This window comes from Ceratotherium simum, chromosome 8 (genome assembly GCF_057802395.1).
Source record: "Ceratotherium simum simum isolate JZ-2026a chromosome 8, ASM5780239v1, whole genome shotgun sequence".
Lineage (NCBI taxonomy): Eukaryota > Metazoa > Chordata > Mammalia > Perissodactyla > Rhinocerotidae > Ceratotherium > Ceratotherium simum.
In genome coordinates this window covers 75,601,163-75,673,251 of record NC_141907.1, presented here as the reverse complement: position 1 = coordinate 75,673,251, position 72,089 = coordinate 75,601,163, and the positions used below count along the sequence as shown (strand labels likewise).

The window sequence follows — 72,089 nt, the reverse complement described above, 5'->3', positions numbered from 1 at the left end:
AGAAAAATTCCGTCTTGCTTCTAATAAAGGGAGACGAAAATCACCATTTCAAACACATCAAGAGTACTCCGTTTTCCTTAGCAAATGCTTACCCTCAAGTGAATCTATTTTAACAGAGTCTAACCAAACTGGGGGAAGGGACATACTCAGCTCCGGCTCCTCCCCCTACCGCCAGCCTTCCAGTCTCACCTAAGCGGGGAACAAAGCTCAGAAGCACTTGTGCAGATCACAGCACAGGCACAGGACACAGGCGCACTAAAAGACTGGTCTCATCATGGGGGTGTGTAATGCCTCCCCTCCCCTCCCCTGAAAGCTCAACACCACCACAACAGGGCTCTTTTATGTCAACAGAGAACTACAGCTGAAAGAACTGCAAGCCTCAGACCCTTAACAAGGCTTTAGGAAAACCTAAAGACAAGAAGGCAGACCAAAACAAGGACACTACAGGAAATTTTAGCGTCTGAAACCACAGCTAAGCAAACAGTAAATACAGTCTAATGCCAACCAGATAAACATAAAACCTCACACTAAAGGCCTGTTTACCTCAGTTCCTTTTATCAAATACATCACGTCTGGCTTTGAACAAACAATTACAAGGCATTTTAACAAAAACCACAATCTGAAGAGACAAAGTAAGCATCAGAACCAGACTTGGATATGACAGACAATTTGAAATGTTCAGCTCAGCAATTTAAAATAATTATGATTAATATGCTAGGGCTCCAATGGAAAAAGGAGACAACATGCAAGAACAGGGGGGTAATGTGAGCAGAGATGGAAACTCTAAGAATTGAAAGGAAAAACTAGAATCAAAAACACTGTAACAGACATGAAGAGTGCTTTTGGTGGGCTCAACAGTAGACTGGGCACGGTCAAGGAAAGAATCAGTGAGCTTGAAGATGTAGAGATTTCATAATCTGAAAAGCAAATTGAAAAAATAATGAGGAAAAAACCCCTCAAAAATAGTATCTAAGAACCATGGGTCAATTACAACAGATATAAGGTGTTGTTAGAATAGTGAAAGGAGAATGAAGGGAAGAAGGAACAGAAAAAAATAATTGAAGTATATTGACTGAGACTTTTGGTGATGGATGTCAAACCAAAGATTCAGGAGCTTCAGAGAAGCAGCAGGATAAATACCAAAAAAATTGAAACCTAGGCATATCATATCCAAACTGCAGAAAATCAAAGACTGAGAAAAAAATCTTGAAAGACAAGAGGGAAACCTTATGTTTAGAGGAACAAGGGGGAAACCTTATGTTTAGAGGAACAAGCATAAGAATTATATTAAACTTCTCTTCAGAAACTATGCAAGCAAGAAGAGAGTGGAGTGAAATATTTAAAGTGTTTACAATCATGTTGTAAATTTAAATATTTAAAGTGTTTACAATCATATTTAAAGTATAAACAATCATGTTGCTCCCGTGTATGTGTCCATTGCAGAAGAGAGGTCTGCTCCCATGTATATGTCCACATTCCAAAGGATTCTCAGCTTATGGTTTCTCCTTTTCATTATTCATTGAATTTTGCCCCTATTTAAAGTGATCTATTTGGTGAAACCATCAAAATTCCCATTCTTCATAGGCATTACCAGATTTTAATTTTACCAATGAAAGGAATAGCTAATATTTACAGAGCATTTGCTCTATGCAAGATACGGCTATAAATTTACATTACATGATAAGAATACTATAATTTTATCTCATCCTCATTTACAGGTGAAGTCATTGAGGTACAAAGATATGACTTAAAAGATAAGTGGCAGAGCTGCAACTCAAATGTAAGCAGCCTGATAAGAGTCCAGTCTCTTAAAGGCCATGCTATACTACTTCTGCAGGATTAGGTTTCATCCAATTAAATGTGGCACTGTAATAAACTACTTTCATGACTTTTCCAATAATAGAGATATTGAACGTTAAAAAAAAATCAGACCAGTTTGAACATTTTGAATGTAATTGCTGCTAAATTAAGCAGGAGGGAAAGATGATTAGGCACTATGAACATTATCATTAATGTTAAAAATATTCTCTAACTTTTGAGACCATAAGTAACCTAATCAGTTTCAATATAATGAGGAAGTTATTGGAAGAGTTTCATATGGTCCCTTATGTAAAATAATTGCACAAAGACACAGGTTAGCTACTATTAGCCCTGTCACAGCTACATGCACACACAAAATATGAATACACTTATAACACCAATTTATAAAATCAATCAAATTTACTAACAATTTGTTCAATATTTTTGTTACTTGAAAAATGTCCACAATTTATTGTTAAAAACAAGTTGATTAAATATAAAATATATTTATCACATGTAGTTTATTCAGAAATTACAAGGCTTATTTGTAAATTTTTGTATATGGTTATTCATATACTTATTAATATTACTGTACTGATTGTTAAATATTTTGACTATTACCCTTTTTACCAAGAAAAGGATATTAACTTAGATGGGGGTTTATATCTGATATTGAGTACTTTATTCCCTCATCTACAAATATGGAGACAGAAACATTTAAGAAAAAAACAAAAAAGAATCACCAATCTCATAAAATAGGACAATATTAGACTCCAAGGGATTCAGGAAATAAAATAGTTATTACAGGAAACATACACGAATATATTAGACTCATAAAAAATAGATTACAATTTAGCTATAAAAAAGAAATACTTAGAGTTCTCCTCAATTAGAAATAAGGCAGCTACAATAATAATGCAATAGATAAGTGAAATTTTAGTATTATTAAAGAATAAATTACTGAGCTAGAAGATCAAAGATCTCCACAATGCTGTGTGAAACAAACAAAAAAGCTAAAAGTTGATGAGTAAAAAGTTAGGTGCATTGAGGATAGATTGTGGAGTTACAACATTTCTATTACAGAATTTCTAAAAACCAATAACAGAGATCACAGAGGGATGGAAATAATCAAAGCCATAATAAAAAATTCTATTCACATTTTTAGATTGAAAGAGTTGTCCAAGAGGAATAAATATATAAAAACTATACCTAGAAACATCTGATGAAATGTTAGAGCTCCTGGAGCAAATGGAAAAAAAAGTTTCAGAGGAAAACAAAAGACTACCAGCAAAGAAAAAAGTATTAGATTCTCTTCAAATATTGGGTCAAGAATGCCCTAAAAGTTCTGAGAAAACGTTCTTTTTGCCCCTGGGATTCTATGTCTAGCAAAATGATCATTGAAGTGCAAAGGCAGAATAAAGTCTATTTGAGACTTCAAGGACTGAGAATGTTCAGCATTCAAGTACATATTCCATATTTTAGAAGAATCATTTATAGATTTAGATATAGATTTCACACACACATACACACACACACACAAAGACACATAAAACCAATATGAGAAAAGACATTAGTAAAGCATATAGTCGGTCCTGAAATATTGAAGAAGTGGTTGTGAAGCTTAATATAATTAAGGATTTATTCCTAGAAAGAATGTAAAATAGCAAATAAAATGGATGGAAATCAGAAATTAAACTTCTAGATAACAGGAACAAAATATTCTGACCTGCTGTAAGTCCTGTCTCATTTAGGATGAAGACACTGTAGATACTGCATTCTTCTTCTTGTAATGAAAAAAGAACAGTTTAAATGTACCTATTTCATGTTTAAGATTGCCAAATAAAAGAAATAGGTATAGCATCCAAAATGCTAAAAAAATAAAAATGAGAAAAACTCAGTAAAGACATAAGAGAGAAAAGAGACGAGAAAGGATAAATAAATGGGAAACACAAAACAACATGATGGTGCTATTAAGAAAATATAGTATTTATTAAATTGAAATGGGATAAATTTCCCTTAGAACATGGTTATTTGGGACTAAAAACGTAAAATGTAAAATATATTGAATGAGGAGTGATGTCAGCAAGAGGGCCAGATAAGACATCCCTCATATGTGTCACTTCCTCAACAATAATTTGGCATCCATCCGTGGACAAAAGTGCCTTTGTGGGAGCTTTGGGATGGAGGTAGGAGTTTGTAAAACTCCAGTGCGGTCCGTCCAAGATGGAGGAGAGCCATTCTGAAAAGGCAGGTTCACATCCTGGCAGCTGACTCGACGACTGTAGTCCTAGCTACATACCAGGAAACAGCTCTGTACCCCTAAAAACTTGGCTACAGCCCCGTTTGGCTTTGGGTCTGTCACCAGCACCACAGGCTAAGAGACCTGGGAGGAGTCACATCTACCTGTGTGTCGGGTAATAAGCATACAAAACTTGGTCCTGGCTGTGGACCCTGAAGTGGCCCGTGAACTATCCCCAGCCCACTCGGCCACCATCCAGGAGCCCCGGGGGGTAAGCCCGCTAAACTTGGTCAGACTGTAGATTCTGAAAGGGCCCTGTAACTGGGCTCCAACTCATCCCAGCCACAGTCAGTGAAGAGTCCTGCTGGCACAGGGACCTGGCAGGAGACAATTATGTCTGCACCCCTAGAGATCCTTAGAGGGCCCTATACTTGATTCTAGCTCCCTCACAGCCTCAGCCTATCAGCAATTCTGAAGGTCCAGAGTCCCAGGGATATAAAAGTTAAAAAACAGTATTAAAAGTAACTATAACTGCAATAATTTGCTAATGCACAGTATAAAAAATTGCAAAGTATACTATCAACAGCAAAAATGTGGGGAGAGGAGAAGTAAAAGTGTAGAGGGATAAAGGGGTCAATTCATCAAGAGGATATGACAGTTGTAAATATATATGCATCTAATATTAGAGCACCTAGATATTTAAAGCAAATATTAACAGAACTGAAGGGAGAAATAGACAGTATATAATAATAGAAGGGGACTTCAATATCCCACTTTCAACATTGGATAGATCACCCAGACAGAAAACCAGTAAGAAAACATCGGCCTTGAACTGTACTTTAGACCAAATGGACTTAACTGACATATACAGACCATTCTATCCAACAACATCAGGATACACATTCTTGTCAGGTGCACACAGAATATTTTCTAGGATAGATCCTATGTTGGGCCACAAAGCAAGTCTTAACAAATTTAAGATTGAAATCATACCAAATATATTTTCCAACCATAATGGTATGAAACTAGAAACCAATAACAAGAGGAAAATGGAAAAATTCACAAATACACGGAAATTAAACAACACTTTCTTGAACAACAGTGGGTCAAAGAGGAAAGCAAAAGGTCAATTGGAAACAATCTTGAGATAAATGAGAACAAAAGCACAATATACTAAAACTTATGGGATCCATGCATTATAATTTCAATTATATGACACTCTGGTAAAAACAAAATTATAGAGATTATTTAAATATCAGTGTTTAGGAGTAGTAGTGAAAGCACGGGAAATTTCACGTAAGGAAAGTATTGTGTATGATACTGCAATGGTGAATACACGACATTACGCATTTGTCAAAACCCACAGAACTTGAGAGCATAAAAATGAACCTAAATGTAGGTAAATTTAAAAAAATTGTTTAGAAGGTTGAGGGATTCCGAAATGGAATGCAGAATATTACAAAACAGTCGAGCTGTATGATAAATGTATGAAACAACCTTACTCAAAGGAGAATGAAGGAAAAATGGTGCTGACCTAAGTAATTTTGGAGATGAGTGGAGTCTGTAGAGAATAAAGACAAAGAAACCATATATAAGCACTGTAATCTTGTTGACAAAGTTGTTCCCATGGGGGTATGAGTTAACAGTTCTGATACCACTGTATGTACATGCTGGAATCTAACAATTAAGTAAATAGGATGACAGATAGTGGGAGCCAGATTTCTCACTGCTGGAGTAGGAGGTAACAGATAAGCAAGGGGAAGAGGCTAGAGTGATTCATGTGGTAATGTATGAGAGTTAGAGACATCAGTATGAATTCTACAGTAGCTTGATAAAGCTACAGATGGTTATATATAGAAATATTTTTAGAGGTGTGTTGTGTATCAACGTGGCTTAGTTTACACATATATATTTCCTTCCTCAGCCAGCTGAAAGGGCCTAGAAACAATGACATCCCCATAGCAATGAGCACATCTAGCACTCAGATCTTGGTTTCTAAAACCCTTCTCTAATAAAAGGAACCAGGGCTCCTTGGGGAAAGAGGTAATTTTAGTACTGGGATAGGAATTGTAGAGATATGCCTGGAGTAATTTATAGTCCCAGAAATTAAGGAAGTTTTCCCTTCCTTCCCCCCAAAAAACTACAATGATGGTGGTATGACAAAGAGATACATGAGCCAACTCAAAGAGTCCCCACTTGTCAAAACTGGAATATTTGAGCAACAAAATCAATAAAGTAGTATTGCATTATAATCCAAAGTATAAAATAAATATCCATGAATTCATACTGATAAAAATAAATAAATGGTGAAGATTCCATGCAGAAGATTTGCAAATAATTTATTTTGATAATTCTGCTCTCTATTTGGCGGTGGGTAACTCCCTACTCCTTAAGTGTGGACTGCACACAGTACCTTCCTCCAAAGAGTACAGTATGGAAGGGGAAAAATCAGCACTTTTACACTGGGGAAACGGAAACACTCCATCAGCCAGGTGATCGAGGTTAACGTGAACACTAAGTCACATTGATAGTATACCCCTGATATGCTATGATGGCACTAGTACTTTATCTCTGTGGTTGTCTTCTTAAGAATACATACCTCATTCTAATCATGAGAAAGATATCAGACAAATCTCAATTCAGGGATCTTATACAAAATATCTGATCAATATTCCTTAAAATTGTCAAGGTCATCAAAACCAAGGGAAGTCTGAAAAACTGGCATAGTCAAGAGGAGCTTACGGAGACATGACTACTAAATGTACAGTGGTATCCTGAAACAAAAAAAAAGGACATTAGATAAACGAAGGACATCTGAATAAAGTATAGACCTTAGCTAATAAAAATTTATCAATATTTTTCATTAATTATAACAAATATACCATAGCTGTTAATAACGAGAGAAGTTGGGTATGGTGTATACGGAACACTGCTGTCTTCAGAATTTTTCTGTAAATCTAAAATTGTTCTAAAATGAAAAATTTATTTAAAAAAATGAAAGCACCTCTTTTAACCTACCTTCAGGGACAATCAAAACGAATAGAAGAAAACATATAGCCTTAAATAAATTTATGTGGAACTGGAAATATTGGATCTATATATAACTTAAACATTTACTTGGAGAAGCTAGTATAATAATGACAAAGTAAACTAGGACAGTAGAAAGAAGAAATTAATAAAGATGAAAACTCAAATTAATTTACAATGAAACCAAGGAAAATAGATTTGATCAATAAATCTAAAAGTTGTTTCTTTGAAATGACTAATGAAATAGGAAGAAAAAAACTGGCGGTTCATAAGGAAAAAGTGAACATAAACATAATTAAAAGTATTATAAGTAGGAATAAGAATGCAACAGTATATGGTGAGGAGTCTAAAAGTTTTAAGAAAGTTTGATATTATGTAGAAAATTTGTATCAACCTATAGTAAAACTATAAAAACATAAAGATAGGGTGAGATCATCCTCTCAAAAGTTATCAACTATAATTTTCCTGTATTAATTCCACACAACTTTTAATAGCTCAAAATTAATATTCTACTTAAAATGTTATTGATCAATGAATAAATATTTTGTGATTCATTCTGACTAAAACAAAACAGTAGCATAAAAAGTATAAGCTAACTTTATACATGAATGTAAATGCTGTTTTAGTTTCCTGTGGCTGCTGTAACCAATCACCACAAACTTGTCTGCAGGACCTTGTTCCTTTCTGGAAGGGAAAGTCTGTTTTCCTGCCTTTTTTGGCTCCCAGACGCTGCAAGCATTCCTTGGTTCATGGCCCCATTCTGTCTTCAAAGCCAACAATGCCAGTCAAATCTCACATTGCATCACTCTTACTCTGAGTTTTCTGCCTTCTCTTTCCACATTTAAAGGACCTTTATGATTCCATTGCCCACTCCTCCACAAACAAGGATATTTCTTATATTAAGATCAGCTGATAAGCAACCTTAACTCCATCTGCCACATTTATTCTCCCTTGCCATGTAACCCAACACGTCCACAGGTTCTGGGAACAGCATGTGGACATCTTGGTGGGGAGAGAGTTATTCTGCCTACCACATATAGCAATAACAATTGAGCACATATTATATTTAGAGACTGTGCTAAATCCTTTACACAGTGCATTGGATAGGAGAGGGAGTTCTGGAGCTCCAGGGTATGGAAGTTCAGCCACTTACTCTAGCCATTAGCTCTGAAAACTCAGGTAAAGCAGGGATTTGTGACTTGGTTTGTTTGCAAAACAAGGATAACAACAGTGTTTAATGCATAAAAATGTTAAGAGGATTAAATGACTAATGCATGGAAATAACTTAAAGCCTGGCGCTTAACAAGTGCTTGTGTTCAATATCTATTAGATTTTCTTCTTATTTAGCCTCTAACAAACCAATGGAGAAAAAATGTTACTTTCATTTTCCAGATAAAGAAAATGAGGCTTAAAATAACTACATAATTTCATAAATGTTGCATAGTACATAAGTGGTGGAAATGCATTTTAGAACCTAAGCAATTTGACACTTTGCCCTAGACTCTTAAACTTGAAGTTACATTGTTTTAAGTGATTGGTTGTTTGCATATACTATATTTAAAATGCATATCCACTTACCTAGATTTGAGAAAATAATATGATATTGAAATTGAGCATCAATGCTTAGATATGACCCAATATCTATTCTGTGCTTTTTTTTTTTTAATAATGTAACTTTAGAATTTTAGCTGCAATTATCTAAAAAAAGACACACTTTCCAGACACATTTGATTGTCTTAAGCAGCCATATGATTGAGTTGAGGCCAGCAGAAGATGAAATGAAATGCAACTTTGAAATTGTACTCTTAAAGAAAACTATTCCTCAAAAATGCCAGATCCTTGATTTTTAGCAATCGCTGTTTCCTCCAGGGATATCCGTACAGCTCAGATGTCATTGTGTTATCTGTCATTTCCTGATCACCATATTAAAATTCCAAATCCCACCTTGCCAATATTCTAGCCGTATGCTGAAGCCAACTTGTACAGGCTCATGATAGTTGATTGTTAATTTTTTTAGAAATTTTCCAAGTTCATTGACATCACATTGGTAGCTTGAAATTGGTGGGAGTATTTATTCCATGGAAATTGGAAAACAGTGAAAATTAGGAATGTTTTTCAGAGCTGGTTTTCAAACATTTACCAGCACACTACTACCAATTCTCTTTATTTCCTCTATTTTTTCATAGTACTTATGATCTTCTACAGTACATTCTAATATACTTATTTTTGAGTTCATCATTTAGTGTCTGTCTCCCCTATGATAATGTAAACACAAGGGTAGACATTTTTATTTTTTCACTGATGTATCTCTCTAATGTACTGTATCTGTATTTAGAAAAGTGCTGATACCTAGAAGTCACTCAATAATACAGGTAGAATAAATGAGCCATTAACAGTATAAACCCTTTCATTGCAGCTGGAAACAAGTACAGTCCACAGAAAGACTACGTTTTCCACATTCCTTAGAAGTTAATCATGGCCAATGACCATCCTCTTGCCAGGAGGATGTGGCCGGAAGTGATGTGTTCAACTTTTGCACTATGCCTTGATAGAGAAGGGATGAACCTTCAAACAATTTAGAGTACAGAAAATGTCATGTACCATCTTGGACCATTCATACAAGACAGCACTGCATAGATGTCAGTGTGAGAACATAAAATGGTCCTGGATCCCTATTGTAGCAGTGCTACAATAATAGCCCAGGACTGATCGTGTTTGGATCCTTATTTAAGAGGTAAATAAAACATTATCTTGTTTAAGGCAGTGCGTCACACTATTTTTTCCATTATGGCACAGTTAGAAAATGCCATTTTATAGCACGCTGGGCAAATAGATGAAGTAACAGGCCCATCAGTTCCTACTACCAGTGGCATACAAGTGTCCAAGAGCTTAGCTATTGCAGTGCTCTCCTTTCTGCCAGTGTTATTTGGTCTTTGTTACACTAGCCAGACCTGTATCTTAATTGATATAGAAAATCATTCACTTTGTTGATTAATTTGTTTATTTGTTCAGAATAAATGAATTGCACCCACTCCCTTTGTTATTGTATAATCACATTGGAATATGAGTTAGAAGATTTAGATTCCAGTACCAGCTCTCTTCCATGTTAGGCTATTTGTACTTGCTGACTCCTCTTTCTGTAATACAGAATCATTTCCCTCTCTCTTTCCCAATTAATTTCTCCCCATTCTTCAGGTTTAAGTTTAAATATCACTTCCTTGAGAAAGGCTTCCCTGAACTCTCAGGCAAGATCAGTTCCCCAAAATTATGTGTTCTTTGGTGCTATTTTTTCTCATATTGTTTAAAACAACTTTGTTTATTTGTGTCATTGATTAATGTGTTTCTATCATAGAAAGTAAAAGGGAACATTTCTGTTTTTTCTCACTGCCTGGCACCTGGTAAGCATTTAATTAACATTTGTCAAAGAACGAATTAGCAAAATAACTTAATATCTCTGAAACTGATTTTATTACAAAATGACACAATAAGATTAATATCTGCCATGTCGAGCCTGAAGTGTTCATGTGAGCATTAACTGAGTTAATAGATGTCATGGCACTTTAATAATAGTATAAAACTATATAAATATAATACAGATATATATATATATGTATAATTAAATACCATAACTATGAATTTTGTTGCACATGATACGTTAGTAGGTAACATAGGCCTTGTATGTTTTTATCTCATTAAATGATTTAATTTTGCTTACTCGTATGCTCATTAGAAGTGTTTAACAATAAAACAAGATAGATATTTTTTCCTCTGTTTCATTTCCGTTTCTAAAAATAAGCGTGGTTTTATTTTTCATTGATACATAATTTTGTTATTTATAGTCAAAGCAAGATTTTGGGTTTGATACAATCTTGAATTAAAATAAGATGGAGCTATTGACCTTTTATAAGTCTCCAATGACAACTTTTAATTTCTGGTAAATAAGATAAACAATTTTGAGAATTAGTGAAAAGCTTTGGAATGTAATAATTCCCCCAAACCAGTGTTTTGGAACTAAGTATGTGTGGATCTCATTCCAGATGGTGACCTTTAATTTAAAACTTTCTGGGTTTATGCAATTTGAGCTCTTGAGAATTGCTGTCTACCAGCTGGTAGCAAGGAACCATTACAGAGTTAAAGACAATCTAACTTCATTTATTACAGTTCTTAGGACTCATTTACACACTCTTTTATTCCTCCTGTCAGTCACCAAGTATTTCTTTAATACTTACTTTGTTCCAAGCACTGGATACACAACAGTGAATTATACACACTCCTGTGTTGTCAGGTTGCCTAAAATATATTGTGGATTTTACACATAGACAAATTACACATTTACACACAATTTACATATTGTGTTTACACAATAAACACATAAACTGAAATGAATACATAATATAAATGCCATAACTCCAGAATGTAGTTAGTTCTATGAGCAAAATAAAATGAGACAGAGAGTGATATTGGAGTAACATTTCTGCAAAAACAATGTGAGGGAGGCAGCCGTGTGAAGTTCTGGGTAAAGTAAATTTTAGAATTTATTAAATAGTCATTAAATAATTGCTAAGTATGTAAAGGAATGTGTGCATATAGATTGCATAAGGCAATGATTGTGCAAAGATATGGATAGGCAAGAATGAGCAAGTTATGCTCATTAGGACATTGTGATTTTTGGAGTCAGAAAGAAGTTCCAATAATTAGGATCTCAGTTTTTTCTGTAAAATAGGAGTAATAGTTAAATTCATAGTATTGTTGTGAGGCTTTAAGGGTTTTACGTATATAAAGCAGTTAGAATAACTTGCATATGCTAGGATCTGCTTTTGAATATAATCTCTTGTTCCTTTTCTTTGGGCTTACTGGAGTAGAATATCTCACGTGGTGCATATGGTGAGTATTTTCCCAAGGGAAACAACCTAAAGAATATAAATTGAGTTTCTGACTCCTTGTTTCTTAATACCTTAAACATTGTAAATTAATTATAAGTAAGAAATTGTTTCTAAAACTTTGTAAAAAGAGCATTGGTTGGGGAGGTGGTTGTCTTTTGTTTACTCAATTTTCCTATGTTTTCCCTCTGGGTTCCAACTTTTTGAGTAGCACACACTTAAACAATGATACATTGCCTTGTTCAATCCATGAGAACAGGGCTGTATAGTTTAAATTGGTCCCAATGGAACTAATAATAGAGTCATTGGGGACTGTGTTACCAAAAACCAGAAAAGTTATTCTTTGGCCATAGCTATAATTCTAAGCAACTTGTTTGTGGCTAGTATACTTAGTAAGAGTATTAAAGAATATGTATATATGTATGTATATGTATACTTATATACATATATACATAAATATACATAATTAAATATACATTTAAAGGAATGGTTAAATAATGATTAATAATGGTATCTAGGGATAGTTTTACAGCTCAATTGAATGTCTTCTTACTTACATTTACTAATTTCAATATATACATAGAAAGGAATGCTGGGAGTGTGTGTGTGTGTCTATACATAAAAAATGTGGAGGTAGATAAAGATATAGGGTAGAGATAAATATATGTAAGGCCATACATTTGCGTACAAATATAACATAAACACACCACACACTATTAATTTAGATGTGTGAATATGCATTTGCTGTTTTAGCAGAACATAAGTCAATATTCTGTTAGTCTTCAGTGTGGGTAAAATATAGCCAAATGAGAATTTCAGCCTTTGAGAAAGGCTATCTGGTGGGCATAACATAAAATTAAAGTGTTAAGTGTGAAGATATTTTAGCAAAAGCCAGAAAAGCAAAACAAAATATAACTATTCTAATAGTGTAGGCATCTACATTCATGGTGAGATTTGTGGTCAATATTTTAAAATTTCACAATGTGTAATAGTGCGTTTCTAATAGTAATAGATTTCCCTTTCCTCTCCAGAGAAAGTAATGATTTTTCAAAATCAGATTGGAAAGAAACTTAAAAAACAAAAACTTTCAGATTTAGTCCTACAACAATGGCTTACTTTGCCAGATGTTTTCTGGTAAGGGTGAGAGCCATCACATAAGCAGTTCAGAAGACTCATGCCTCCCTGTGGGAAGGCCACTGTATTCCACAGAGAAAAATGTCTTGTCTATTTCTATGATCAGAGCTAGTGCTCATGACTGATATCTGATTAAAGGGAGAAATATATATCATATAAACTATAATGAGAATTAAGTATTGTAAAGAAATTGATGTATTATTTATAAAGGAAAGTAATCCACAATGAATGTGAAATAAATACCTTGTTCCACTGTAACATTATATATGTTTATCACAGCTCAAGAGAAAAGGCAGGTTTTGTTAGAAACCGACAGGCCTAAAAACATGTACTATTAGTACCCCAGAGTCAGGCAAAGGCAAGAACTTTATTATGCAGAAATTGTGTCCATCAGACATTTGATATCTCTAATATCTACAGTGAATTAAGGAAAAATTTAATTTTTCAAAAATAGTACTGTTTAAGATTTCAAATGGAAAATTTGTAAATCAACACAACTGTTTTAGACCTAACTTTTCCACATGTGAATTCATGAAAGGGCATCAGTTTTAATGCTCAGAAACAAAGACAGAAACATAATTTTCCTTTTTTTTTTTTTTTTTTTTTGTGGAGAATGACTGGTGCTATTTTTTTTTTCTTTTCTTTTTTTTTTTTTTTTGATGGCTCAAGGAGTTTGTTTATTGCAGTAACATTGGTTTATAACATTGCAAAAATTTCAGGTGTACATCATTGTACTTCTATTTCTGCATGGACTACATCATGTTCACCACCAAAATACTAATTACAACCCATCACCACACACATGTACCGAATTATCCCTTTCACCCTCCTCCCTCCCCCCTTCCCCTCTGGTAACCACCAATCCAATCTCTGTCCCTATGTGTTTGTTTATTGTTGTTATTATCTACTTCTTAATGAAGGAAATCATACGGTATTTGGCCTTCTCCCTCTGACTTATTTCACTTTGCATTATACCCTCAATGTCCATCCATGTTGTCACAAATGGCTGGATTTCATCGTTTCTTATGGCTGAGTAGTATTTCATTGTGTATATATACCACAGCTTCTTTATCCATTCGTCCCTTGATGGGCACTTAGGTTGCTTCCAAGTCTTGGCTATTGTGAATAACGCTGCAATGAACACAGGGGTGCATGTACCTTTGCAAATTGGTGTTTTCAAGTTCTTTGGATAAATACCCAGCACTGGAATACCTGGATCATATGGTAGTTCTATCCTTGATTTTTTGAGGAATCTCCATACTGTTTTCCATAGTGGCTGCACCAGTTTGCACTCCCACCAGCAGTGTATGAGAGTTCCCTTCTCTCCACATCCTCTCCAACACATGTTGTTTCCTGTCTTGTTAATTATAGCCATTCTGACGGGCGTGAGGTGATATCTCATTGTAGTTTTGATTTGCATTTCCCTGATAGTTAGTGATTTTGAACATCTTTTCATGTGTCTCTTGGCCATCTGTCTATCTTCTTTGGAGAAATGTCTGTTCAGGTCTTTTGCCCATTTTTTAATTGGGTTGGTAGTTTTTTTGTTGTTGAGATGCATGAGTTCTTTATATATTTTGGAGATTAAGCCCTTATCAGAAGTATGGTTTGCAAATATCTTCTCCCAATTGTTAGGTTGTCTTTTCGTTTTGTTGATGGTTTCCTTTGTTGTGCAGAAGCTTTTTAGTTTGATGTAGTCCCATTTGTTTATTTTTTCTATTGTTTCTCTTGCCCGGTCAGATGTGGTGTTTGAAAAGATGTTGCTAAGATCTATGTCAAAGAGCGTACTGCCTATGTTTTCTTCTAGAAGTTTCACAGTTTCAGGTCTTACATTCAAGTCTTTAATCCATTTGGAGTTAATTTTTGTGTATGGTGTAAGGTAAGGATCTACTTTCATTTTATTGCATATGGCTATCCAGTTTTCCCAACACCATTTGTTGAAGAGACTTTCTTTTCCCCATTGTATGTTCTTGGCTCCTTTGTCAAAGATTAGCTGTCCATAGATGTGTGGGTTTATTTCTGGGCTTTCGATTCTATTCCATTGGTCTGTGTGTCTGTTTTTGTGCCAGTACCATGCTGTTTTGGTTACTATAGCTTTGTAGTATATTTTGAAATCAGGGAGTGTGATACCTCCAGCTTTGTTCTTTTTTCTCAGGATTCCTTTGGCTATTCGGGGTCTTTTGTTGTTCCATATGAATTTTAGGATTCTTTGTTCTATTTCTGTGAAAAATGTTGTTGGAACTTTGATAGGGATTGCATTGAATCTATAGATGGCTTTAGGAAGTATGGACATCTTAACTATGTTAATTCTTCCAATCCAAGAGCACGGAATATCTTTCCATTTCTTTGTGTCTTCTTCAATTTCTTTCAGCAATGTTTTATAGTTTTCAGTGTACAGATCTTTCACCTCTTTGGTTAAGTTTATTCCTAGGTATTTTATTCTTTTTGTTGCAATTGTAAATGGGATGGTATTCTTAATTTCTCTTTCTGCTACTTCGTTGTTAGTGTACAGAAATGCAACTGATTTTTGTATGTTGATTGTGTATCCTGCAACTTTACCATATTCGTTTATTACTTCTAAAAGTTTTCTGGTGGATTCTTTAGGGTTTTCTATATATAAAATCATGTCATCTGCAAATAGTGAGAGTTTCACTTCTTCCTTTCCAATTTGGATCCCTTTTATTTCTTTCTCTTGCCTGATTGCTCTGGCTAGGACTTCCAGTACTATGTTAAATAGGAGTAGTCAGAGTGGGCATCCTTGTCTGGTTCCTGTTCTTAGAGGGATAGCTTTCAGTTTTTGACCATTGCGGATGATATTAGCTGTGGGTTTCTCATATATGGTCTTTATTATGTTGAGGTACTTTCCTTCTATACCCATTTTATTCAGAGTTTTTATCATAAATGGATGCTGGATCTTGTCAAATGCTTTCTCTGCATCTATTGAGATGATCATGTGATTTTTGTTCTTCATTTTATTAATGTGGTGTATTACGTTGATTGATTTGCGAATGTTAAACCATCCCTGCATACCTGGAATAAATCCCACTTGATCATGGTGTATAATCTTTTTAACATATTGTTGTATGCGATTTGCTAGTATTTTGTTGAGGATTTTCGCATCGATGTTCATCAGTGATATTGGCCTGTAATTTTCTTTTTGTGTTGTCCTTGTCTGGTTTTGGTATCAGGGTAATGTCAGCTTCGTAGAATGAGTTAGGAGCTTCCCCCTCCTCAATTTTGGAAGAGTTTGAGAAGGATAGGTATTAAGTCTTCTTTGAATGTTTGGTAGAATTCACCAGGGAAGCCGTCTGGTCCTGGACTTTTATTTTTGGGGAGGTTTGTGATTACTGTTTCGATCTCCTTACTGGTGATTGGTCTATTCAAATTCTCTACTTCTTCTTGATCCAGTTTTGGAAGGTTGTATGATTCTAAGAATTGATCCATTTCTTCCAGATTGTCGAATTGGTTGGCATATAGTTTTTCATAGTATTCTCTTATAATCTTTTGTATTTCTGAGGTGTCTGTTGTAACCTCTCCTCTTTCATTTCTGATTTTACTTATTGGTGCCTTCTCTCTTTTTTTCTTGGTGAGTCTAGCTAAAGGTTTGTCTATTTTGTTGATCTTTTCAAAGAACCAGCTCTTGGTTTTATTAATTTTTTCTATTGTTTTTTTGGTCTCTATTTCATTTATTTCTGCTCTGATTTTTATTATTTCCCTTCTTCTACTGATTTGGGGCTTTGTTTGTTCTTCTTTTTCCAGTTCCTTTAGGTGCATTTTTAGATTGTTTATTTGAGATTTTTCTTGTTTGTTGAGATAGGCCTGTATCGCTATATACTTCCCTCTTAGACCGCTTTTGCTGTATCCCATAAATTCTGGCATGTCGTATTTTCATTTTCATTTGTTTCCAGGTATTTTATGATGTCTTCTTTGATTTCTTCATTAACCCAGTCGTTGTTCAGTAGCATTTTGTTTAATCTCCATGTATTTGTGGCTTTTCTGATTTTCTTCCTATAGTTGATTTCTAGTTTCATACCGTTGTGGTCAGAAAAGATGCTTGGTATTATTTCAATCTTCTTAAATTTATGGAGACTTGTTTTGTGGCCTAATATGTGATCAATCCTGGAGAACGTTCCATGTGCATTTGAAAAGAACGTGTATTCTTCGGTTTTTGGATGGAGTGCTCTGTATATATCTACTAGGTCCATCTGTTCTAGTGTGTCGTTTAAGGCCAATGTTTCCTTATTGATCTTCTGTTTGGATGATCTATCCGTTGGTGTAAGTGGAGTGTTAAAGTCCCCTACTATTATTGTGTTACTGTCTATTTCTGTTTTTATGTCTGTTAATAATTGCTTTATATATTTAGGTGCACCTACATTGGGTGCGTAGATATTTACAAGTGTTATACCCTCTTGTTGGAGTGTTCCCTTGATCATTATGTAATGCCCTTCTTTGTCTCTTTTTACCGTTTTGTTTTAAAGTCTATTTTGTCTGATATGAGTACTGCTACCCCAGCTTTCTTTTCATTGCCATTTGCGTGGAGTATCTTTTTCCATCCCTTCACTTTCAGTTTGTGAGTGTCTTTAGGTCTGAAGTGTGTCTCTTGTATGCAGCATATATATGGGTCTTGTTTTTTTATCCAGTCAGCCACCCTATGCCTTTTAATTGGGGCATTTAGTCCATTGACGTTTAAAGTAGCTATTGATAAGTATGTACTTACTGCCATTTTTTAACTTTTTTTTTTTCCTCAGTGTTTTAGTAGTCCTTCTCTGTTCCTTTCTTCTTCTATACAGAATTGATGGTCACTTTAGTTTGACCTCTGTCTGAAAGCTGTACTCTTTAACTACCCTCCTCCCTCCTTTTATGTTTTTGATATCATATCTAACCTCTTTTTTGTGCATTTGTATCCATTACGTTCTAATCGTGGAAATAGATAATTTTTCTATTTGTGGTCTTCTCTTTTCCCCTTAAATCAGTCCCTTTAACATTTCTTGTAACACTGGTTTCTTGGTGACAAACTCCTTTAATTTTTGCTTATCTGGGAAAATTTTGATCTCTCCTTCCATTTTGAATGATAACCTTGCTGGGTAGAGTATTCTTGGCTGTAAGTTTTTTCCATTTAGCACTTTAAATATAATCGTGCCATTCTCTTCTAGCCTGTAGGGTTTCTGCTGAGAAGTCAGCTGGTAGCCTTATGGGGTTTCCTTTCTATGTAACTTGACATTCTCTTGCGGCTTTTAGGATTCTCTCTTTATCTTTAATTCTGGACATTCTGATTATGATGTGTCTTGGTGTGGGCCTCTTTGGGTTTATCTTGTTTGGGGCTCTCTGTGCCTCCTGTACCTGGATGTCTGTTTCCTTCCTTAGGTTAGGGAAGTTTTCATCTATTATTTCTTGAAATAGATTCTCTGCCCCTTTGTCTCACTCTTCTCCTTCCGGGACACCTATAACACGGATGTTAGTGCGCTTGATGTTGTCCCAGAGGTCCCTTAGACTGTCCTCACTCTTTTTAATTCTTTTCTCTTTTACCTGTTCACCTTGGGTAATTTCTTCTAGTCTTTCTTCCAGCTCACAGATCCGTTCTTCTGTATCCTCTACTCTGCTTTTGAGTCCCTCTAATGAGTTTTTCATTTCCAGTATTGTATTCTTCATTTCTGATTGGTTCTTTTTATATCTTCCATTTCTTTGTTGACATTCTCACTGAGTTCATCTATTCTTCTCCCCAGATCAGTGAGCATCCTTAACACTCTTAGTTTGAACTCTCTGTCAGGTAGGTTGCTCATTTCTGTTTCACTTAGTTCCTTTTCTGGGGTTTTGTCCTGTTCCCTTACTTGGAATGTATTCCTTTGCCTCCTCATTTTGCCTCTTTCCCTCTGCTTGTGTCTACGTATTAGGTAGGTCAGCTACGTCTCCTGCTCTTGGATAGGTGACCTTATGTAAGTGATGCCTTAGGAGGCTTCCAGTGTGCTTCCCTCAGTTCTCAATGTTCCAGGGGTGGCCCCTATGTGGGCTATGTGTGTCCTTCTATTGTGGCCTGTTAGCTCTCCCTATAGGCGCCCAGGGAGGCTGAGTTATGCTCCTGGCCAGCTGTTGTAATGCTCAGCTGCTTGTAGTTGTTGTGGGCCCTTCAGTCTCTTTATCAGGTGTGGGGAGCCCCAGCACAGTTGGCTGTAAGTTCTAATACCACATTTGTGTTGCAGTATTTCTTTTAAGTGAGTAGGCCCCCAGTGTGGCAGGTTGTTAGGCTCAGGGCCTTAGAATTGCTGTAAACCTCTAGCCTATTAGGTCTCTTGTCAGCTCTCTGAGGATTGCAGCTGGGTGGGGCTGCCCTCAGGCACAGGAGCACCCAATTGTTTCAGGCTTTGGAAGGTGGGGCAAACCTCCTATGTGGGTCTTTGAGAAGCACAAGTCTTCTGCAGCTGACAAGCCCTGTTGCCCACAGGTCCACACACACAGTCAACACAGTCCTGCCCCGTGTGAGCGCCCCAACCTCCCCAAGCGGACCCAGTCTCTCCACGGCGGGAGCCCCACACACTCCGCCACCACCCCAAAGTCTCCACCTGCTCCTTGTGCACACCCTGCCCCGCTCAACTCTGCTCAGTTGCCAGGCTGCAGAGAATCCAGTCACCAATCTATGCAGGCCCACACGTTGCCTGAGGGCTTGTTGTTGGGTGGGGCCAGTCTCTAGGGTGGGCTGCCTGCCCTGGCTGAGCTGGATTAAATCGGTGCTCTAGCGGGTGGAGCAGACCCTGGGCTAGCAGGTCTCAGGGAAAACTCCCATGGCGTCTGTGTCAGCACGCTCACACCAGGCCACAACAATGGCCGCCGCCAATGACCCAGTCCCTGGAGAGGTCTCACCCCTCACCGAGATGCACTCAGGGCCTATTAGGTGAGTCTCTTGTCACTGAAGCACTGTGCACCTTTCTTTCTGGTGATTTTAGGATGCTTTCTGGAACGGGTGAGTTTGTGTGCGGGCCCTTTAAGAGCCAGTTTTAGTTTCTTTGTGAACCGGGTTTTCTGGGGGTGCTCCCCAATGCTTTAGTAGCAGACAAAGTCAGATATTATGCCGCTGGTCTCGATTGTGCTGGGTCCACAAAATGCCCACAGCGGGGGCGCCCCCCGGCTCAGGGCCCCGCGCCTCCAGGTAGGGTGCGTACCTGTGAGCTGCTCCCGGCGGCCGTGAAGCTGGCGGCTTGTCAAGGCGGCGTTTTTCCTCTCCAGAAGGGAGTCTCTGCCTCTTCCACCTCAGTTAGGATTGTCCGTTGTTGCAGGAGTTCCTCTTATCCAGTTTTCAGTTCTGTCTCAGGGGTAATTTTTCCAGGAGTAGTTGTAAATTGGCTGTGTCCACGGGAGGAGGTGAATTCAGAGTCTGCTTACTCCGCCATCTTGACTCCGCCCTCAATTTTGCTTTTTTTTTAAAGAACAAAATTCAAATTCTTATTAGAAATGGAAAAAAGATATTTTTTATAAGATCCAAGAGAGGCATTGTATCTACCTTTATAGTATATACTTGTGTTGAATTTAATTCAGCTGTTCAAATATAAATGGGAAAGAATTAATAAAAATCATCAAGAACATGAAATAACAAAAAAATGGATTATGAGAAAAATGGAAGGAAATAATGTGTTAATAATCACAAAGTTTCCATATTCACATTATGATGTTAATGTCAGTAGCGGTTGCCCTCATTATCCTTTTTATATTCGCTCTTTGCTATTCTCCTTCTAATCATAGTCTCAACCTCATATTATAACTTTTAGCCCAAGTAACTAACTTATCTTTTAGAAAAAAACTGAGCTAGTTATTTGAGATCTGCCATACACAAGCATTTTACCAGACCCACAAAAACCATGGGTCCACATAATAAAACCCTTTATAGCCATACACTTCCTTTTACATTTTGTGAAATAGGCAAAAATGAATAATTAGAATTTATTAATTGTTTTTAACACAACCCGAATGTATAATTACAATATTAAATACAAGTAAGAAGCAAATATGTATATCTACAAAACTGTCTTGATGACTATGTTTCACTATGCTAAAGATTTGTGAACTAAAAAGACATGATATATGACTCCCCCACCCCCCACCCAACTCACACACCACACATTCAACAAACAATAGTGATGCATTTAAAAAAAAAACCTTGTGGATATTCTTATGACTATTATTGTGTTTCATTCCATGACCCAAAAGCCACATCCACAATTTTTTCTGAACAGACTGTCTCTCTGCTTTAGGTGCGTCCAGCTGTCATCAAACAATTCCATCACAATTCACAGAAGCCTTTTTGTCTATCTGAGAATGTCTAGGTTGAGCATCTTAAATCTTTTAGATGTCTTAAGGGTTATGTGTATGAATTTCTGTCTCAGTTATCTGTTTCTGTATTACAAACCACCCAAAACTTAATGACTTAATATAATGGTGATTTATCATTTCTCACAATTCTGTGCTTTGATTAGCCTTGTCCTTCTGCCCCATTGGGGTTGTCTGGGCTCACTCATTGGGCTATATTGAGCTGGGGCTTGAATATACAAGATGGCTTCACTTGCATCTATTTCCCAAACATTGCTGCCACTTATGGGAAAGCCATGTTTAGACTAGAATCAAAACTAAAGTTGGCCAAATACTGTAAACAAATAAAAACACAAAATCAGAAGGAAAAACAGAATCAGAGAGGCAGCAAAAGTAAAATTCTTTTGTTGCTTGTGATTTACTCTGGGAAGCAAGAAAATACATGTCTGGCCTTTGTCTGTGAGGTATACTTTTTTGGGCTACACAGTTGAATTGGCTCCAGAAGATGAGTCCACTTGGATATCTTACTGTTAAAGGATAAGTTTTTAAAAGATAAAAGCTCTTACACAAATAAATAGAGTGAACATATGTCAAGGATTCACTTAATTCATAAATGAGGAAACCAATAAAATGGCAAGACTGGTTTTGGTTTTACAGTTCTTTTATTATATAAATGAAAGCACTGTAGCTTAGAGAAGTTATTTGCTGAAAATCACATGGGAAATAGGTGTTAGTCGTGGGAATAAGATCTAGGACAAGGTCTCATTTCACTACACAGTCTCCCAAGTGAGATAATTCCATTTTTGAAAAACTTATGAAATAGTCTGTTTGGTATTTAGCTGAAATCATCAGGTCTATAACTTCTAATCTCTGATCCTGAATAGCTTGGTAGTATTATTACTTCTTTCCTGTGTATCGTGTTTTATTAACATTAATACATCTTATTTTTCACTAGGCCTCCTGTAATAATGTAAGATACATTATATTTTTTCTTTGCATTAATTCTTGGATCATCTACAAGCATTAGATCTTATTGTATGCAAGCTACTGTATTAAAGATATGTGAAATTTTTGTTAATAATAGAAAAGTTTATACACGTATTTTTATTATTTTTAAAATATATGTGTATCAGTCAGATTTGTTGACTGCAAATAAAAAAAGTAATTGACTCTGGCTAATTCAAGAAGAAAAGAGTTTTATTGAAAGAATATCTGTTAGATTAAAACATCCTTGGGAAGCTGGAATGGGGGCAGGAATAGCAGCCAAGATCAGGCCTCAGGAATACCCTAGTTAGAGTGATGATCTGCTGTTGTGACCAGTGACTATTCTGGTGCTGTACACTGCTGCTAAGGAATATATTACAATTTAAAATGAATATCCATTTGTTCTTATATGATTGCATAACTTGTTCAAGGTTCACAGTACTGAGCTGGAGCAACTACTGCCAAGCTAGACCAGGTGCCTGCTCCAAAAAGGCTGGGGGGTATATAACCTATTTCAACTTTCATACCGGGAGACAGAAGTCACAATAGATTTTTCTTCCCTCTATACAAAGTGAGAATGAATGCATTTCAAATGAAAAATAAATGTCCATCTCTCTGGAGGGCTAACATTTATTCATATATATTTTCTTTCACCATTACATCTTAAGATAACAACCACAACAATAAAAACAAGGCTCCCACAAAAAATAATACAAACATTCTTTCCTGGGAGAACTAAAGAAATTGATTTCTGTGCCCAATTCCAAGTCCAGGGTGTCAACATCTCCTCTAGTTCTGTTAACATTACTTCCAAATGTTATGTAATTTATTGACTATGGAGATCTTTATTGTGAAGAGATCCACCGTTAAACATTGTCTTTATACAATGTTGACAGGAAAAGAAATTAGTTAAAACATGGATATGTTCGTGACACAGCAAGATGGAAGATGGGTGAAAGACATAGTTCTTGTTCCGGCTACTGGTCACAAAGCAATAGCTCTGATCTGTAACTCCTTCCTTCACTACCCATTGCCGATACTCTTGACCAGTTAGTGGTATGTTGTTGGTCAGGGTTCTCTTCCTGGTAAGACAAGCCAAACCTTAATTCTTAGGGATGAGAGCCATTATGTAGTCCAGTGTTGCCTATATAAGTTTACAGTAGATTTCCACTAAAACTTACCACTCTATGTAGGAACATAAAATGCTGACACCAAGGTGCATCTAACATGTTTACTAGATAAGGTGTCACATGATTTGCCATCCAAATCACTATTTTTATGAGTGAGAGGACACTACTGATAATTATCAATAATTATCCTGAGCAATCTAAAATTCATTTTTATCCAATAAATAAGTTATTCCACTAGTCTTTACTAGCTATCTGGATGATACATGATATATTAGAAGACTCAAAACTCCTAAGGCATTAGGCCATGAATCTACTTATTTTTTTCTAGAAAATGAGAAATGTTTTCTTGGAGAATATGTGGTATCAAACATTCAATACGCCCAAGGTAGTGGTACTAGCATAGGTGTAAAAACCAGGGGTAAGACTTATTCAGAAAATACCGTCTCATACTTCTTTCTAAAACCTCCTTGTCACCAAATGTCCAGTCTTGTTCTTTCCAAGTCCCTTATTTTTTGGGTCATTTTGCCAAAATCTTAGACACGAAGCATACACCATGATGTATCCTTATGTTAAGGCATCCATCCTTCTATGATAAGTGGACAAGATGTCCACGTGGACGATTGATTCTCCACTGTCCTCAAGAGACATTCCTGAATGAGAAAAGCATGCTGCAGCAGTCCATTGGTAGCTGATGACAGGATGTCATGAAAGCCATTGGAAGCCAGGCTTAAACCATTTCCTCCTCTTTGAGCTGGTTATAGGAAACTCCACGAGGTCATATTTATGGCCTGAAGTGGGGACCACAATGTGGCAGGATATAGTTGTATACAGAGTATGAAAAAGTTGGATTTTAGTTTATTTGTGCCTTGAGTATCTGCTTGGACCCATTCCTGTTCCTACGTGATGATGGAAGCCTGTTGGGCAAGACTTACTTACGGCGAGGTCATTGGATACATCTTATTCCAGTGAAGCAGCTTAGGTCACATGGTTATCTGGTGCCCCATTCTCCACTGGGGCCCTGCAGCAAGCCAGACGTTATTTCTCAAACATCAAGCTCCTGATCTGTCCTTTTTTAATTTCATGAGCTAATCTAGAGAAAACTATATTTTGCTATAGGAATGACCATTTCTGCCTCTCCCAGTCCTTTTATGGAGACAGTAATCTTAATTTTCCCTATGATTGTAGTGTTGCTTTTAGCATATTATCTTGTACAGGTAAGTAGTTCTAAAGGCCTTCATGTGGCCTTTTCTCTCATGATTCATGAATTAATTAATGAAACATATATTGAGTGCCCAGTAGATGACAGATATTGTTTCTGGTACTGGGTGAGCCCCTCTTTTCACAGAACTTCCATTCTAGGGAGGATAACCTATATTAAACACATGCACACACATGCTAAGAAACTTGTCAAATTACTTTTGGTAAAACGTTTAAAAATAAAATGGTGTGATACAATTGGGAGGGTGAGGGGCAAAAGGTGGGCATCAGGAAGGGTCTCTTTGGAGGTGCAGCCTCTGTTCTCCAAACCTGCAGCTTTGTTATTTCTGCTGAAGATTCAGCAGAATCTCCATGTGGGAGAATTAACTAATTATATTGCGTCTGTCTGCATTCCAGCTGCCAAGAGGGCCTTGAAGTTTCCATAGTGCTGGGGAGGCCTCGAAGGTCAGCAGATTTGGAGGAGTCCCAGAAAATGAAAAGGAGTTAGACTCTTGCTCTGAAGAAAATATCAATTCTAGAAATTTAATTTACCTCTTTGTGAATCAGCTTTCCTCATTTGTGAACTTTGGACAGCAATTTGAAATGAAGGTTAAATGAGGTAACACATTTAAGCTCTTGGCACAGTTCAAGGCAAATGGTAATAACAAATAAATGTTGGCTGTAAATAATAATGTAATAACAATGAATGATGATCCTGAGAAGTTACATGCTCTATTACTAGTCACCAAAGATAAATTTTAATTATTTTATTCATGTTTATTCTGTTTTTTTTTTAGTTCAGATGAAATTATTCTTTCCAGATGGAACCCTATATCTTCAATAGCATATATTATGTGCAGAATAAAAAATAAAATATATGAATGAATAAAATAAATGACAATCCATAAAATGGCAGAACAATATGAGTGGCCTTCTACTTTCTCCTTGCGCCTTTGTCAGCATTTTACCATTGACCCCAAATGAGCAGACTAGTTCTTTCTTATGCTTTGTCTTCTAACCTTTTGCCATCTTTCTGTTTCATCTCTTATTTTACCTTTAGTTTTCCTGACATCATTATTAGGTATTGTTTACTATCTTAAAATTCACCTTTTATATGGCATCCCTCCTCGTACATTTTGCCCATGTCATTTTTATATCTGAGCTCTGCAAAGAGCTCACTGTGTAGTCATGTTTATTTCTTTAGCTCACTCACTCTTTTGGCTCTCCTAAGGTATTTTGTGACAATACCATCAAAATTTTATTTGTGTGCAGTTTCCCATTTCTTGTGGGTCATCTTCCATTCTTTTGTCTCTGCCATGGGATTATATTTATTTTTTTATTTAAACTTAGTTTCTAAAATTCAAAGGGGATTTGCCTGACAAAGCCTAGTAATTCCTTCCTTTGCAAGAACATCATTCTGGGTTGTGGGAGTATTCTTTCATCTCACCATTGTAACATCTCACCATCTACCCATGCCTCACATCTTTTCCAGAGTAATTATTTTTTTCATGGGAGGAGAGATGAAAACACTCCTATGAATCTAAAGCTTTTAATTTTCTACATTGAACTTTAAATTCGCTATTCCATTCCAAGGTCTTTCTGGTAGAGTTGGAAAGTACATTTATCGTCAATCAATAAATTTTGCATGAAAAGTATTTCAGATCTTTGTATAACTAGAGCACATGCTTACTTAATCACCTCAAATGCTAAGCACCACAGAATTCAGCACTTGTGCTTCCTGCTCAAGAGATCACAGGAGAATTAATGACATAAAAATAATAAAGAAGTAGATATAGTCAAAGGATACACAGCTCAGTATTGTCTATTTTAAAGCACATATTGTGCAGTAAAGCTGCTGGTTTCCCTGCTGCATAAAATGACAAACAAAATCTGTTTACAATTTGCTTGTCTTGGCTCATGCTGTAGAGTGTAAAAGAGTATATATTATTGAAAGGAGGAATTTGGAAATTTGGTACAGTTTGTAGCATCTGTTCTGCCAAAGAGAGGCTTCCCCATTGATGTTCAATGTGGTGAAATATTTTGACCCCCTCAGAAACTCATTGATGTTCCTGAGTTTGAGGCATCAGCAATAACCATGAATGTCTCCGTTCATTTGTAAAGTGCTCTAGCCAGAAAATTAAGCTGCAAGATGAAGATCTTGCTTCAGTGATCCATACTCTCGACATATTCAGCCTTTCAACCTGGTATATTTCAAACTTCTTTATTTGAATCTCTCCAGGGAAGCCAGTCACAGAATAAAAATGGCCCGTAAAATAGCAGACTGCTTTTTGAATTGAGCAAACAGCATTCTGCAATGATTTTCTTTACCCTTTGCTCATTGCCAGAATACTTCCAAATATAGGAAAGCCCTTTCTTCTCATTTTCAAAGCATCACACAAGATGAACCCCAGCTTCTTCAAAGAGCATCACACTTCACACCGTTACGTCTGAGTCTAGAATAGCATTGAACCAAAATGACAGAAAATTCCTAGAATCCCAGATAATGGAACTTTCTATAAAAGGGCATGGGGAAAAAAAGAGGGCAAATAATTCCTCGCACCCTAAAACAAGTACCACAGAATAATAGTCACTTAGGCTACTGATGTGCTAAACGTAAATTACTTATTTTGGAAATAATTTTAAGTGTAGAAATTTTTATATTTATAAAATTTTAACCACAGTAAATGTTAGTGTCATATATGACGTATTAGGATATAAAACATCACTCAATTTGAAGATAGTGCTGTAAATTACATGTAAAATACTATAAAATGGTTTATTATGTTATATACTTTTATATTATAGGTTAAATGTGTCACATCTGTTGTCTATAGAATTGACAAAAAAAGTGGATGCTCTTCTTTTATCTCAGGTTATAAGCAATCAATAGTGAAGCATTTCTGAATACATTCTATACATCCAAACTCTGTCAGGCCCAGTGAGGCTGGGTTAATACAAAGAGTTGAATTGTCAAGCTGATTTATGCAAATTATACATTTTACCAAACATGGAATTTTACTAATGATTTCAAGGATGTAAGATAGAACCAAGTAGCATTTTTTTTTTTTTTCTGGAAGAGTCCCAATCCGTCAAACACAGCTTACAAAAAATATCCCTTTCTCCAGTATTACAGATTGTTTTTGGATTCAGACAGTCAAGTTCTGAACAGTGTATGCAGGAACTTTGTTTACAAAGGATGCCATTGTGTTTTGGGGACTCCCACATCTCTACTTCATTAGTTACACATATAGAAGAATATATTTTACTTCCTATTTTCCATTCAGCCATGTGACATAAGTCCATAAATATAGGTTTATATATAAGTGATCTAGACTGACCAGATATATCTTGCTAAAAAGCATTTTTAGATAGGGGCCTCCATATCCTTCTGCTCACAAATGACATTAGCTTGTTTACAGGGGGGTCTGGTCAAGATCATCCAGGTGTCTCCCATGTAGAAAAGCAGTGGGTAGTGGGTCACAAGCTAAAGTTAACCCTTTTACTTCTAGAGGTAAGAAACATAGATGAGGTGATACAAATGAAGGTCTTGAAAGTCACAATACTCATGTTTTTAAATTATGTACACCTAAGTTTATAGACATGAGATATATGTATAGAAAAATGCCAGTTAAACGGCTAACGCAGGTTTGTGTATAATTTTTTATACTGTAAGAATAAAGTGCTAAATATTGTATATATACAATTAGAGACAGGATAGTAAATATTAAAATGCTACATGTAAGAAAGAAAATTTTTAAAAAGTGGAAGAGGCAAATTTAAATCTCAGGAACAAATCCATTGTTGATTGAATGACTAGTATGACCAGGCAACATCAGTTAATAGATTATTCACAGGAATGCTTGAAGTAGGAGGTTGAATATGATGTAGGCTTTGAAGGACACATATGACTCAGTGAGGCAGAGAGTAAATACATGAAAGCAATAAGCATATCTAGCCTGTTTATGTATGTGTATTGATAATACATGATGGGAAGAGTATAGTCAGGGTCTAAACTTATTGGAATGGGGTAGTTGGCATTAGAAGTAGAATAAAATTATATAAGTAACTTGGCATTAGATCATGAAGGATCCTGATAAGGAAACTGAAGAATTTAGCTTTGATTTAATCAAAGTTAGAAAGCAATATGTATGTTGTTCAGCAGGAAGTTACCATGACAGATGGGTGTTTTATCAATGTTAAAAAGGCAATTTTTTTGTAATAGGGATTGTATAAGATGGCCCTGAGACAGAAAAACTTGCTGATCATAACAGGTGTTAGGTAGAAGAGTTTGTTTCAGAGAATAAATCCAGAGATATTAGGAAGGAAAAATAGACAGATTTTAGGTTTTGGCTTAACATAGAGCAGAAAGAAAGCTAGAGACAATGATGACTTCAACTTTTTAGACTATAATGTTGTCAAAATAGTAGAGGTTATACAAAACCTCTGGATCGATCAGTGAGGCCAGGATGTATAAATTAAAGAACTGTCCATTGGGGCAATATATAGACAAAAGGGGTACCAGATAAACCAGGAGAGACATTCTTTAAAGAATGCTGTTCATGAGGATATTGAGCCCAAGTCATTCTATGAGAAACAGGAAAACATGCAGAGTTCTGGAATGAAAGGAAGATTTAATGGTGGAATGAACAGTGAGATCAGTAAGCAAAACAGCTGAGAAAATGGTGCAAGAAATGAGATGTAAAAAGTATGATGATTCAGGAAATTAAATTCAAATAGGAAGGACAAATTGGGGGTGACCCTTTAATGACGGAGCCTGGAATGAGCCAGTGAAGTGGAGATGACTCCTGAGAGTGTCATCACGAACTGAATACTCAGGATTCCAGATCTGCCAGTTAACGACAAAGAAGTGACAGCTGAAGTCATTTTAGAAGATACATTTCTCAAAGCAACAAGAATGGAATTATAAGAGTGGAGCATAAGGCCTATATCTGAGAAATTTCCATAGTTACAACTTCCATAAAGGAAGAGCCAGGAAAATATAAAATACAAGAAACCATTGAGTCCTATTGTCAATACAAGGTGATATATTTTTGTTAAAATTTATCATAAAACTACATCTCATAAGAAATATGAGGTGTAAGTCTTGGGAAGGGGCACAGGAGGTACAAGACAAGCCATCACTGCTGCATCATTTTTACATTAAAGTCACTGAATGAGGATATATGTCATAAGAGTAATCAAAACAAGAACTATGGCTTTTGAATTTAGACAATTATTCAATGATCTATCTTGTTTTTGTAGACCCATATTTTTATCTGGATCGTTTTCTTTCTGTTCAAAGAACTTGCACCGTGGGTCTGGTGATGATTTTTTTCAGCTTTTGTATGTCTTAAAAAAAATTTCTATTTTGACTTTATATTGAAAGAGTATTACTGGATATAGAATTCTAGGTTGATAGTTTCTATTAATACTTTAAAGACGCTGCACTGCTCTCTTCTCTCTTGTATTGGTTCCAATGACAGATCTGCGGCCATCCTTAGCTTTATCCCTCTGTTCATAATGAGTTTTTGTTCTTCATACACCTTATAAGATTTTTTTCTTTGGTATTGCTTTTGAGGAATTTGATTACAATATGCTTTATTATAGTTTCCCTCGTGTTTTTTGTCCAAGGAGTATGTTGAGCTTCTTGCATCTGTGGTTTATAGGTTTCTTCACATCTATGAAATGTTTGGTCATCATTTTTTCAAATATTTTTTTTCTGACTCTTTTGTCTCCCCTCTCCTTTGGGGACTCTAAATTCAATATATTAGAATGCTTGAAGTTTTTCCACAGATCACTGATTTTCTGTCCATTATTATTATTATTTTTTTTTTTTGATGAGGAATATGGGTCCTGAACTAACGTCTGTGCCCATCTTCTTCCATTTTATGTGGGATGCCTGCCACAGTGTGGCTTGGTAAGTGGTGTGTAGGTCTGTGCCTGGGATCTGAACCTGTGCACCCTGGGCTGCTGAAGCAGAGTGCGGGAACGTAACCACTGCGCCACTGGACAGGCCCCTGTTCATTATTGTTTATTTTCCTTTTTTTCTCATTTTCAGATGCTGTCTACTATTATATCTTCAAGTCAACTAATTTTTTTTTCAATATCTACTTTGCTGTTAATCTCATCCAGTATATTTTTCATCTCAAAAAATATAGATTTCATTTCCAATTTTTTGAACATGTGGAATACAATTATAATAACTATTTTAAAATCTATTTTTTTTCCTAATTCTAACACTTGTATGACTTTTGGGTTGGTTTCAATTTATTGATTTTTCTCCTCATTATATATCATATTTTCCTGCATTTATGCATGGTTAATATTTTTTATCAAATGCCAGACATTCTGTATTTTACCTCATTGGATGTGGATGTATTTGTATTCCTATAAATATACTTGAGCTTAGTTTGGGATGCAGTTAAGTTACTTAGAAACAGTTTGATCATTTCTGGTTTTGCTTCCAAGATATCTTAAGTGGGATAGGAACAGTGCTCAATCTAGGTCTTATTATTCCCCATTATAGAGATAGGAAACTTCTGTATCGTCCACACAATTATGAGGTTTTCCAGTCCTGTGTGAGCACCAGACGCTGCTCCTTTTCCTTGTTTGTTTTTTCCCCTGGTTTTGATTAGTTTCCTCAAGTGCACATGATGATCATCATTTAGCAAAACATGACAGAGGGACTCTGCAAATCTCCAGAGTTGGTAGTTCTCTCCTCTCAGGTTCTCTGTTTTCTGAACTCTAGTTAGTTTGTTTGTTCTGTACTCTCATCTCTCTCTCCTCCACTCTTGGAGTCTGTTGGTCTCCACCTGGTTCTCCCTCTCTGAACCATGGCCTAGAAACTCTCTCATGGCAGTAAGCTGAGGTAATCATAGGGTTTATCTCATTTGTTTACAACTTGAAATGCCATTCAAGGCACATACTAGTGCCTTGAAACTGCCGCTTCATTTTGTGTTTTCTTTTCTTTTCTTTCTGTTTTTTTTCCCTACTATTTCGTATAAGAGGGTAGGTCTGGTCCCTATTATTTCACTACTGTGAGAAGTGAGACTCCACTTGGGAAGTGAAAATGTTTTAATGTTCACATATATTTTGGTCTTATTTAAAAATTCAGATCTTAGAATGGAAACATTTGCAAGTCACATAACCAACAAAGGACTTATAACTAAAATATATTTTTAAAAACTCTCTACATGTGACAGTCAGAAAACAGTCAGCCCAGTAAAAAGGTAGACAAAAGACTTGAACAGATAATTCACTAGATAAGCACATGAAAAGTTGTTCAACATCATTAGTAATTAGAAAAAGGCGAATTAAAACCATGAGATACACTACCCACCTACAAGAATATCTAACATTAAAAGTCTGAACATATCAAATATTACAAAGGATATGGAAGAATTGGAATTCTCATACATCGTTGGCAGAAATATAAAATGATACAACCACTTTAGAAAACAATTTGACAGTTTCTTAAAAAGTTAAACATATGCCTACGTATGACTCAGCCGTCCCTCTCCAGGTATTTATCCATGAGAAAAGAAAGTGTGCATCCATACCAATACTTGCACATGAATGTTCATAGCATCTCTATTTGTAATAACCAGAAGCTGGAAACAGCCCAGATCCATCAGTGGGAGAATGGATAAACAATTGTGGTAAATTCATAAATAGAATACTATTCTTATTATAAAAAGGAATGAACTATCTCAAATTAATTATACTGAGTGTAGTAAAGCAGACATAAAGAGTCCTTGCTATGAGATTGCTTTTGTTAAAATTCTAGACAATGCAAGCTAACCTACACTGACAGACACAGATCTGTGATGGCTGGAGACTGAGAAGGTCTGGGTGGGGCTGGGAAGGAAGGGTTACAAAGTGGCATAAGAAGACTTTTTGGGTGGTAGATATGTTCATTATCTTAATTGCAGTGATGACTTAATGGGTGTATACATATATCAAAAGGTGTCGAATTGTACATTTTAAATATACACAATTTATTTTATGCCAATTATATCTCAATAAGGCTGTTTTAAAAATTTTTTAAAAAATCAGAGTTTACTATAGACTAGGCATTATGTGGACAATGGGCATACAATGGTGAGCAAAAGAGAAATACCCTTCGTGAATATTAATTTGCAATCTGCTGGAGGTAAGAGAGATATAACTACAAGTTTCATTTAGTGCTATGAAGAAAGTGCCTGTGTTCAATTCCATAATGTAATGTTTTAAGTTTTGAAAACAGGAACCACATCTTACCTTTTACTTCGCATCTCATACATTGCATGTTATACAGTAGCCACTCAACAAATACTTTTTGAATTAATTCATTAGTGTTTCGTGGATTAAAAAAAGATATCATTCTAGTTCCCAAGAAAGTTACTCAACGATATTGAAGACATATACAGATAAAAATTACAAGAGAATATGGTAAATTATATGACTAATGCATGCCTAGGATGTGGTGGGAAAACATGGTGCCTAATTTGTATTCATAGGTCAGGAAATAATTCTTGGAGGAGCATTGAGCTGAGCCTTAAAAGACAAGTAACGTTAGTGAAGAAAGATAGTGAGGAAGAGAGGTTTTAGAAAGAGTGATTAATATGTTCAGAACCATAGAGGTGAAAAATATAGGTGACATAAAATCTAATATGGTTGGAGTTCAAATTGCATTTGGTGAAACAGCCAGATATGAAGGCCTAGTGGCAGCAATAGCCAGATAAAGGACTGCATGCTAAGTTATTGGTCTATATTTCATGCTAAAAGCTATGAGGAGCCAGTAACAACTTAAAGTAGGGAAATAATATAATGAAATTTGTATTTCATAAAATCATTCTGACATTGAAGAGAATTAAGACCCCAGTATGAAAACTGAGCAGGAGACTTGCATAATAATAGTGATGAGGTTCAGACCTGTAGCTGAGGCATTGAAAATAAAAAGAAGGGAATGGATTTGAGATGTATTAAGAATTGAAATAGATAGAACTTGGTGACCAACTGAATTTGGGTAGTAGAGCAGAGGAAGAAATGACGTAGGAGACTGAATAGAGAAGGATGTCGTTCACAGAGACAGATACTAAAGGAAAGGAGCAGGTTGGTGTGGCATAATTAATTCTGACTGGTTGGTGGATTTTGAGATACCTGCCTAGAACTCCTAAGCCCTTCTCACTGGTTGGTAAAGCTTTTCTTTCCTGCACAAATGCAGTAGTTTTCCAAGTGTTTCTCAAAGAGTACCCTGGCATATCACTCAGTTCTAGCAAATGGGAGCTGCTGGGTTTCACAGGAAGACTTTCTTCCCCCTGTATAAAGAATCAAGTGAGGAGAAACTGCTCCCAACTTCTGCCTTTGCAACAAGCTCTGTCAACATGCATCTTGGATCTTCAGGTTATGAGGGGCAAGCCTGAGAATCAAACTAGACACTGTGAGACGATGGAGCATAAAGAAGGAAGAGTCCAGGTTTTTGATAACACGTTTGAACTACTTCATCAACACTGAAACTGCTCTGGCTCTGGGCTTCTTTATCTGCAAGGTAATACTTATCTATATTATTATTATTATTATTATTATTATTATTATTATTTTTGGCATAAATATAACCCTGTGTGAAATTTAATGGGATATTTGTTTTTTGGTTTTTTTTTTTAATTTTTGTGTTTATTGCAGTAACATTGGTATATAACATTGTATAAATTTCAGGTGCACATCATTATACTTCTATTTCTGAATGGATTACATCATGTTCACCACCCAAATACTAATTACAACCCATCACCACACACATGTGCCTAATCATCCCTTTCACCCTTCTCCCTCCCCTTCCCCTCTGGTAACCACCAATCCAATCTCTGTCTCTATGTGTTTGTTTGTTGTTGTTACTATCTACTACTTAATGACTGAGATCATGCAGTATTTGATCTTCTCCCTCTGATTTATTTCACTTTGCATAATACCCTCAATGTCCATCCATGTTGTCACAAATGGCTGGATTTCATCATTTCTTATGGCTGAGTAGTATTCCCTTGTGTATATATACCACATCTTCTTTACCCATTCGTCCCTTGATGGGCACTTAGGTTGCTTCCAAGTCTTGGCTATTGTGAATAACGCTGCAATGAACACAGGGGTGCATGTATCTTTATGCATTGGTGTTTTCAAGTTCTTTGGATAAATACCCAGCACTAGAATACCTGGATCATATGGTAGTTCTATCCTTAATTTCTTGAGGAATCTCCATACTGTTTTCCATAGTGGCTGTACAAGTTTGTACTCCCACCAGCAGTGTATGAGAGTTCCCTTCTCTCCACATCCTTTCCAACACTTGTTGTTCCTGTCTTGTTAATTATAGCCATTCTGATGGGCGTGAGGTGATACCTCATTGTAGTCTTGGTTTGCATTTCCCTGATAGTTAATGATGTTGAACATCTTTTCATGTGTCTGTTGGCCATCTCTATGTCTTCTTCGGAGAAATGTCTGTTCAGGTCTTTTGCCCATTTTTTAATTGGGTTGCTAGTTTTTTGTTGTTGAGATGCATGAGTTCTTTATATATTTAGGAAATTAACCCCTTATCAGATGTGTGGTTTGCAAATATCTTCTCCCAACTCTTAGGTTGTCTTTTCGTTTTGTTGATGGTTTCCTTTGCTGTGCAGAAGCTTTTTAGTTTGATGTAGTCCCATTTGTTTGTTTTTTCTATTGTTTCTCTTGCCTGGTCAGACATGGTGCTTGAAAATATATTGCTAAGACTGATGTTGAATAGCATACAGCCTATGTTTTCTTCTGGAAGTTTCATAGTTTCAGGTTTTACATTCAAGTCTTTAATCCATTTTGATTTAATTTTTGTGTGTGGTGTAAGGTAATGGTCTACTTTCATTTTTTTGCATGTGGCTATCCCGTTTTCCCAACACTATTTGTTGAAGAGACTTTCTTTTCTCCATTGTATGTTCTTAGCTCCTTTGTTGAAGATGAGCTGTCCATAGATGTGTGGGTTTATTTCTGGGCTTTCGATTCTATTCCATTGATCTGTGTGTCTGTTTTTGTGCCAGTACCATGCTGTTTTGGTTATTATAGCTTTGTAGTATATTTTGAAATCAGGGAGTGTGATACCTCCAGCTTTGTTCTTTTTTCTCAGGATTCCTTTGGCTATTCGGGGTCTTTTGTTTTCCCATATAAATGTTAGGATTCTTTGTTCTATTTCTGTGAAAAATGTTGTTGGAACTTTGATAGGGATTGCATTGAATCTATAGATGGCTTTAGGAAGTATGGACATCTTAACTATGTTAATTCTTCCAATCCAAGAGCATGGAATATCTTTCCATTTCTTTGTGTCTTCTTCGATTTCTTTCAGCCCTGTCTTATAGTTTTCGGTGTACAGGTCTTTCACCTCTTTGGTTAAGTTTATTCCTAGGTATTTCATTCTTTTTGTTGCTATTGTAAATGGAATTGTATTCTTAATTTCTCTTTCTGCTACTTCGTCGTTAGTGTATAGAAATGTAACTGATTTTTGTATGTTGATTTTGTATCCTGCAACTTTACTGTATTCATTTATTACTTCTAAAAGTTTTTTGGTGGATTCTTTAGGATTTTCTATATATAAAATCATGTCATCTACAAATAGTGACAGTTTCACTTCTTCCTTTCCAATTTGGATCCCTTTTATTTCTTTTTCTTGTCTGATTGCTCTGGCTAGGACTTCCAGTACTATGTTAAATAGGAGTGGTGAGAGTGGGCATCCTTGTCTGGTTCCTGTTCTTAGAGGGATAGCTTTCAGTTTTTCACCATTGAGGATGATATTAGCTGTGGGTTTGTCATATATGGCCTTTATTATAGCGAGGTACTTTCCTTCTATATCCATTTTATTCAGAATTTTTATCATAAATGGATGCTGTATCTTGTCAAATGCTTTCTCTGCATTTATTGAGATGATCATGTGATTTTTATTCTTCATTTTATTAATGTGATGTATTACATTGATTGATTTGCGAATGTTGAACCATTCTTGCATACCTGGAATAAATCCCACCTGATCACGGTGGATAATCTTTTTAACGTCTTGTTGCATGCGATTTGCTAGTATTTTGTTGATGATTTTTGCAGTGATGTTCCTCAGTGATATTGGCCTGTAATTTTCTTTTTTTGTGTTGTCCTTGTCTGGTTTTGGTTTCAGGGTAATGTCGGCCTTGTAGAATGAGTTAGGGAGCTTTCCTCCCTCCTCAATTTTTTGGAAGAGTTTGAGAAGGATAGGTAAGTCTATCTTTGAATAAGTCTTCTTTGAATGCTTGATAGAATTCACCAGGGAAGCCATCTAGTCCTGGATTTTTATTTTTGGGGAGGTTTTTGATTACTGTTTCAATCTCCTTACTGGTGATTGGTCTATTCAAATTCTCTATTTTTCTTGATCCAGTTTTGGAAGGTTGTATGATTCTAAGAATTTATGAATTTCTTCCAGATGTCCATTTTGTTGGCATATAGCTTTTCATAGTATTCTCTTATAATCTTTTGTATATCTGAGGTGTTGTAATTTCTCCTCTTTCATTTCTGATTTTACTTATTTGAGCCTTCTCTCTTTTTTTCTTGGTGAGTCTAGCTAAAGGTTTGGCAATTTTGTTTAGCTTTTCAAAGAATCAGCTCTTGGTTTTATTAATTTTTTTCTATTTTTTTTAGTCTCTTTCATTTATTTCTGCTCTGATTTTTATTATTTCCCTTCTTCTACTGATTTGGGGCTTTGTTTGTTCTTCTTTTTCCAATTCCTTTAGGTGCATTGTTAGATTGTTCATCTGAGATTTTTCTTGTTTGTTGAGATAGGCCTGTATTGTTGTAAACTTCCCTCTTAGAACCACTTTTGCTGTATCCCATAAATTCTGGCATGTCGTATTTTCATTTTCATTTGTCTCCAGGTATTTTTTGATTTCTCCTTTGATTTCTTCGTTGACCCAGTCGTTGTTCAGTAGCATTTTGTTTAATCTCCATGTATTTGTGGCTTTTCTGATTTTCTTCCTATAGTTGATTTCTAGTTTCATACCGTTGTGGTCAGAAAAGATGCTTGGTATGATTTCAATCTTCTTAAATTTATGGAGACTTGTTTTGTGGCCTAATATGTGATGAATCCTGGAGAATGTTGCATGTGCATTTGAAAAGAACGTGTATTCCTCGGTTTTTGGATGGAATGTTCTGTATATATCTACTAGGTCCATCTGTTCTAGTGTGTCATTTAAGGCCAATGTTTCCTTATTGATCTTCTGTTTGGATGATCTATTTGTTGGTGTAAGTGGAGTGTTAAAGTCCCCTACTATTATAATGTAACTGTCTATTTCTCTTTTTATGGCCGTTAATAATTGCTTTATATATTTAGGTGCTCCTACGTTGGGTGCATAGATATTTAGGGTGTTATATCCTCTTGTTGGATTGTTCCCTTGATCATTATGTAATGCCCTTCTTTGTCTCTTTTTACAGTTTTTGTTTTAAAGTCTATTTTGTCTGATATGAGTATTGCTACCACAGCTTTCTTTTCATTGCCATTTGAGTGGAGTATCTTTTTCCATCCCTTCACTTTCAGTTTGCGAGTGTCTTTAGGTCTGAAGTGTGTCTGTTGTATGCAGCATATATATGGGTCTTGTTTTTTTATCCAATCAGCCACCCTATGCCTTTTAATTGGAGCATTTAGTCCATTGACGTTTAAAGTACCTTGATAAGTATGTACTTACTGCCATTTTTTAACTTTTTTTTGGCCTCAGTGTTTTAGTAGTCCTTCTCTGTTCCTTTCTTCTTGTCTTGCTCTCTTCCCTTGTGGTATGATGGCTTTCTTTAGTATTATGTTTGGGTTCCTTTCTCTTAGTTTGTTGTGTATTTATTATAGGTTTCTGGTTTGTGATTACCGTGGAGTCCATAGACAGAATTGATGGTCTCTTTAGTTTGACCTCTGACTGAAAGCTCTACTCTTTAACTCCCCTCCTCCCTCCTTTTATGTTTTTGATATCATATCTAACCTCTTTTTTGTGCATTTGTATCCATTACATTCTTATCATGGCAATAGATAATTTTTCCTATTTGTGGTCTTGTCTTTTCCCCTTAAATAAGTCCCTTTAGCATTTCTTGTAGTACTGGCTTCTTGGTGACAGACTCCTTTAATTTTTGCTTGTGTGGGAAACTTTTGATTCTCCTTCCATTTTGAATGATAACCTTGCTGGGTAGAGTATTCTTGGCTGTAAGTTGTTTCCTTCTAGCACTTTAAATATATTGTGCCACTCTCTTCTAGCCTGTAAGGTTTCTGCTGAGAAGTCAACTGATAGCCTTGGGGGGTTTCCTTTGTATGTAACTTGTCTTTATCTTGCGGCTTTTAGGATTCTCTCTTTATCTTTAATTCCGGACATTTTAATTATGATGTGTCTTGGTGTGGGCCTCTTTGGGTTTATCTTGTTTGGTGCCTTCTGTGCTTCCTGTATCTGGATGTTTGTTTCCTTCCTTAGATTAGGGAAGTTTTCATCTATTATTTCTTCAAATAGATTCTATGTCCCTTTGTCTCGCTCTTCTCCTTCTGGGACACCTATAACACAGATGTTAGTGCTCTTGATGTTGTCCCAGATGTACCTTAGACTGTCTTCACTCTTTTTAATTCTGTTTTCTTCTACCTGTTCAGCTTGGGTGAGTTCTTCTAGTCTTTCATCCAGCTCACAGATCCGTTCTTCTGTATCCTCTACTCTGCTTTTGAGTCCCTCTAGTGAATTTTTCATTTCCAGTATTTTATTCTTCATTTATGATTGGTTCTTTTTTATATCTTCCATTTCTTTGTTGACATTCTCACTGAGTTTACCCATTCTTCTCCCAAGATCAGTGAGCATCGTTACCACCCTTTGTTTTAACTCTCTGTTGGGTAGGTTGCTCATTTCTGTTTCACTTAGTTCCTTTTCTGGGGTTTTGTCCTGTTCCCTTACTTGGAATGTATTCCTTTGCCTCCTCATTTTGCCTCTTTCCCTGTGCTTGTGTCTATGTCTTAGGTAGGTCAGCTACGTCTCCTGCTCTTGGAAATGTGACTTATATAACTGATGCCTTATGAGGCCCACAGTGTGCTTCCCTCAGTTCTGAATGTTCCAGGAGTGACCCCTATGTGGGCTATGTGTGTCCTTCTGTTGTGGCATGTTTGCTCTCCCTTGGGTGCCCAGAGAGGCTGAGCTATATTCTTGGCCAGCTGTTGTAATGCTCAGCTGCTTGTAGTTGTTGTGGGCCCCTCAGTCTCTTTATTGGGTGTGGGGAGCCCCAACACTGTTGGCTGCAAGTTCTAATAGCACATTTGTGTTGCAGTATTTCTTTTAAGTGATTATGTCCTCAGTGTGGCAGGTTGTTAGGCTCAGGGGCTTACAATTGCTATAAGCCTCCAGCCTTTAGGTCTGTTGTCAGCTCTCTGAGGATTGCAGCTGGGTGGGGCTGGCCTCAGGCCCTGGAGCACCCAATTGTTTCAGGCTTTGGAAGGTGGGGCAAACCCACCTTCCAAAGTGGGTCTTTAAGAAGCACAAGTCTTTGGAAGGCACATCCACCTTCCTAAGTGGGTCTTTAAGAAGCACAAATCTTCTGAAGCTAACAAGCCCCACCACGCACAGGTCCACACACACACTCAACACAGTCCTGCCCCATGTGCATGCCCTGACCTCCTGAAGTGGACCCAGTCTCTCCACAGTGTGAGCCCCACACACTCCACCACTGCCCCACACACTCGACCTGCTTCTTGTGCGTGCCCTGCCCCACTGAAATGGGCCCAGTGGCCAGACTGCAGAGAATCCAGTCACCAATCTATGCAGGCCCACAAGTTGCCTGAGGGCTTGTTGTTGGGTGGGACCAGTCCCCAGGGTGGGCTGTCTGCCCTGGCTGAGCTGGATTAAATTGGTGCTCTAGTGGGTGTGGCAGACCCTGGGCTAGCAGGCCTCAGGGAGAACTCCATTGGCGTCTGCCAGAGTCTGTGTCAGCACGTCCACACCAGGCCACAACAATGGCTGCTGCCAATATCCCAGTCCCTGGAGAGGTCTCACCTCTCACTGAGATGTACTCAGAACCTATTAGGTGAGTCTTTTTTTTATCATTCTGGTGATTTTAGGTTGTTTTCTGAAACAGGTGAATTTGTGCATGGCCCCTTTAAGAGCCAGTTTTAATTTCTTTGTGAGCCAGCTTTTCTGGGGGTACTCACCAGTGTTTTAGTAGCAGACAAAATCAGATATTATGCCACTTGTCTCGATTGTGCTGGGCCCAGAAAATGCCTACAGCGGCGGTGCTCCCCAGCTCAGGGCCCTGCTCCTCCAGGGAGGGTTGCGGACCTTTTGGCTGCTCCCAGGCGGACGTGAAGCACTGTGGCTCATGAAGGCGGCGTTTTTTCTCTCCAGAAGGGAATTTCTGAGTCTTCTAACTCAATTAGGATTGTTGTTTGTTGCAGGAGTTCCTCTTATCCAGTTTTCAGTTCTCTCAGGGGTAATTTTTCCATGAGTAGTTGTAAATTGGCTGTGTCCATGGGAGGAGGTGAGTTCAGAGTCTGCCTACGCCACCATCTTGACTTCTCTCTGATCTATCTATATTATTTAAGTCACCTTAAAATGGTACTTTGTTTCTTTGGAGCTGAAAACACTCTAACTGATACAGAGGCAAAGGCAGGGAGCTTGGAAAAACAAAACAGACAAGAAATACAGATTTGAAAAATATCAGCACCTAAATGATAAAGTCATTATTACACATGATTCATTTTTAATAACATCGAACGTATGTCCCATATTATCCATTCAACATCCATTCCCCTGCTCTAGTTTGCCTTGCAGTAATATGGAGGCTAGGGAGATTAAAAACTCCATTTTCCAAACTAATTAGGATTCAGGTTTCTAGATATGATTTAGATTTGGCTGATCATATGCACATGAAGACACTGGAAGACAGAAATGAGATGGAGGCCAAACAGAAGCTTCTTTTGCTATTTCACCTGGCAAATACAGATATTGAAGCATTTGCTGTTTTACATGACACATTAACAGCTGTGCCATAGTTCAGTAACTGGCTCTATGAGAGCAGAGCAACTGGGTACAAACACCAATTTTGCTGGTGCAGGTTGTAGTAGGTACAATGTGGTTCTGGAGACAAGAGCAAAAACTGTAATTTTTTTCATCATAGTGGTGTCGTGAATGTCTATAGGTCTGTGAGTGTGTGATTTCCTAATCATGGTGGATTTTCATTTTGGTAATCCCCAGTTGTGACAATGTAAATGGGGTTCTAGAGCTTACAGGTTTATGATCTTAAAAGAAACTTCCGTGGCATACTGGTTCCCTGGAGTGATTTGGGTAGTTGTTCCTGAAATTTAACCTAGTATCTCCTTCTTCACCTGATTTCTTAAGCCTTTTAATATCCTACAAAAATATCCAATTAATGTCTTTTAATATTGTTAAACAAACCTAGTGTAATTTTTTTCCACTTAACCCTGACACATATCAAAAACAAATTAATTAATTAATTTATTTATCATTATTACACACATTTATGCATTGATTTTATGTTTTCTGTGATTGTGTTGTTTTTTCTAGTATCTAACAAAGTGCTAGGCACATGGCAATTTATAATTTTATATAGATATGCAAATAAAAATAAATTTATATGCAATCTAATATCATATTCATGTCAATACATTTTATTTCAAAATATTCTCTTCTACTAGAGTATTAAAATAGCAACAAAAGAGTATGTTAAACATTCATTGTGAAAGTTTTATGAGGAGATATGAAAGGTGAACTCCTGGCATTTAAAGTATCAAACGTATACAGACACTCCTTTGAAGATGGCAGACGCCACACAGTATATGCATTGTTTAATGACAGCTTTGCATGATGTCAATATAGCCCTCTGGCAGTGAATGAATTGGTGAATCTAGACACAAGTGCTCGGGCTGATCTCACTCTATGTTTATCTACTGTTTCTAAATAAATTTTCCTATCAACTTGCAAAGAGCTTCTAGCCTCAAGCTTTCCTATTGACTGTTTCTGGTTTAGTTTAAAAGTTATTCTTCAACTTAGTATGGACAATTATTGGAAAGAAAGGAAGAACTCATAAGACAAAATCTGAGATGTTATCCACAGGTAGCCATAGCTTGACCATTATTAAACTTCCGCTTAACATCCCTCAGTCTGTTAGCCATCAAGAAGCAGCACTGTCCATATGCTTAACCATAGCAAGCAGCTTTCAACCTAGTTTTACTTGAGGATTATGCATAGTGGTTAAGTACTTTATCTTCATGCTCTGACTACATTGGTTCAAATCTCAAATCTATCACTTACTAACCAAGTGACCCTGAGTAATTTAACTTCTCTGAGGCTGAATTTCTGCACCTATTAATTATCTATCAATTATTCTGCATCTATTCATATTTATTAATAGTTATAATGGGATAAACCCCATAAGGTTACATAAAGATTAAATACAATTTTTTTTTCTTCTAAAGCACTTAGCCTAGTGCTTGTCACGTAGGGACAGATTCAATAAAGGCTAGTTTTTTAAATTATTGAGGAACCTTTTTGGGCTCCCTTATTAGAAAAATCTCTTTCACAGGCCTACCATTTGTTCTAATCAGCAGTTTTAGCATTAGTCTCCAAAGGTTATCTAGAGAAGATAGGCATTTAAATTCCATCTAGCCATTAGGTTATAACAAATGCATTAACTAAACTGCTTGAAGAGTTTATGTCAAAGAATTCAATATCTTACTTGCAGAAAACTGTGACGATATGGTACGGACATATATATTTTGAATGGACTAAAGGAAAGTGAGAACATATTATAATAACTCTAGGGGTATAAGAGAGAGAGGAGTTCCGAAAAGGGAGAATTGGTAGGTCACTGTAAAAGAATTCCTTCTAATTCAAAACTTTTTAACAGTTTAACAACTGTTTAACAAACAGTTTAACAATTAACAATGGCAATGATGTTAATAGAAGTTTTGAATGTCTAAAGTTAACTGAAAAGTATATCAAGAAAATAAGATTTCAAGTGCTCAGAAAACTATATTTGATGTGTAATGACTGGCAGCGATGTCTTATTTGGTATTTCAAATATAAATGTTAAGAATCATTGATTTGATAATTAATCAAATTTACAAGCTGTTCTTCTGATCCAATCATATGTATATTTACACAAAAAGGTTATAATGATTTCAATTAGCCTTCTAGTTGACTTTTTTGCATTCCTTCGGCAATACTTAATTTTCAATAAATTGACAAGGAGCACTTGTTAAAGTATTGTAGGTATTACAGAGGCACTGAATATATTCATTTCTTATGACTTGAGCTATTAATATATTATTCCAGCAAGGTTTTTAGACAGTTAATTAAAAATGTTTAACAAGGCAGCACATTGTGAAGTACTTAAGATAATCACTAAAATAAGACACATTAACAAAATACACGAAAGAAAAAAGAAATTATACCTTGATCATGGCAACAAAACAAATATCTTTGTTACACCAAATAAGTGTGCATTTAAAAAAATCATTTCAGTTTCTAATACTGCTGGGCACTATCAGTCAGTGTGGATTTCATCATAAACGGTGCACTGGTATTACTGTAAATGTGTTATGTTCTGATAATACAGTCAGTAACTAATGTCACCACACGAACAGCATGTGTTACAGATATGACTTAATTACTTAGCACCTCCATTTACACTTTTTCAATATGTTCAATCATAATTTTCAAATATCGGTCTCAATATCCCATTAATTTCTTTCTTGGAACAAAATATTTGTAATCTATCTGTCTTCTAGAGGCCCATGTCATTAATATCTTTGAAAGCTGGGAATATGTTCTGGAAAGAGAAATTACTGTAAATAAATGCTCGCAGAAATATATATTGTTTAGGTTTATGTAGAACATATTTATTATGGCTAATCTCAAAGAGTACGATTTAGTTCTTCATAGAAAGTTATAATTTAGAATTAGAAAACATTCTGAAAATTTGCGCTCATAAATATTTATTGAGTGAACAAAAATACCTTCATTTTACAGAAGAGATGTGCAAGGGTCTTTTTGTTTTGATTTTTATATATCAATTATACTTCAATAAATCTGTTTTCTTAAAAAAGGACTAGTCCAAGGTAAAAGAAAAAAAAGAAACTAGTCTATGGGCACAGCTATCAGTAAAACAGAGATTTTCTTATTCATTCCACTTATCTTTTCAGTGTAATTTGTAGTTTTAAATTAGATAGTCCGCATGATTAGTAACACAAGATAATAAAACTTGTATAAGTTCCAAATGTAATGTTAGAATCACTTTATAAGAAAAATTAAGGCAAAAGCATTATTACCTCTCCAAAAAAATAATTTGATATGCGTTTAGATTCATGTCTGTATCAGCTTAAGCAGGTACATTATGTTAAAAATTAAAAATTCTCCTCCTGTGGTTTCTTTGAAGTAATCAAATAAATATTAAAGATGCACTTTAAGATTATTTTTTAAAAAATCATGGGAGTCTGCACAAACTTCCTTGTAGGGAATGATTATACATATTGTAGAAATTTTCTTTTCTTTTTCTACTTATGTTCTTTCAACTGGAAAAATCTAAAGTTACTAAAGTATTTTTTCAACAACAGGCACACACACACACAAAACACACATTGTTTTTAGAGAAAATATCTAAAGCATAAATTGAGTCATATCTACGTACAGTGTAAATTATATGGGTCCAGAACATAGATACAAATTGCAAAACTTTTATTTCATCATTTTTGGAGAAACATAATAAAACTTATTTTCAATATAGGAACTAAAATTATAAAATTTTGAATTGTTTATTCGATCATTGTACAAAGACAGTGATCCTTGCCTAATATTCGTTAGCTGTACTTGCTGTCAAAATAGGCCAGAATAAAATATCACAAATATAGAGGACATATTTGCTCTTTTTGGAGATAGTCAATATATGTGGATGTCTTAAAGATTAACCCCAAAATGTCATGATATGGAGGAAATTGAAGATAAGGAGGTTTCTTATTTAAAAAACTATGAAATTATTTTCTTAACGTCTCATGATTCCAGCAATACAGAGGAATAATGAAAAAATTATTTGAGATCCATAACATTTGTTTAATTAATCCATTCGTCAGTCACAGAGGTAGTTATTGGTGATAAAAAGCATAGTTCTTTTCCTGAGGTTGTGGGAGAAGGATGAGTAAAAAAGGAATTTCAAGACAGTGTGATATGCTCCCAGAACTAAGAGATCCCAAAGGACTGTCAGCAAACCACACACTGCTAAAATATCATTTGAAATCCTCACAGCAATATTTCAAGGGAGCTATTAGGACTCCCACTTTATAGAGGCAACTGCTCTGACGGCTAAGTGTCCTGAGTTACCTGAGATTGTAATTGGTAAAGCTTGACTTCAATCCCACCTTTAGCAACAAACTCTTTATACGTTGGTATGATATGCTTCTTGCATTTGTATCCCACATTCATCTTATCTTACGTATTTGGTTTTACTCTGTTTATACTTCTGGAATTATCAGGTCAGGAAGTCGGGTTAGGAATATTTTTATTTGTAATTTAAAAAACCTTAAAATAGTATTTTCTGTTACAAAGATTTTAAATCTTTTCCTCTCTTACATATTGGTCATGATTTAATGTAGTATACAGGAAACAGGAGGTAATATTACAAGTGACGTTAAAGTGAAATTCTATGAAAACTCATCAAAGCTACCAAAATGTGAAACACAGCTGAGGACTGTTTAAAGAAGCCTTTTCTTAAGTACTGTCCCCGTTATCTTACATGTCCAAAAAAACACAATGGCTCTTAGTCAACCAGTGGACCTATACAGTGCTCAACTGTGAAGTACTACATTGAGTAGCTAAGGTAGACTACGCCCGACTCATCCTAGCATATATTATGATGCACCTGTTCAATGAAAATTATAGAATTTCATATTATTATTCTTAAAACACACAAGAAAATAGGACAAGTGGTTGAGAGCTAATAAAAGAAATGAAGAAGACCTCTGCTTCCGGGAATATGGAATAGACATACTTTTCCCTCTTCCACTATCAAGTACAACTAGAAATCCTGAACATCGTATATAAAACAAACATAAGAAAACTCTTAAAGGTATAGAGAAGAAGGCAGAGTGGTAGGGACCTCAGGACCCAAAGAATGACATAGTCATAAGTTCCTGGGTTTTCTTTTTGCCTCCCATATCCAAGACTGGTGATGGAGAAGCTGGCAACCAAGAGTTGCCAACAGGGACAACAAAAAATAAGCCCCAACAAAGACCTGCTCTCTCTAGTCAAAGATCAAAAAAGGGGAAGACTAGAAAGACAGAAAACTTTTAGAAAATGTCTACTCTACTGCAATCAAACACCACAAGCAAAACCTACGGCCCTACCTACATCCACAGCAGCAAAATGTATGGCCCTCCCTACATCCATGGCAGCAAAAACTACGGCTCTCCCTACATCCATGGCAGCAAAAGCTGAATGGGGAGTCAAGAATTTTAACCTTGCCGTGCTGTACCAAGGTGCCTCAAACACTCTGCTACAGTGGTGTCAGAGAAGGACAGGTAGGGAGTCAGAAATTTCTTCCCCCCAGATGATAATGAGGTCCCAGTTATGGTGACAGTGGAGACCACATGGGAGCCTAGACTTTCACCCCCATCCAGCAGTAACAAGGCACGCTTTCACCTCTCTCTCCTTGCTGGGATGGTATCAGATGGGGCCTAGTGGAGAGTTAGAACTTTCACTACCAGCTGGTAGAAATGAGACCATCATCTCTCTCCTCTTGTGGTGTCAGTGGAGGCCACTTGGGCAGCAGTAATGGGGCACTCCTATCTGTCTCAATCAGGGGTGCATCAGTGGAGGCCTAGAGGGGGGCTGGGACTCTCATGACCACCTAGGAGTAATGAAGAACCTCCCCACTCAGGTGTCAGTGAAGGCCAAGTGGAGAATTTGGGCTTCTATCCACTTCTAACTGTGACAACAGAGTGCCTCCCACCCCAGGCCAGAACAATGTGAGAAGAAGCCAGCTAAAACAGAAGGTTTAAATTAGATCCACAGTCTCATGGTATAATGCCCCAAATCTTCAGGTTTCAATCAAAGAAACTCATCATACCAAGAATCACGGAGAGCTCAAATTCAGTGAAAAAAGACAGTGAAAAAATGCCAAGACTGAGATGACAGAGATGTTAGGATTATCTGACACAGATTTTAAAGATGACTATCATAAAAATGATTCAAAGGGGCTAGCTCAGTGGCTTAGTGGTTAAGTTTGTGTGCTCTGCTTCAGTGGCCAGGGGCCAGGGGTTCGTGGGTTCGGATCCCGGGAGTGGACTTACACACCACTCATCAAGCCATGCTGTGGAGGCGTCCCACATATAAAATAGAGGAAGATTGGCACAGATGTTAGCTCAGGGACAGTCTTCCTCACCAAAAAAAAAAAAAAAAAAAAAAAAAAGATTCAAGGAGCAATTACAAAAATGTTTGTTGAAGCAAATTTGATTCTATCAAAAATTCCACCATTAATAACATTCCCTATACATGTAGACACGTAGAATAATGTATGTGCAAAGATAATTAACTTGATCATTGTTTGTGATAGAAAAAATGTTGCAAAAAAACAAGTCCACTGAAAAATACCTTTGATAAAGGAGATTTAAGTGAATTATCGAACATTGATACCATGTAAAACTGCAACCCTCAAGAAAGAATGGGACAGTTCTATTTGAATTAATGAAAACTAATTTGTCAAATAAGTAAATAAGTATGATGCAGAAAACTGTATAGAATACAAAGTAAATACATTTCTCTAAAATATAACCATTTAAATATAATTCAGAAATATATAGAGTTAATTATTTAAAAACATACCTATACACACAAATACCTATTCAAACTTACAATATTTCTAGAAGGATGTATAAGAAACTTGTAGTAGTGGCTGTAGGAGGGCAGAGGGTAGAGGTGTGGGCAAGGCGCAGGCAATATTTCTAGGCCCATGGCCTGTCCTCAAGTTTGGCAGCTCTTTGTTGGAGTTTGACTGGTGTGGACCATTGACCTGATCATTTTGTGCTGGTAACCATTGATAGATCTCTTCTTTCAGGATAATTGTTGCACCTGTTGCTGATGTTCATGGGCCCTGGTTGGCCTCTAGCATATTTAGACTCCCTTTGCATTTTCCCAGGCATCTATCAGGCCTATTTCTCCTATTGGGCAAGCATCTCCACCTCCCCAGCAGACATTGCTAATATACGTGACAACACCATGTTGGACGAAGCACTGTGCATACACAATTTCTTCTAGGCCTTAGGAAGCAGGATTCCTCAGGTACAACAGGATAACTCTACTTCTATTTCCTGGAGTTTGACCCCAACTGTGGAGAAATCCAGGCTATCTGAATCGTCTCTTGTTTTTCTTCTTTTCTCTGTCTTCCTGGGATATCTCCCTAGTATCAACTACACAGGTCTTGGAAAAGTTTCTTTCTTACAGGCTGACAATATCCCTTACTCACTGTATTAGGAAGGGTTTTTCAGAGAAACAGAACTAACAGGATGTGTGTATGTATATATAAAGAGAGATTTATTTTAAGGAATTGGCTCACATAATTGTAGAGATGTAGTTCCAAATTCTACAGGGTATGCTGGTGGGCTGGAGATCCAGGGAAGTGTTGCAGTTCAAGTCAAAAAGTGGTCTACTGGCAGAATTCCCTCTTGGTCAGTGGGATTTCAGTGTTTGTTTCATTAAGACCTTCAACTGATTGAATGAGGGCTGCCCACATTAGGGAGAGTAATCTGCTTTATTCAAAATCCACTGATTTAAATCTTAATCTCATTCAAAAAACACCTTCACAGAAACAACCAGAATAATGTTTGACCAAACATCTGAGCACCTTGGCCCAGCTAAGTTAATACATAAAATTAACTATCACACTCATACCTTTAATTCTTCCCTGTGTAATGAACTATTCTGTGGGAAACCTTCTAACTTCTTCCCAGATATACATTCAGCAAGTGATAGAATTTCCAAAACTCTTTTAATTCTTAAACAAAGATAGGTTTTCAGTAATCGCAGTATGGAATTAGCAAATCTGTGGAAAGCCATAAAGAAATATTATTTAGAGAGAATGAAAAATAAATCAGCTTAATATTTTCAAAATATTATTCCTTTTAGAAGCATACAGATATGTAAAAATGTGTAATAACCAGAAGATGTCAAGATTTTTTTCTACATTTTCTCTTAATTCATGGTTTTGCTATTTTTAAATTTTTTTGGTGGGAACATATGGTTGACTTGATAAAGAAAAATTAGTATGAAAATAAAATACATATTTTTGATGCAAAAAACATGAGAAGCATTTGAAAATATAATTGAATATCTAATTGAAAATATTTAAACCAAAGAGAATTTATTCTAGAAATTGTTCTCTTTGGAATTCCACAAAGTTACATGTGCATGGGATCTCTAACCGTGATTATGTGATTGCTGAATTAATTCCTAATTGTATCTTCTTTGAGTAGAAGGAAAAATATGTCCCTGATGTGCAGTCTCACGAATGCTGTTGGTCTCTTCTTCACACTTCCACTTGTTTCTTTTAATGAAATGTGAATTTTCTGTTTGGGGTTTTATAATGAGCAAAGATACTTTACAAAATAAGAACCTGGTTATACATTCAATGTTGTTGCATTAAAGGTTTTTTTTTTTTCCCAATAGAGACTGAAGAGCAGGAGATGTCTGTTAGACATGAGCACTTAGATATGGCAGAGACATTTATTTTGTGATCCTTCTAGCTGAACTGTCTAGGAACTGATAGCCCAAGGTCAAGCTTCAGTCTTCTCTGGAAAGTAAACAATGAATCTTTTTGAAGCATTTTGACAGGAAAACAATTGTTTCCAGCTGAAAGGACATAAGTGTAGTATGTGTATATTATTGTGCACATGTCAAAATTCAGAAACGATGGTGGCCCTGCCTCTGACCTCAGTAGCCCTGCCTGATGGGTCAGGGCGTTTTAACGGAAGCCAACGTCAGAGCATGCTGTTCCTCTCCTTCACTCTTGGGGGAAGACTTGTGGCCGTAAGAAGTCTTTTTGCTCACTCTATTCTGAAGGAAGAAGCCCTCTCCTAAGGGGGGAAAAAATAAAATAAATAAAATCTTTAAAAAAAAAAAAAAAAAAAAATTTATTGAGACACAACTCATCGTGTAAAATTTCTGTTTTGAACTTTATATATCCCACTATATGTAAATTATTTTTCCCACTAAATGATTGACTTACAAAAACAGCAGGGAATTTTTGCATACTCAGAACCTGATACCATGCTTTATGCAGGGTAGGTCCTCCATAAATACTCATTGATTGAACTGCATTTATTTACCTGGCATATTTAACAATAAATTAGATTATCCTGCTTATAAATTTCAAAAAGGTCATTAAATGTATGTGATCAAATTTAAACTAGGAACAAAGATAAAAGATGTGATATTTTGTGTGGTGTTTATTTATTCTAGTATATGAAACTCGAGAAAGAAGTGTGGAAAGGTTCTAAGTACTTTTCCCAGTACAGAGGAAGAAAGCACAAAGTGAAGGGAAGCACTAATGCAAAGAATTAAGGAACGAATAAGAAGTTAAGAACCATCACTAAATACATCAAGAAAAACAAAAATTACACAACACAAAAAACCCTAAAAAACATTTAGGACACAAAATTTTTCTTGGACCTAATACTTCTCATTTCTTTCTTATTTTTTACTATAACAGATATATTGGCTTAGTGCACGTGAACTGAGTAATTCTACAGAATTCAAATGACCTAAATGTCATTTTCTTTCATTAAATTGCACACCATTTGGAACAAATAAATATCCAAATTATTCGCAAAGATTCAGAAACTTAATGTAGCAAGCATGTATTTATCTTGGATGGCTGAGGCATCAAAGTTCATAAAAATTCACTTTTCAAATGCGGCACATGAACCCACGTGTACATAAAATGTAACCTTTTATGTTTCTAGATTTGATAGATTGTCCATAAACACATTAATTTGTGAATTTTGATGAATGCTTATAAACTCAGGTCAATGAATATTCATTAATGGTTCATGAGAATTTCACATGGTTAGTAGTATCAACTTTTGAGAACTTTGTATTGGAAATATTTTAGAATTGATCTAGTAAAATAATACAGTTATTTAGATGAAATCTCTATTCTAATTGCATTATATTAGTTTACCTAAAAATACTAATTTCTTTCGTTGACTATTTTCTAATTTTAGTTAACAGAGTCAGAGGAAAAACACTCACTGTAAAAGCCTGCTTATCTTACTGTATACACCAACAACAGGCCCATAAAATCCAAAACTTTTTACATTTTCTCCCCCTACATATTTATATGTCAATATCCTAGTGCTATTATTTAATCCATATCTGGACTGCCTTTCCATTTCTTTTGTTGTCATCTACTTTCTTATTTTTTTTTTTGGTGAGGAAGATTAGCCCTGAGCTAACATTGATGCCAATCCTCCTCTTTTTGCTGAGGAAGACTGGCCCTGGGCTAACATCCTTGCCCATCTTCCTCTGCTTCATATGGGATGCCACCACAGCATGGCTTGATAAGTCGTGCATCGGCCACACCCAGGGTCCGAACTTGCGAACCCTGGGCCACCGAAGTGGAGCGCGTGAACTTAACAGCTACGCCCCCAGGGGGGTCCCTACTTCCTTATTTTTTAATCACTATCTGGTTCCTTTGACTCGATTCCCACCTTTTGCCTTAAACACAGCAGTTTAGACTAAATGGAGGCTCTCAGATGGAGAAATGTGTTATGGCATTAAGGTGGAAATATAACAAAATATTTTTTAAAAATGCAAGAAAACTGACAGAGAAACATTAATTCATTGAGCAATCATTTTTAAAGCATCAACTGATTATGAGTTCCTGTGTCAGTAAGACACTAGGGATAAAGAGATAAACAAGAAACAGGCTGATCCTCAAGGAGGTCACAGGCCAAGAAAAGACAAAAATTAACCAAATTACTGCATTATAATGCCAGAAATATATAATAGATGTGGCTACAAGATACTGTGAGAGGACAAAAAGGGGAATGAGCCACAAGAAGTTTTAAGACAAGTGGTAAAATATTTGATTATGTGGATTATAATAATTTCTAAATAATTATTTTTACAATATACATTATGTACTTTGCTCTTATATGTTTATATCTTTACCATCAGTGACCAATTTAAATGTCAGCTTTCTTTCTTTTTGTATCCCAATACTTTTGTAGATGATATATGTTTCTGGCTTTAAGTGAGGTATCCTAATAATTTATAACTAATTTTAATTTTATTATAAATCAGTAGATGAATTATAATTGGATATATCTGTTGAAGAATAAATTATTTGCCATCCAAAGGCAAACATAATTGTTTGGGATTATATATGACTTTGAAAGACTTCTGGTTTCTAAATTCATTAATGTATTTTTCCCTTATAGCCATTTTGCTGACCATGTAGGGTGATTGTGTTTTAAGAATAGAATTTCAAGGATATATGAAAGAAGAGTTGGGAAAATGTGCAATTTTATTGGGTTTATTCTTTTTTAAAAAACAGCTTTATTGAGATATAATTGATATACAAAAATTGCACATGTTTAATACATGCAATTTGATAAGTTTGGACATATACATATACCCATGAAACCATCACCAAATTCAAGGTATTAGGCACATACATCGCCATCAAAAGTTTCCTTGCATCCTTTTTTGTTTTGTTTTGTTTTTCGTTTTTTTGTGGTAAGTCTCCTTAACATGAGATCTAGCCTCTTAAATTTTTAAGAGCACCATACAGTATTGTTAACTATACGCTATACAGCTAATTCCTCTTACATAACCGAAACTTTATACCAATTGAACGACTTCCAATTTCCCCCATCCCAACCCCTAGTAACCATCATTCCATTGTCTATTCCATGAGTTGAACTAGTTTAGGTACCTCATGTAAGTGGAATCATGCAATATTTCTTTCTGTGACTGCCTTATTTCACTTAGCATAATGTCCTCAAGATTCATCCACGTTGTCATAAATGGCAGGATTTTCTTCTTTTTTAAGTCTGAGTAATATTCCATTGTGTGTATATACTGTATTTTCTTTATCTTTTCATCTGTTGATGGACACTTGGGTTGTTTCCATAAGTTGGCCCTTGTGAATAGTGCTGCGATGAACATGGGAGTGCAGATATCTCTTTGAGATCCTAATTTCAATTCTTTAGAGTATATACAGAGAAGTGGGACTGATGGATCCTATGGTGGTTCTATTTTTAATTTTTTGATGAACATCCATACTGTTTTCTGTAGTGGCTGCACAATTATACAATCCCACCAACACCTATAGAAGGGTTCCAATTTCTCCACATCCTTGCCAACACTTATCTTTTACATATATATATATGTATAATATATACATAATAGCTATCTTAAATGGTGTGAGGTGATATCTCCTTGTAGTTTTGATTTGCATTTCCCTGATGATTAGTGATGTTGAAAAACTTTTCATATACCTGTTGGCCATTTGTATGTCTTCTTTGGAGAAATGCCTAGTCAAGTCCTTTGCCCATTTTTAAATCTGGTTATTTGATTTTTTTGCTATTGAGTTGTGGGAGTTCCTTATATATTTTGGATATTAACCCCTTATCAAATATATGGTTTGAAAATATTTTCTTTCATTCTGAAGGTTGCCTTTTCAAAATATTTGGAAAGTGGAGAACAATGGAGATAGTAATTTGATGGTGATCAAAACAATCTAAGATTATAGTTTCATCTTTAAAATAATTCACAGATTAAAATTGTTTTAGCTAAATCAGTTTATCACTTTTTTGTTCTTCTGGCATGAGTTCCTAGATTTACTGACTACTTGGCCACATAGTGAAAGACAAGTAAAAATTTGCAAGTGAAAACATTATGATAATTATATAAAAAACTTTACCCTTTTGAGCCCTTAGAAAGAGAACTTGATAAGTCTATGCTTTTATTTGATACATATTCTTAAGATGTATTCTTGACCCAGAAACCCATTTACAGTACAGCTTTCCTCCCCTCCCTCACTGTATTTGACCTCTTAAATTCTACCAGCATTTTTTTTCTTTTTTACAGCCAGTGAAATTTAGTTATTAATAAATAATAAATTGTTCCTATTTACCAGTAAAAGGTTATATTTATAAGCTATTTGATATCTTGACATAATACCTATATTTTTCATAAAATATAATGGAAACCTACAAATGTTCAATAAAATCTTCAAATGTAATTGTGTGCTCATCATTAAGTATGGTCTTGTTTCTTTCCTTGTTATTAGAAAGTAAACTGATAAATTTATCATACAAGGTAAATAAAAAAGAGAAGTAAATTCCCCCCAGTAAACCACATTCAACTTTTTCTGTGAATAACTCCCCTTCTCCCCTCAGACCCAGGAAGAGTTAAGGAAAGCTCTCATGGATGGAAAATTTACTAATAGTTACTTATTATCTACCTCGTAAAAGGAAAATCTGTTGTTTTTCCTTCTAGTAGTGTTGAATATGAAATGTAATAGAAATAGAAATGGAAGAAAAATTTTAAATTATTTAAATATTTCAGCAAAACTAAAATTTACTTAATATCTAAAAGAATACAAAAATTTATATAAACAAACACATCTGATTTTAGTATTAAGCATCATTAGTGTGTTGCATACATTTTATTGTACTGACCATTGATGTCCACTAAATGCTAGATTTCAAAGTTTCCTCCTGGCTTCCACAGTTCTGAGCAAAAGATTCTGCATGGAGTTCCAATGTATTTCCTTACCAAAAAAAAAAAAAAAAAAAGCCTTAGATGCTGCTATTTAAAACGTTTATTAGTAAACATTTGCTTTGGGAATTTGAAAACAAGCCCAATGAGTGAAACATTTTCGTGAGTCACCAAATAAACTACATTGTAGTAATTAGCTTTAGCTGCATAACAAACCACTGCAAAATCCAGTTTCTTAAACAACCACCATTCATTCTGTCCCATGAATCCCTGTGTTGACTGGACAGTTCTGGTGTTGTAGGCCAGGCCCTGCTTATCTCAGCTGGCCTTGCCCAGACATTTGTGGTCAGCTGTCAGGTCATTTACGACTGGTTGATCTAGGATAGCCTCATTCTTATGCCAAGCAATTGGAGCTACACATTAGTTGGGGTTATGAGAGTGATATGATCATTGTTTCTCATCAGGTAACAGGCTACACTAGGTTTTTTACAAATGAGAAAAAATATTGTAATAGCACCAAGAAGGGGCAAATCCCAATGCCAAGCAATTTTCATTTCTTCTTGTGTCACATTTGCTACTTTTCTTTTGGCCAAAGCAATTTGAGTGGCTATGCCGAGTCAATGGGGGAGGCAACTATCCGAGGGCGTAGATACAAGGAGAACTGAACAAATTGCAGCATCCTATGAGAAATTTTATACATTTAAATAGTTTTGATTTCTCCTGCAAAGATACGTGACATGAAAGATTTTTGCAGAAAACTAGACTGGTTTGGAAAGGGAGGCTGTATGAGGACTTGGCTTCAACTACAGAGAGAGCGAAACTACTAATAAAAAATGAAGCCAACATTACTGGGTATTGTCCAGGGCTGGTATACAAACTGATATTTTCCTTCAAAAATTGTTTTCTTCTCCATTTTGGTCGCAGTGTAAACATTTATAAGTTATTAAGTGCCTGAGTGATTCGAAATACAAACTGATCCAAATTATCAGTGCCAACAGGCTAGGAAATAATAGCCAGCTGACCAAATATGGTGTGTAGATGGAAATAAATTATGATTTCTGAAACGCCTGCAAACTTTTAAAAAATTAATTTCAGAATGAAATGGAGCATCTGTCCAGATGGCATTTAGACAATTAATAATGTCATAAATCATTGCGTTTTTATGAGAGGAAAAGGTTTACTCCAGTCCAAGGTCGTTACTCAGTAAATAGTGAAACTTTAGAATGGGAGACCACAGACCAAATGCTACAATCATTCATTTTTGTTTAATTATTCATGTGTTTTTCAATTTATTTATATTATCAATTTCTTTATGAATCATTTGCATACTGGAAATATTAATGATGACGTAGGACAATTGCAAGAAATACTTAATGAATATTTTATGACATTTTAAAACTGAAGAATGCTATATACCTTCTGTTCCACTACAATTAGGTAGGTGCATTCTTAAGAAACCATCCATTATCAAAGCAATATTATAATGTAAATTGTTTCAGTAGAAAAAAGACCTTTAGGCATTATAGAATTTTTTCATCCATTGCTTCAGTAAAGAATATGCAAAGCCATTCCAACATAACACGCCTGTGTGGTAAGGCACAACATTTTTTCCAAATTAGAGTAGGATTTCTAGAAGATTCTAGTGCCAAATTGAATAACAACAATACTGTTTAGTAAATCAAGTTGTATTCCATAATTAATTGATCACATTATAGCTAAATTTATTTTACAAAAAGTGTATATTCAAATATATAAATTAATAAGCAACTACTTGAAATATTTGGTTTTATGACATATTATACCACTAATTAAAATTGCTGATACGCTACTTCAGAGAATATATTTAGCCATTGATTTTGAAATAATTGTTTCTAAATATATACCACAGAATATTATGATAGTATCTACATTTTATACTTTCTACCCAAGAATAAATATTGATGAAGTTTGTGGGTAAACCTCAAAAGTCAATTGAGAGAATTTTTTGTGAAAATAACGACTTTAATTAAAATAGTGTCTTCTGGGGAGTGTCTGTGTGTGTATGTGAATTTCACTTCTCATGTTAGATCTTTAACAAAATCTTAGTGCTTACTTTGTATTGGACAGTATTCTCAGATCTCTACAAATATTAGCTCAGTAAAGCCTCATGATACACTGATGAGGTAGTATATTCATCTTGCACCCATTTCACAGTGAGAAAATTGAGACAGGTTAAGTATCTTCCCAAATTCACACAATTATCACACATTGAATTACAAAAACTGATCTTTGAGGTTTTTATAATAAGCAGCATTAACAGCTTGAAAATGAATAGGTTATTTGTGAGATTATATACCAAACTTTGGTCCATTGTTCTTTTCTGAAATGCTTCTACTGTAAAAATACTCAGAACGTTGGGCTTATCTCATTGTTCTTCTTTTCTCTCTAGGTCTGGTCTTAGCATTCCTCAATATTTTAATAATTTTCTGATGTCTCCAAACAGATTTTTTCTTCAAATTTTATCTTATTTTTCTAGTCGTTCCCTGTAATTAGGTTAGCCTGCAGTATGTTTCTTTACCATTCTTAGAAGCAGAAATTATTATACTCTATTCATATACTAGGAAAAGCATTTAATATGTTAGCCGGATAACATTTCTCAATTACCAGTTCCTCCAATGCAAGCCCGTCTCTACTATCCATGAAGGTAGTCAGCCACTGTATCATCTCAGGTCTTCCATGTAGCAGACATCAGCACAGGATTGGACTTGCAAGAGATTTATTTGGGAAAATTCGCCTGTAGGATAGAGGAGAGGAAGAGCAGAAGTAGGCTGGGGGAGCCTTCAGACTGCAATGCTGGTCTGACACATATTAAAGGAGAAGGAAGGAACATTGAGCAGAAAGAGCCTCAGACTCTAGCGCAGCTCTGAGAAAGTCTCAGCCAGGCCAATCAAGAATCCTAGGACAAGGGTTACCTGTTAGAATAGTCCCATCTTGGGCAGGGATGGCTCAGCTCGAGGAAGCCCACAAGGCTCAGTCACTGGCTGGGAGCACCCGGGGAGAGCACAGCTGTGGCCTGAGCCAGGAAGGTAGAGCACATCCAGAAGGTGGAGCAGTGGAGGCCGTCGGCTCACCACACTCCTTGCAGCAAGTCTCTTGAAGGAGATCTGAGCAGTGCACTTTTGTGGCTGACACAACTGCAGTTTTACCAATGTTCTTCTGTTCTACCTTACCCTTCTAGGATTTCAGTTTTCTCTTCTAAATAATGAGATAAACTCATTTGAAAATATCAAATGAGAAAATATAAATGTGTTCTGAAACACTTAGAATTGCTATATAAATTTGAATTATTATGTCACTCCTTAGAAATATTTTCTTACAACAAATATTCCATTCATAGACTTAACAATGGAGGTAATAAATTTGAGTTTTAAGAAGACTAGTATTCATCTTGATGAGTTAATGACACATACCTTAAGACATTTCTAATAGAAGCAACAGTACCAAAACGCATACTCTACCTAAGTCCGTGATTAGAATTTGGCATCGCTTTTTATGTATACTCAGTTCAAAGTACGCATAACATGTGATTTCCAGTGGGCAGCACTTAATCAAGCAACTTTAAATGATTCCAAAATAATAAGCAGCTTTGAATTTCCAAGAGGAAATGTGCATATAAGAAAGTACCAATACCAATAATAATTCCTGTGGGAGTAAACATCATCATCAACTGAATTTATAGACTACCGAATTTCATATGGATATGTACTAAATTATTTACAATAACAAAATACATAAAATATGGAGACCAAGTCTCTGCTTTTCAAAGTCATATGTCATTTTTCTGGGGGGGGGTGAAACTGGTTAATTTTGAAGTCATTTACATTTTGAGACACTTAAGACATGGAGTATAATATCAACAAATAGGTCAAGATGGCGGCGTAGGCAGACTCTGAACTCACCTCCTCCCGTGGACACAGCCAATTTACAACTACTCCTGGAAAAATTACCCCTGAGACAGAACTGAAAACTGGATAAGAGGAACTCCTGCAACAACGGACAATCCTAACTGGGGTAGAAGAGGCAGAGACTCCCTTCTGGAGAGGAAAAACGCCGCCTTCACAAGCCGCCAGCGTCACGGCCGCCGGGAGCAGCTCACAGGTACGCAGCCTCCCTGGAGGCGCGGGGCCCTGAGCCGGGGAGCGCCCCCGCTGTGGGCATTTTGTGGACCCAGCACAATTGAGACCAGCGGCATAATATCTGACTTTCCTGCTACTAAAGCATTGGGTAGCACCCCCAGAAAACCCGGTTCACAAAGAAACTAAAACTGGCTCTTAAAGGGCCTGCGCACAAACTCACCCGTTCCAGAAAGCATCCTAAAATCACCAGAAAGAAAGGTGCACAGTGCTTCGGTGACAAGAGACTCACCTAATAGGCCCTGAGTGCATCTCGGTGAGGGGTGAGACCTCTCCAGACACTGGGACATTGGCGGCAGCCATTGTTGTGGCCTGGTGTGAGCGTGCTGACACAGACGCCATTGGAGTTTTCCCTGAGACTTGCTAGCCCAGGGTCTGCTCCACCCGCTAGAGCACCGATTTAATCCAGCTCAGCCAGGGCGGGCAGCCCACCCTAGAGACTAGCCCCACCCAACAACAAGCCCTCAGGCAACGTGTGGGCCTGCATAGATTGGTGACTGGATTCTCTGCAGCCTGGCAACTGAGCTGACTTGAGCGGGGCAGGGTGTGCACAAGGAGCGGGTGGAGAGTGTGGGGCGGTGGCAGAGTGTGTGGGGCTCCCGCCGTGGAGAGACTGGGTCCACTTGGGGAGGTCGGGGCACTCACACGGGGCAGGACTGTGTTGACTGTGTGTGTGGACCTGTGGGCGGCAGGGCTTCTCAGCCACAGAAGACTTGTACTTCTCAAAGACCCACATAGGAGGTTTGCTCCACCTTCCAAAACCTGAAACAATTGGGTGCTCCTGTGCCTGAGGCCAGCCCCACCCAGCTGCAATCCTCAGAGAGCTGACAAGAGACCTAATAGGCTAGAGGCTTACAGCAATTGTAAGGCCCTGAGCCTAACAACCTGCCACGGTGGGGGCCTACTCACTTAAAAGAAATACTGCAACACAAATGTGGTATTAGAACTTGCAGCCAACTGTGCTGGGACTCCCCACAGCTGATAAAGAGACTGAAGGGCCCACAACAACTACAAGCAGCTGAGCATTACAACAGCTGGCCAGGAGCATAACTCAGCCTCCCTGGGCGCCTACAGGGAGAGCAAGCAGGCCACAGCAGAAGGATACACGTAGCCCACATAGGGGTCACCCCTGAAACATTGAGAACTGAGGGAAGCACACTGGAAGCCTCCTAAGCCATCACTTACATAAGGTCACCTATCCAAGAGCAGGAGACGTAGCTGACCTACCTAATACGTAGACACAAGCACAGGGAAAGAGGCAAAATGAAGAGGCAAAAGAATACATTCCAAGTAAGGGAACAGGACAAAACCCCAGAAAAGGAACTTAGTGAAACAGAAATGAGCAACCTACCCGACAGAGAGTTCAAACTAAGAGTGTTAAGGATGCTCACTGATCTGGGGAGAAGAATAGATGGACTCAGTGAGAATGTCAACAAAGAAATGGAAGATATAAAAAGAACCAATCAGAAATGAAGAATACAATACTGGAAATGAAAAACTCATTAGAGGGACTCAAAAGCAGAGTAGAGGATACAGAAGAACGGATCTGTGAGCTGGAAGAAAGACTAGAAGAAATTACCCAAGCTGAACAGGTAAAAGAGAAAAGAATTAAAAAGAGTGAGGACAGTCTAAGGGACCTCTGGGACAACATCAAGCGCACTAACATCCGTGTTATAGGTGTCCCGGAAGGAGAAGAGCGAGACAAGGGGGCAGAGAATCTATTTCAAGAAATAATAGATGAAAACTTCCCTAACCTAAGGAAGGAAACAGACATCCAGGTACAGGAGGCACAGAGAGCCCCAAACAAGATAAACCCAAAGAGGCCCACACCAAGACACATCATAATCAAAATGTCCAGAATTAAAGATAAAGAGAGAACCCTAAAAGCCGCAAGAGAATGTCAAGTTACATAGAAAGGAAACCCCATAAGGCTATCAGCTGACTTCTCAGCAGAAACCTTACAGGCTAGAAGAGAATGGCATGATACATTTAAAGTGCTAAAAGGAAAAAACTTACAGCCAAGAATACTCTACCCAGCAAGGTTATCGTTCAAAATGGAAGGAGAGATCAAAATTTTCCCAGATAAGCAAAAATTAAAGGAGTTTGTCACCAAGAAACCAGTGTTACAAGAAATGTTAAAGGGACTGATTTAAGGGGAAAAGAGAAGACCACAAATAGGAAAAATTATCTATTTCCACGATTAGAACGTAATGGATACAAATGCACAAAAAAGAGGTTGGATATGATATCAAAAACATAAAAGGAGGGAGGAGGGTAGTTAAAGAGTACAGCTTTCAGACAGAGGTCAAACTAAAGTGACCATCAATTCTGTTTAGAAGAAGTAAGGAACAGAGAAGGACTACTAAAACACTGAGGGAAAAAAAAAAAAAAGTTAATAAATGGCAGTAAGTACATACTTATCAATAGCTACTTTAAACGTCAATGGACTAAATGCTCCAATTAAAAGGCATAGGGTGGCTGACTGGATAAAAAAACAAGACCCATATATATGCTGCATACAAGAGACACACTTCAGACCTAAAGACACTCACAAACTGAAAGTGAAGGGATGGAAAAAGATACTCCAATAAATGGCAATGAAAAGAAAGCTGGGGTAGCAGTACTCATATCAGACAAAATAGACTTTAAAACAAAAACTGTAAAACGAGACAAAGAAGGGCATTACATAATGATCAAGGGAACAATCCAACAAGAGGATATAACACTTGTAAATATCTGCGCACCCAATGTAGGTGCACCTAAATATATAAAGCAATTATTAACAGACATAAAAACAGAAATAGACAGTAACACAATAATAGTAGGGGACTTTAACACTCCACTTACACCAACGGATAGATCATCCAAACAGAAGATCAATAAGGAAACATTGGCCTTAAACGACACACTAGAACAGATGGACCTAGTAGATATATACAGAGCATTCCATCCAAAAACCGAAGAATACACGTTCTTTTCAAATGCACATGGAACGTTCTCCAGGATTGATCACATATTAGGCCACAAAACAAGTCTCCATAAATTTAAGAAGATTGAAATAATACCAAGCATCTTTTCTGACCACAAAGGTATCAAACTAGAAATCAACTATAGGAAGAAAATCAGAAAAGCCACAAATACATGGAGATTAAACAAAATGCTACTGAACAACGACTGGGTTAATGAAGAAATCAAAGAAGACATCAAAAAACACCTGGAGACAAATGAAAATGAAAATACGACATGCCAGAATTTATGGAATACAGCAAAAGCGGTTCTAAGAGGGAAGTTTATAGCGATACAGGCCTATCTCAACAAACAAGAAAAATCTCAAATAAACAATCTAAAAATGCACCTAAAGGAACTGGAAAAAGAAGAACAAACAAAGCCCCAAATCAGTAGAAGAAGGGAAATAATAAAAATCAGAGCAGAAATAAATGAAATAGAGACCAAAAACAATAGAAAAAATTAATAAAACCAAGAGCTCGTTCTTTGAAAAGATCAACAAAATAGACAAACCTTTAGCTAGACTCACCAAGAAAAAAAGAGAGAAGGCACCAATAAGTAAAATCAGAAATGAAAGAGGAGAGGTTACAACAGACACCTCAGAAATACAAAAGATTATAAGAGAATACTATGAAAAACTATATGCCAACCAATTCGACAATCTGGAAGAGATGGATCAATTCTTAGAATCATACAACCTTCCAAAACTGGATCAAGAAGAAGTAGAGAATTTGAATAGACCAATCACCAGTAAGGAGATCGAAACAGTAATCACAAACCTCCCCAAAAATAAAAGTCCAGGACCAGACGGCTTCCCTGGTGAATTCTACCAAACATTCAAAGAAGACTTAATACCTATCCTTCTCAAACTCTTCCAAACAATTGAGGAGGGGGGGAAGCTCCCTAACTCATTCTACGAAGCTGACATTACCCTGATACCAAAACCAGACAAGGACAACACAAAAAAAGAAAATTACAGGCCAATATCAATGATGAACATCGATGTGAAAATCCTCAACAAAATACTAGCAAATCGCATACAACAATACGTTAAAAAGATTATACACCATGATCAAGTGGGATTTATTCCAGGTATGCAGGGATGGTTTAACATTCGCAAATCAATCAACGTAATACACCACATTAATAAAATGAAGAACAAAAATCACATGATCATCTCAATAGATGCAGAGAAAGCATTTGACAAGATCCAGCATCCATTTATGATAAAAACTCTGAATAAAATGGGTATAGAAGGAAAGTACCTCAACATAATAAAGACCATATATGAGAAACCCACAGCTAATATCATCCTCAATGGTGAAAAACTGAAAGCTATCCCTCTAAGAACAGGAACCAGACAAGGATGCCCACTGTCACCACTCCTATTTAACATAGTATTGGAAGTCCTAGCCAGAGCAATCAGGCAAGAGAAAGAAATAAAAGGGATCCAAATTGGAAAGGAAGAAGTGAAACTGTCACTATTTGCAGATGACATGATTTTATATATAGAAAACCCTAAAGAATCCACCAGAAAACTTTTAGAAGTAATAAACGAATATGGGAAAGTTGCAGGATACAAAATCAACATACAAAAATCAGATGCATTTCTGTACACTAACAACGAAGTAGCAGAAAGAGAAATTAAGAATACCATCCCATTTACAATTGCAACAAAAAGAATAAAATACCTAGGAATAAACTTAACCAAAGAGGTGAAAGATCTGTACACCGAAAACTATAAAACATTTCTGAAAGAAATTGAAGAAGACACAAAGAAATGGAAAGATATTCCGTGCTCTTGGATTGGAAGAATTAACATAGTTGAGCTGTCCATACTTCCTAAAGCCATCTATAGATTCAATGCAATCCCTATCAAAGTTCCAACAACATTTTTCACAGAAATAGAACAAAGAATCCTACAATTTATACGGAACAACAAAAGACCCCGAATAGCTAAAGGAATCCTGAGAAAAAAGAACAAAGCTGGAGGTATCACACTCCCTGATTTCAAAATATACTACAAGGCTATAGTAACCAAAACAGCATAGTACTGGCACAAAAACAGACACACAGATCAATGGAATAGAATCGAAAGCCCAGAAATAAACCCGCAGATCTATGGACAGCTCATCTTTGACAAAGAAGCCAAGAACATACAATGGGGAAAAGAAAGTCTCTTCAACAAATGGTGTTGGGAAAACTGGATAGCCATATGCAAAAAAATGAAAGTAGACTCTTACCTTACACCATACACAAAAATTAACTCCAAATGGATTAAAGACTTGAATGTAAGACCTGAAACTGTGAAAGTTCTAGAAGAAAACATAGGCAGTACGCTCTTCGACATCAGTCTTAGCAACATCTTTTCAAACACCACATCTGACCGGGCAAGAGAAACAATAGAAAAAATAAACAAATGGGACTACATCAAACTAAAAAGCTTCTGCACAGCAAAGGAAACCATCAACAAAACGAAAAGACAACCTAACAATTGGGAGAAGATATTTGCAAATCATACATCTGATAAGGGCTTAATCTCCAAAATATATAAAGAACTCATGCATCTCAACAACAAAACTACCAACCCAATTAAAAAATGGGCAAAAGACCTGAACAGACATTTCTCCAAAGAAGATATACAGATGGCCAACAGACACATGAAAAGATGTTCAAAATCACTAACTATCAGGGAAATGCAAATCAAAACTACAATGAGATATCACCTCACGCCCGTCAGAATGGCTATAATTAACAAGACAGGAAACAACATGTGTTGGAGAGGTTGTGGAGAGAAGGGAACTCTCATACACTGCTGGTGGGAGTGCAAACTGGTGCAGCCACTATGGAAAACAGTATGGAGATTCCTCAAAAAATCAAGGATAGAACTACCATATGATCCAGCTATTCCACTGTTGGGTATTTATCCAAAGAACTTGAAAACACCAATTTGCAAAGGTACATGCACCCCTGTGTTCATTGCAGCCTTATTCACGATAGCCAAGACTTGGAAGCAACCTAAGTGCCCATCAAGGGACGAATGAATAAAGAAGCTGTGGTATATATATACACAATGGAATACTACTCAGCCATAAGAAACAATGAAATCCAGCCATTTGTGACAACATGGATGGACATTGAGGGCATGATGCAAAGTGAAATAAGTCAGAGGGAGAAGGTCAAATACCGTATGATTTCCTTCATTAAGTAGTAGATAATAACAACAATAAACAAACACATAGGGACAGAGATTGGATTGGTGGTTACCAGAGGGGAAGGGGGGAGGGAGGAGGGTGAAAGGGATAATTGGGTACATGTGTGTGGTGATGGGTTGTAATTAGTATTTTGGTGGTGAACATGATGTAATCTATGCAGAAATAGAAGTACAATGATGTACACCTGAAATTTTTACAATGTTATAAACCAATGTTACTGCAATAAACAAAAAATTAAAAAAAAAAAAAATCAACAAATAATAGAAAGTGATCTGTAGTTTTTCCCATTAGTATAAATTTATATCCCAGTAAAAACTAATATATAATTAATTTCTCCCTGCTACACCAGCTTGTGATACCATATTCTTTGTTTATTAATACATGTGTATAGATATCTGAAGTATAGAGAAAGATAAAATTATATTTAGTTGGAGAAAAATTATTTCTCTATTAAAATCGATTTGATTGTAAATGCTGTGGAGTGAGTTTGGGGGATAGAGTAGAACAGTAAAAATTACAAAATTATGACTAAAATGTAATATCATATATTAATTAAAAGATACAATGTTTAAAAATATTGTTATTAAAAATACAAACAACAAGAAGAAACTTTGTACATATATTGGAAATATTTTTGTCTTGTTTCATAGCATACAAATAAGCAAGTAAAACTAAACAACCAAAAATGACTTTATAGAGTTCTTATACTAAATTGTCATTCCTCTGTAGCCTCAACTTTACATTTGGAATACACATTTATGATTATTTCAAAGGTTTTAGAGAAGTCATTAAACACACAGGTGAAAATTTGTTCTCACTCGTGGCATTAGGATAATGGTTTTCAACTTTTTGTGTGTTTCTGTTATATATTTGATTACTAAAATTTTGATAATACACTTGACAAAATTAAATATTTTAACACAACATTAAATAAAAGAGGAATAATGAAAATCTATCAACAATACAAGTTAATGCTATTCATTATGTATAAAAGCATCAATATTATTCACCTTCTTCTTTTTGTCTACCCTAAGCATCCTCTTCCCATTTGAAGAGAACTCTTGCCCTGGATGTTTTTGTGTACCTCTAACCATAAGAACTTTTTTTGAGTACCAACTTGATACTGAACCAAATTTCCCACCTAGAGCCACAAGTAGTACACTACTTACCTCAGTGTTGTAGTGGATAGATATCAGTGCAACAGTGTGCATATTCACTGTATCAAGATTTTTAAAAAGTTTACCTTGATGACACCCTGATTGGGAACTAATGCCTAGGTTATGGATACTCAGCTATGTTTCACTCACTTTGAATCCTGGCATCATGAAATCTTTATAGAAACAACCTTTCAAGTAATATGCCTCAAATTACAGAATAAAAAAAGTCTCCACTTATTCATTATCCTTCTTTTAAGGAGTGGTCCTGTGGGCTCATTTCCAAATAGATGAAAGCTCTCAGGCAATGAATCATAAATTTAAAATTGTAGGTACTAGTATACTCTTGATAGATCAAAGCGTTGTCAGGAGACTGGCCAACCACCAAAAATTTAGGCAGCCATATTAACAAATTGATAAGAAAAAAAACCCACTTCTCTCTGAAAGTTCTCTATGGGATGAAATATTTTGGAAGTAAGCTAGAATACAGATATCTATTGAATGTCCTGTTTCCACAAGTTTAGTGAGATGTCAGGTGGTGTAAAATTTATGTTAAATGAAAAATTTTAATCCATTAGTAATTTATGACCTAAAATATAATCAATATTAATGAAATAAATGTGGTAAGTCTTTTAAGTATATATATATAATGATATGCTTTTTTTTTTTTCCATTTTGCAAGAGCTGTTACTAATACTGATGAACAGAGAGAACGCACTAAGACATCATGGAGACAGGCTGACTAAGGAGTGGGCATGGCGAGTGTTAAGAAACAGAGGCTTTTGACTAACAGTGATATCAGAACAAGGAGAAATTGAAAGCACCAGAATGAAAGAAATTGAATTTCCATATGTTATCTGGTAAATGTCTTTACAGCCTGGCTCTAATTTGTAACATTAAATCTATTTAAAATTCTTAAATGCTTGTTTATAATCAGCTCCAAACATGCAAAAAGAAGGTTTTTCTCCTACTGGTGAAATACCCAGGCTTCTAGTCTCAGGACGGGAGAAGCCTTCTAAGCTGTCTGTGCTTTCAACAGCTGATGCTGTCTGTGTAGTCATGTGATCCTAGGCAATGTAGAAATTTGTATTAGAACTGGGAACACACAGGGTTCCAGTTCAAGATGGCAACATAGAAAGATCCTGAACTCACCTCCTCGCACAGACGCACTGAATCTACAGCTATATATGGAACAATTTCCTCTAAAAAAAACCCCCTAGAAGCCAACAGGGCCATCCCTTTGCATGGGCAAACTAGAGGGAAACCACATCAAGCAGATAGGAAAGGCTGAGACACAAGCTCACTGTAAACCCTACCCCCAGTGCTGCCACCTACAATCAGGAGGGATCTCAAAACCCCCAGCTCCTCCCTGAGGAGTGGAGGTTCATACCCTACATCAGGCACCCCAACTTTTAAGACCAGCACCTGAGAGAACTGGAAACATACCAAATAAAATAAATATAAACCAAATAAAAATAAAATAAATAATAAAAAAGAAATCCCGCCAGTAGTTTCAAGAAAGTTAAAATTTCAGAGCGCTAAAGTATAGTCAGTCTGAATTGCTTTATTCCCAAACATAACTTGTCAAAGCTTTGTGGTCTTGTTTTATCTAAGTAAAATAATTTTATAACCTACTATTGATAGTGCTTTCCTTTATCTGGATTTTATAAAGCCAAAGCTAAAAATGTTCTTGTGAACTTGAGTACGTTAAGCAAAAAATTTGACATTGAATCATATATTTTTTGGATGTACAGCACAGTTTATTCAGGGTTAAAAACAATTTAAACATATAAGTGATGACAATAGTATTTCACAGAATAATAGGAATTAAGCTTTTATCACCACAGCTTTCAGCACTTGACTCAGAACTTGAAGAGAGGGTTACAACTGATGTGGGAAAGTGTTACTTAAGTGCTTCACCAAAGATATGCATTGCTGAGAAACAATTTTTGAGTGAGAGGTTTATATAGTATCCCTTTATAACCTATACTAAAATTCATGGTTGTGGCTGTCATACTTCTGGGGAGCTAAAATCTTGCAGACTAGAATCTGATCAATGGTATACTTCAGGTAGAATGAAGAGTGTATATCAGTATTTTCACTATCATTATTTTCTCAGAACACATTACCTAGTATGTGTGGTAGTTATAGAAGAAAAATATAATAATGTACAGATTGCAAAATGATATATAAAATATGACATAATGATGCTATCTTAAAGTATTTCTAATCAAGTTTTTGCTCTTCTCTAGATTTTGTGTTTATATGATATTAACCACAAAATTGCAAACTGGAAGTAAAGCACACAACACAAATAATCCAAATTTTCTCTCATTGTCCTCAAATACCTTCTTTCAATCTGATTTTCATTGGCCTAAAGTGAAAATAAAAGAAAATAAAGGGAGCAATTATAAGGAATGAGGAGATTCACTTTCTGTAGATTGCTTTTAACATATGAGCATCTACGAAGTTTTTCTTTCTTTACTATGGGGATCCCTTGCCAGCAGGAGCAGAAGTACGAATTTCAGAAAGGTCTTGTCCTCTTTTGTTAGTTATAAGTAATTTCTGTAAGAGGGAGTTTCTTTTTATGGGCTTCTGCTGGATAGGAGAAACACTTTCAGAGAACACCACTCGTGTAACTTTCCTTAGAAAGTTACTAGGAAAGACCAGGTCAGCTAACAAGGGATTAGACAAAGTCAGGGACCCAAGTACATAACTTCTCTATTATAAAAGGACAACTATAATAAAAGGCAACTATAATGATGATGATAAGATTAATAATTAACATATTAGACGTTATATATGTATTATATATTACTTATATAATATATGATGTTATATATAGTATATTATAAATACTATATATTGCATATATAATTAACATTTTTGAGTGCATCCTATGTGGCAAGATCTATACTAAAAATTTAACAAGCATTTTCTTATTTAATAATCTCAAAAAGTCTTTATGGGTTTTGTTATTGATATCCCATTTTATGAATAAAGACAATAAAAGTTGGAGGCATTAAATAATTTACCCAAGGTTACATAAAGTGGCAGAGTCAAGACTCCTTCTGGGCCGGCCCTGTGGCTTAGTGGTTAAGTGCGCACGCCCTGCTGCTGGCGGCCCGGGGTTCGGATCCCGGGCGCGCACCGACGCACCGCTTCTCCAGTCATGCTGAGGCCACGTCCCACATGCAGCAACTAGAAGGATGTGCAGCTATGACATACAACTATCTACTGGGGCTTTGGGGGAAAAAATAAATAAAGTTATTAAAATAAATAAATAAATAAAAATTAAAAAAAAAAGCCTCCTTCTATACAATCAAGTTTAGAAACAGTTGAATATCGGCATAGTTGCAACATCAAAAAATATGTTCTCTTGAGAAGGAAAACGTCTGCTGTTAAAAGTTCTGTAATAGTGAAAGATACCATAAAACTATTATTAACAACGTCCAGGAAATAGCAGCAAAATCCACAGCAGCAGTTACAATATTTTCATTATGGTATTCGGCGCATGAGTAAACTAATCATAAAGAAAATTTCCCTTAATAACCACAAACAGGAGTCTCCCCAAAATATGCTCCAGAACAAACTGATTTTCTGGCTCATGTTGTAGGAGGGAATGCTTGTTCTTTGCTGTCGTATCAGAGTTTACACTGTTTTAAGTGGACTGAAAGAGATTAAAGATACTACTACAAAGAATAATATAAATAATACAAACTCTCTTAGCCAACTGCTTTTTTTCCCCTCTCATTTTACGTAATCTCCCACTTAAATCTCCATTTTTCTTTGGGATGTAATAAAAATGTATTCAGCCCAAAACAAGACGAAACAAACAAAGAAAGTGCCTAGGACATAAAGTACAGCAAGTGGTAGAGGCGTGAGACATGTTACTTTCCACATTAATAAGAATATATATTTATGTGAGATTTAGGAAGTAATAGAGATCTAGTAACAAGGGCTTCTATAAATTCTCAGAAATGGCATGATTAATAAAAAACTCCGTATACTTACTGGCAAATTTTAAAAGAGCTAAATCTTCAGAAAGTACAAATACCAAAAAATAATTAGGAATTTTCTTTTTTAAGCCATGTAATTGTACTCGTCCATTAAATGCAATTTAATTGCACTTTAATTGCATGTTTGTATAAATTTCAGTATAAAATTACTCTGTAGCATACAAAACATTAATCCAAGAAAGTTTTAAAGTTTGTGGAAAAATATGTTCAAAGTTAAACTCGCTAAAGCTTCCCTTAAATTCTAATTTTTCTTTAATTTGTTAATTTTTAAATTTTCAGCAATTTGTCCTAGCTTATTTTCTTAGTCTTTTTGGGTCTCAAAATATTCAAAGATCACACAAGATTTTAAACACAATTAAGTATACATTATATGAAACAATTTAGTAACCATAATTCTCAACTAAATTGTTATTGACGTCAACCATTTTCTCATGAAGTTCCACTTCCCACAATAAATGGTATAGTATTTTATATTAATTCAAATGAAATTATATGTAAAGCATTCAAGTAAAGAGAAACCACACATAGCATTGAAAATAATGGTCAAGATATAAAAAGTTAATATAATGCTTGTAGGACAATATCTTTAACTCTTTCATGAATCCTGCATCTTCATACATAATACATAGTGTTTAATACAAAAAGCAACATCTGCTATTGAGGAAAATTTCTTTCTAAGAAGACATTGTTTATTAAAAGGTAAGCACTACCACAAAGTATGTACTTTCAGTTATTGGAAAATATTATTGGTTACATTGAATAGAGTTAGTAAAACTTTCAGTGTGATACTAGAGTAAAATATAATCTTAAAGAAATTTTAAATGATAGGAAACATTATTTATTTTTATCTATCTGTCTGTCTGTCTGTCTATCCATCCATCCATCCATCCATCCATCCATCCATCCATCCATCTACATACCTGCCTACTTATCTATTGTTCAGAAATTTTAAGGCTGGAGAAATCCTCCATAGACTTCTGTAGCCAATTAATGAACACACAGACACATACACACACAAACGTACACACACATTGCTGTGGGCTATGAATGCATGAAGATATAAATAGTGTTGAGATACTTGAAATCCTCTA

The 72,089-nt window shown here is 36.1% G+C and overlaps 1 long non-coding RNA gene across 1 annotated transcript; it reads right to left on the bottom strand.

Annotated features, from left to right (window-relative positions):
• Positions 1 to 19,184: 19,184 nt before the first annotated feature.
• On the bottom strand, positions 19,185 to 59,956 carry LOC147916507 (uncharacterized). Its single transcript, XR_015552952.1, has 4 exons — positions 59,837 to 59,956; positions 58,076 to 58,205; positions 55,393 to 55,484; positions 19,185 to 20,481 (listed from the first exon to the last, which is right to left on the bottom strand). It is a non-coding gene; the product is annotated as an uncharacterized LOC147916507 (long non-coding RNA).
• Between the last annotated feature and the right edge of the window lie 12,133 nt (positions 59,957 to 72,089).